This window comes from Centroberyx affinis, unplaced genomic scaffold (assembly GCF_046629955.1).
Source record: "Centroberyx affinis isolate AG114_WGS23_722 - 3 ecotype Tasmania unplaced genomic scaffold, CSIRO-AGI_Caff_v1 ptg005729l_1, whole genome shotgun sequence".
NCBI lineage: Eukaryota > Metazoa > Chordata > Actinopteri > Beryciformes > Berycidae > Centroberyx > Centroberyx affinis.
The window spans coordinates 1-64,441 of record NW_027282894.1 but is presented as its reverse complement, the minus strand read 5'-3'; the positions used below and the strand labels follow the sequence as shown (position 1 = coordinate 64,441).

The 64,441-nt window shown below is 43.2% G+C and overlaps 2 protein-coding genes and 5 non-coding genes across 7 annotated transcripts; all 7 read right to left on the bottom strand.

Annotated features, from left to right (window-relative positions):
* Positions 1–43,408: 43,408 nt before the first annotated feature.
* Positions 43,409–45,272, bottom strand: nkx6.1 (NK6 homeobox 1). The gene is made up of 3 exons (XM_071547222.1): positions 44,717–45,272; positions 44,254–44,426; positions 43,409–43,654 (listed from the first exon to the last, which is right to left on the bottom strand). Exons 1-3 carry the CDS (start codon positions 45,270–45,272, stop codon positions 43,409–43,411), a joined length of 975 nt encoding a protein of 324 aa, XP_071403323.1.
* Positions 45,273–50,655: 5,383 nt separating this feature from the next.
* Positions 50,656–54,186, bottom strand: rpl17 (ribosomal protein L17). Its single transcript, XM_071547221.1, has 6 exons — positions 54,074–54,186; positions 53,830–53,870; positions 53,084–53,218; positions 52,658–52,756; positions 51,082–51,273; positions 50,656–50,735 (listed from the first exon to the last, which is right to left on the bottom strand). The coding sequence occupies exons 1-6, from the start codon at positions 54,153–54,155 to the stop codon at positions 50,688–50,690; spliced, it is 597 nt and encodes a 198-aa protein (XP_071403322.1). The 5' UTR covers positions 54,156–54,186; the 3' UTR covers positions 50,656–50,687.
* LOC139667732 (small nucleolar RNA SNORD58) lies at positions 50,800–50,869 on the bottom strand. Its single transcript, XR_011696956.1, has one exon. It is a non-coding gene; the product is annotated as a small nucleolar RNA SNORD58 (small nucleolar RNA).
* Positions 52,270–52,336, bottom strand: LOC139667734 (small nucleolar RNA SNORD58). Its single transcript, XR_011696958.1, has one exon. It is a non-coding gene; the product is annotated as a small nucleolar RNA SNORD58 (small nucleolar RNA).
* Positions 52,856–52,925, bottom strand: LOC139667731 (small nucleolar RNA SNORD58). Its single transcript, XR_011696955.1, has one exon. It is a non-coding gene; the product is annotated as a small nucleolar RNA SNORD58 (small nucleolar RNA).
* Positions 53,572–53,638, bottom strand: LOC139667735 (small nucleolar RNA SNORD58). The gene has a single exon (XR_011696959.1). It is a non-coding gene; the product is annotated as a small nucleolar RNA SNORD58 (small nucleolar RNA).
* LOC139667733 (small nucleolar RNA SNORD58) lies at positions 53,949–54,016 on the bottom strand. The gene has a single exon (XR_011696957.1). It is a non-coding gene; the product is annotated as a small nucleolar RNA SNORD58 (small nucleolar RNA).
* Positions 54,187–64,441: the final 10,255 nt, after the last annotated feature.

Here is a 64,441-nt window from a genome sequence, read left to right as displayed (position 1 = left end):
GTGACCTGATTTATGGGCCTTATTGCACGGTATAATTAATTTTATGCATATGACTTCCTTTACAATTACCATGCCGGCCGATTGGAGAAGTTCACTGCTTATATGAAGCCATCAATAATTGCAAATTCATCACTGGGAGGGCTGAACATCTGCATGAGAGAGGGGGGAAAAAAAGAAATTGTCTCCCAGAAGTGAGATATTCTGCAAAAGGGCAAACGCTCTAGGTTGACTAAACCCCTTAAAGAACTGCGCATAACAAATTTGAAGGACATTTAGAGAGAGTCGATGTCTTGTCCTCCAATCAGCGTAACGTTAAAAAGTCCTGAGATCTCTTTTATTCATTTTCTTTTCATAAATGGAGACGAGTATTTAAAAAAAAAGAACTTTCCCAATCGTTTTACTGTGGAATTCTAGTATTCAAAAGGTGACAGTAAGAGCAAACTCAATTCAAGATGCCACTATGTCCAATATTTCTCTAAGATCCTTTTCTCTTCGATAGATAAGAGAGATGTGGAAAGCTAGAAAGTGAGAGAGAGAGAGAGAGAGAGAGAGAGGGAGAGGGTGGGGGGGTGTTGGGGGCAGAGAGCAGAGGAGAAGTTGGGGAAAATCAGACGGACAGGTGAGAGTGATGTGTTTGAGCTTTTCCTCTCAGGTGTCTGTCAGGTGGAGCCCGGCCTGGATTGGATGTGAAGGCTGGCGGCCCTGGATGTGTTGAGGCTGGGTCAGGTCCAATCCCCGGTTTGTTTTACTAAGTGAGTGACGACCCAACCGGGGTCAGGAATAATGAAGAGAGCAGTCACCAGACACCTCCTGGAGGACGGACACACACACACACACACACACACACAGAGTCTCACATTGAGGCCAATAGGCTACAGAAGACAGTGTTGGGAAAACTACTAAGCATTGCTCAATCAAAGAAGTCCCATTGTAATTAACCTGAAAATAATGAATGACGTCCAAATAAAGACAGAAAATTTCAAAATGTGAACATATTGAACAACGTGACCTGACTCTTGTTTCTATAGCGAATTTTTAGCTTTGTGATAAATCTTTTTTATCAGGATCTCCTATAAGCATCTTCAAGTTCAATCACTGTAGGCTACTCCCATGATATAAAACAATGAATTACACATATAGAATACTATCCTGTCAACTGAGCTGAGAAAATGAGATCAAAATATTACATACAAAATACTAAAACAATGATTTAACTGTAAACTCCTGATTCAAAGTAACATACTGACTAAAATTAGTATTTAAAAGTAGATCCAGTCTCTTCTAAATGGTATCCCTCCGCTATGTTCTCTTCTATGTTCTGTTCAAAATAGACTGAAAACTGACATTTAACACGTTTATGAACAGATTCATCAACAGATCCCTGCTTTTAAGACAACAAAGCATTTCAAATCCTTGCTTTACACTAAAATTAGTATTTAAAAATAAAAGTAGATCTGGTCTCCCAAACAGGAACTATCCCTCCTAAATGGTATCCCTCCGCTATGTTCTCTTCTATCAATAAGAAAGCTGTTTGGTGAAATGATGTTCTAAAGCATTCGACCAACAGTCAGTTGAAAATCACCAACGTGTTAAATGTCAGTTTTCAGTCTATTTTCGTGGCTCATTCAAATGAATGGGAAGTAGAAATCCAAACCCAACTGCATCCAATCTTGGTGATGAGTTTATATTCTGGTTTTCATGGTGGTCAAGTGCCAGATAACCCCCATGTTAAAACTAAGTGGATTATTGCTTTAAACTTTCTAGTTATTACTCTCCAGCCCCGCCTATAGATGCTGTCTTGGAGACTCATAAGGTTACAACTTGGAGCTGGCTGAATCAGACACAAACATCTAATCCAAAAATATCACCATAAAGAATGTATACCTGAAATGTTGGGGTCCAAACACATATCTAAATAAAAACACATCTCTCTGACAGATTTCATGAATGGCTGACTGCAACACCTTAAAGAACATCCATGCTAATTCATTTCCAAAAGTCCCAGTACTGACATTACATTCCCCCAAATGCACAGCTGTCATCCCACAGACACAGACAGACCGCAGAAGAAGATTCCCATACTAAACTACATTCCCCCCTTTGTATATCAAGCTCCTTGACACCTGACATTATCATGTTTAGTCCAGGTAATTGAAAGCCCTTTACAGTCTATATCCACTATATCCACAACACATCGCCTTTTGATTCGGCAAAACATGACAAATACTGTATACCAACATATTAGTGTCAGCCCATCCGTTTAAACACTGCTCCCCCTTATCAGCTGGCACCGGGGGGAAGAGATCTATATTAAAATGAAATGAATGCAGAGGGAAAAAGGCTGTTAGATGTATGACCCTAACGCCAGAAAACACATTGGGACTGATTGATCTGGATGACATGAATAATTTAGGCGACACTAAAGGAGGTAATATAAATGCACACATATATTTTAATCTTTTCGCCGGCGGTCCGTAAATGCTCTGTTTTCCCGCCGCCTCCGTCTCCCTCATGTGGAAAAATGCCCCCCCCCCCCCCCCCCCCCCACTGCTGAATTAATCCGGAAATGTATCTCCTCCTCTATCCCACATTCAAATTATTCACATGCAGATGCATCGTAATTATTCCCAGATTAATCCGTAACAAGGATTGGTATGCGCTCTCTCTCTTTTTTGTGCAGTGAGGGGAAGCTTTTTTTTTTTTTTTTTTCTTTCTTTTTTCTCTCTCTCTCTTGACCTTTCCCTTAACAGCAGTCCCATTTCCCAGGTAATACCCTGATAGACGGTGACACCTGACTCGCGCCTCTCTCTCTCTCTCTCTCTCTCTCTCTCTCTCTCTCCAGCCTGTCATCTGGGACGCCCGATGTCCCGGCGTGACACCGCACCCGGGAGCGGATGCCCTGTCTTCGTCCTCGCCCCCCCCCCCCCAGCCAGTCAGGTTGCAGTGTTAAAGCAATATTCCACGTTTTAACACGGGGGGTTATTCGGCTCTTGACCACCATGAAAAACCAGAATATTAACTAATCGCCAAGATCAGATGCGGCCGGACGAGTTTGTAGTGTTAGGATTTTTCACTTCTCATTCATTTGAATGAGGAAAACTGACATTTAACACGTTTGTGAACAGATTCTGCTTTTTAAGACAACAAAGCAGTCCTGGGTCCTTCATCATTTTGCATTTTTATTCTTCCTTCCCTTCTATTATTCCGAAAAGTAGATCCGGTCTCCCAAACAGGAACTATCTCAATTTCACATTACAATTACAATTTCACATTTGGCAGACGCTTTTATCCAAAGCGACTTACACATGAGATTTGCATACAACACAAGCAAGTTTCTAGATAGGAGAGAACAACGAGAGTAAGTGCTATAGAGCTAAGTTCTGGTCCAACAGGACAAAGGTGCTACGAGACAGTGCAACAAGCTAAGTTCTGGTCCAACAGGACATAGGTGCTACGAGGGAGTGCTACAAGGCAGTGCTATGAGGTAATGCATAGAGTGCATCAAATTTTTTTATTTTTTTATTTTCATTTTTTTATGAAAGGAGGTATTCGCTAAAGAGCTGGGTCTTTAGCCTTTTCTTAAGGATAGAGAGGGATTCTGCGTATCTCTCCTACATCGTATCCCTCCGCTATGTTCTCTTCTATCAATAAAAATGCTATTTGGCGAAATTATGCTTGGACCAAAAGTGCTTTCAGTCTATTTTCTTTTCAAATGAATGGGAAGTAAAAAAAAATCCTAACACTACAAACTCGTCCAGCTGCATCTGATCTTGCCGATTCGTTTATATATTCTGGTTTTCCAAATAGCGGGTCGAAGTGCCGCATAACCCCCATGTTAAAAACGAAGCGGAGTATCGCTTTAAAATACCAAGAGACCGCCTCGAACGGATTAAAAAAAAAAAAAAAAAACGATTACACGCGTCGAAATAACCTCGACACACTTTTCGCGACACTTTTTTCCGGTCTCGCGGTTAAGAACGCCATGCGACATTCACGATCTCCCCCGCCTCCGATGCCGTGCAGGCGAGGGACTTGGTGCCTCGCCAGGCCTGCCGGAGTCACAATAGTCTTGTCTGTCGCGAGTCGGAGGCGACGAGTCTCGGAGGCGATGGCGCTAACAGATGGCCCGCGGAAAAAAAAACCAAAAAAAAAAAACAGCTCATTGGACACCGACAAAGAGCCACCGATGATTTAATGATCATTTCTCATTCAGCCATTATTTATATGGGCATATAATCAACTGACACACAATATTTCATTTGTGGGGAAAAAGCTCTTGTGTCAACAGAAGGCCAAGTCTGCGTCGTTTGCTACAGTCGCGGGGGGGGGGGGGGGGGGCTTCTGAGGAGGAGGAGGGTGAAGGGAGATATTCCGCGTTTGGATTCCTCTGCCCTCATATTCACGCCTTCCAACGTGAATTATGACGCCGATTATAAGATGTTTTTTTTTTTATGACACACCTCTTTCAATTAAAACGGGGGGGGCTCCCGATAATGAACGCGCCCCCCCTGACAGGTGTTTTTTGTTGTCCCGGGAATTACACCGCGCCGATTTACATGGGCGGACTAATTTGGTCGAGAGGCGGATAGAAAAGGAGGTCAGTGCCCTCCTGTGTAAAAGCCCCCGGGCCCTCGAAGATGTTGTTCCCTGTGTAAATACAGAACAACAGGGCAGGTGACGGTGTTGGGGGGGGGGGGGGCAGTACTACACGGGGGAGGTAATGAGTTGTGTAGGTAAAAAGTGTGCGTCTGGCGTGTGGCGTGTTGCGCGGGCCCGACCTGAAGGTGCAGGTTAATTAATGAAGTGATCCGGGGGCTCAGGGAGGGGAAGACACAAGGCTTCCAACCCCAGCAACCGCCCCCCCCCCCGAGCAGCGGGGTCACAACACTGACAGATGCCCTATTACGATGTTAATGATACCAGGGCCCCGGGTCAGATAATCATATTCAAAGCTTTTTTTTTTTTTTTTTTTTTTCTTGCGAGATAACAATCAGGAAAAGTCGCACATGCCAACGATGGCTTTCCCCTGATGCCGCTTTACAGCATATGTGGCACAAGCCGAGGTGGGGGGGGGGGGGGGGGGGGGGATCCCTGGACCCCCCCCCCCCCCTCCTCCTCCTCCTCACGCACACACACGCCCCTCTTTGTTGCTTTTAAACTGAATTGAGCCACGAGGGTCCAAGCCGGGGAGGGGGGGGGGGGGGGGCCTTGAGGACTGATCAATGTGATCAAGACCTGATAAGACCTGCTCAGCACGCGCCACACGGACTCACCAGGGATCTATCGCAGCCGCTGTTAATCGTTTGATTGTGTGTGTGTGTGTGTGTGTGTGTGTGTGTGTGTTTGTGTGTTTGAGCCTTGGCTTCAGCAGCATACAAAATGGCAGAATGTTACCGGGAGAGGAAAAAAAACTCGTCGCCCACCGCTCATATATATCTCTGTGTGTGTACGTTCTTATCTTATTATCCTTATAATCTCAAATAAGTCATCATCAGCCCATGGTAAAGGGGAAAGAGGGAGGGAAAGAGGGAGGGAGGGGCAAGCAGCGGTCCATGATGTGGAAAAAATTAAGAGAGCAAAAGAGAGGCCAAGAGGCAAAAACGGGTGAAATTTATTTTCCAACCTCTGTCAGGAAGGTGCATTAATCTAAGTGCAACCCCCTCGCGGTGTGAATGGCTTTTTCCTCGGATTCCTCCATCACCGGCCGCTCCTCTGCTCCCTCATCCCAAACATTAAATATCACCTGCCGTGATTAATCCCAACTTAATTAAATCCATCAGCGAAACAATGGCCAGCCAATGAGGTATGTAATCATTCACATAGTAAATTAAAAGAAGTGAGGGCTTCTCCATGTTCCCCCCAGCTGACAGAGATGGAGAGGATGGAGCAGGGGGGTCCCGGAAACTCAGCTGGGGGGGGGGGGGGGGAGTTTGTCTCGGTGCAGCGTAGCTCATCCACAACACACACACACAGATGCGCACATGCACACATGGATGTACTCTCCCCCTCTCTCTCTCTCTCTCTCTCTCTTTTGCACACACATACACACACACACACACAAACACACACACTCAAATGGGGTGTTCCAATCAGCCATCTCTGCTCAACACACATTGAAAATAAAGTGAGATTTTCTGTCTTCCCAACCTGACCGGAGATATTTGATGACTTGAATTTGCAGAGTGTTATGGGTGTGTGTGTGTTGTGTGTGTGTGTGTGTAGAGTGCATGACTGTGTCATTGCGTTGCATTGATGCAATGAATATGCTAACTTCTAGCTCACCACTTCCAGATTTGACATATTGCATTGTTTTACACCACAGCAAAAACAAAAAAATGAATACTATATAACACTGACATCTTTCACATTTCAATTAGTTGCTACTTAAACAACTTATACATTTTTTAAGATGCCATTAGCATCTTTTGTGGATACATTCTGGATGATTAACCTTAAGTACTTGTGTCAATAGCCTTGAAGAAGCATTCGACAATAGGGATGCCCTCCAACCATGCCTGTCACACACACACACACTTGCGCACATGCATGCATGTACGCAGCCATGCACACACCCACACATGCACACACACACACACACACACACTCTGTGGTCCTGATCTTCAGGTCCTGTGAAGGTCACAATCAGTCTTGGCCTCGGTCTGCACCCACAAGGAGAACAGATGTTTCTGGGAGTGGATGATCCTATAGGCATTCAGGTGCTGCTCCCAAACGGCCAAGACAAATCGCTGTGCACACAGAACATGCACACACACACACACACATACACACACATACATGCACGCACACACACTCACACACACACACGCACACTCACATAATGGGCAAATAGCAGCCACAGCTGGGATGTTAATGCCAGCAAACAGGATTATCCTCAGAAAGGATTTCTCTGCTAAGCATTTCCTCTTAATTAGATTTCTCAATCTCAGGGATGAATTGCCTTTTAGCAGCGAAAGCTGCCACTGAGGGAGCTGTTAGCTCCTTATAACTGAATTAAATGCATAATTAGTGATACAATTACATTAGCAGAGGGTCTTTTGTATTTGTGTGAGTGAAGGGGATAAGAGAGTGAGGGTGGAAGGGAGAGCATGTCACTGATGTGCCACTGAGGGACACTGACATGTGATATATGGGGCTGGATATGCAGCTATGAGAGGCTGTGTTCCTCCAGGAGGTGAGGAGCCGGAGAGCTGCCAACAGGTGAAGCAGTGTGGATTTTTGAGGGTAAGTGTGAATATTCATTGCAAAGAGAGAGAGCACCTATGGTAAGTAAGGAGAACATAACTAGCACATGTGTACATGCAGACAGCACACAATAGCGGACAAGACTTTGGCACCCACTATTTGGCATGTGCATGGTGCGAAGATTTGAATGTCATGCTGATACTGTAGCACACATTAACCCCATGATGCTCCTATTTATTACATGTCCACAATTTGGATTCTTGGTCAATTCATCATTAGTCCTCAAAGACACCCACACCCACCCACCGACACACACACACACACACACACACACAGGCCCACGCGCCCCAAACATACACTGAGCACACGCCCTCCTCACACCTCTCCCCTCCATCCACAGTGCGTATCCCCGGACCATTCATCACCAGGCTGGCGCTGACAGTGACGGATGGGTCAGCCCGCCACTGGCACTACCCCAGCCCAAGACTCATACGGCCCCACCAGCAGACTGACAGCTGGAGCAACATGTCAAGTGGCGGAGAGACTGCGGCCATTAATAACCCCCGTCACATGATCCGCACACCGTGAGCGCGGGGGGCCCGTGCGAGTGCGGGGGGGGGGGGATCGTCCGTGCCTAGGCGTTAGGGCCGGGGAGGGAGATGTCACGGTGAGCAGGGGGCGACAGTCATGGACGCCTGATCTTTAATCAAGTGTGCGGGGACGGTGGGTAATGAATATATCGCTCACAAATTGGAAGGTGTGCAGCGGGGGGGTGGGGGGGCGGGATGAGGACGGGGATGAGATCTGTGAATGGGGCTGCGCCGGGAGATTTGATGACCCATCTGTGGCTTCGGCTCGACCCTGGGGAGCGGTCCTCTTAAAGCGACCCCCCCAACCCCCCAAACCCCAACCCCTCACCCCACCCCCCCACCCCCGCCGCTCCCACCGCATCTGAGCACATGTAATGTGTCATTCATTCAGTGAGAGCGATCATAATCATCTGAGGAGGGCTGCTTGATGAGGCACGGCGGGTCAGCCCGTGTTTCATTTGAAGTCAGCCACCGGACCAGTGGCTTTCATCCACGGCTTTGAATGTTAAGTGTTTTTATTGTTCTGTTGTGTCTGTGTTTGTTGGGTGTTTTTTATTGGAAAAGTCTGTCTGCAAATCAAATGACATTTAGGGGAAAAAGTTAACCTAACCCTAACCTTAACGAACGAAAGAATGAATGAATGCATGAACAAACAAATGAACGAATGAATGAATGAACGAACAAAGAACAAATGAATGAATGAATGAACGAACAATGAACGAAAGAATGAATGAATGAACGAAAGAATGAACGAATGAATGAATGAACGAATGAATGAACGAACAAAGAACGAACGAAAGAATGAATGAATGAACGAACAACGAACGAACGAAAGAATGAACGAATGAACAAATGAATGAATGAATGGATGGATGAATGAATGAATGAACGAACAACGAACGAAAGAAAGAATGAATGAATGAACGAACAACGAACGAAAGAAAGAAAGAATGAATGAACGAACAAACGAACGAAAGAACGAATGGATGAATGAGTGAATGAATGAACAACAAATGAAAGAATGAATGAATGAATGACTGAATGAATGAATGAATGAATTAATGAATGAATAGCAGCACTTTGAAGTTTATTTCACTTTCCCTGTCAGCTAATTCAGTTGAATGATTGGACTGGTGTATTCATCTTAAATTTGGCTCAATATGGAAAATTTTACAATTTTTACATATGGACTACATTTTACTGTATTCTAGAGTTTGACAATGTGGGTTTTGGAAGGCTGATACAGATACATATACCCATACCAATACCAATACTGTTGTATTGTAGCTGCCTCTTAAAGAAAATGACAGTATTCAGTGTTTTCCCCAAGATTTTTTCTTCTCGTCAGGGTGTAAAAGCCTAAAAAGACTAATGAAATTCTTTTGTGAGCTCTTTAAAGCAGGTGGACCCACCCCACCTATTCAGTGACAGGGGAAACTCTGAGATAGAGTACTACCTTTAAATGAAGAATTACATCATTGAACTTAAACGAGTACATCAAATGTGTAACGAAACAAAAATTTCACTGCAGGTTTTACAGACTGTTTTTATGTAACTATGATCATAGAGGAACATTGACAAGCACAATATCCAATATATGATAAAAGGGCAAAATTGGCCCAATATATTAGCAAACCCATTTATCTGTCTAACCCATTTGCATTCTAATCTTGCATATTGTTTAATCTAATCTAAGATATTGTTTGACTAGGGAACAAAGTTGACTGATCAAAGCTACCTTTGTGAGACAAATATGAAAATGAGTCGGCCTTCAACCCCGTGCGTTTGTCTAAATGATTTTAGGAAAGGGAGCATTAACGTTTCACTTTTAATTGACTTTCACCTCTCCTTGTCCAGTGCGCTGATGTATGCAAGGCAGGAGGCAACTGTGCAACTGTCCACAGTTGAACACGTGCGTAAGCCGTTTATTCCTATGGCAGTCTTTAGGAGCCAAGATGATCCTTTAATCCAATTCTACATGGCAATCAAAGTTCCATGAATCAGGCCCATTATAAGCAGACCTATGGCCGTGCAGGGCGTTTTGCATGTCATTATTGGGGGGCTGTGCCATAACAAAGCTGCTTTTAATGAGATTCCACAAAGCTCCAAATCAAGCAATTCCGCCATGCATCCTGGCTAATTCAGTTAAAAATAATTCATTCCCAAAGACAATCGCTAACTGAGGAACAGGGATAACCCCAGAAGGTTTGTCCTCCTCACAACGACACTCCAATTTCAACCTTCACAGGGAAGAGGCCCTTATCCCAATGAAGGAAATATCATTATCCATGTGAGGCATATTAGAGAGGGGGGGGACATCAGCAGCCAAACGTAGAGAGAGAGTGATTAACTCCAATGTCCTCAACGTCCCCAGACTCGCAAATGCAGATTTGGCAGAGAGCGTGAGAGGCTTGGGAGTGTCAGTCTTTCCATGTTAAGCTACTAAAATCAGATAATGTAAAGGCTAACGCTAGCGGTGCTCACTCCAGAGTGATGGGCCTATATGAATAGGAAAATAAATATTCAATTACTAGTTTATACAGAGAGAGAGAATTCAATTTCTATCTGTCTCTTCCGTGAGTGCAGGGGTCGTTCAAACTCCCTGTACCACTTTTCCACGAATGTCTACTTCTGCTGGGGAAAATGAGGTAAACAGAAAAATGGGAATAGGAGTGCAGCGGCAATAAAAATACAATATACATCAGTCAGAGAGAGAGAGAGAGAGAGAGAGAGAGAGAGTCTTAAACTGGCACTATGTCACCCAAACTACATTTCTGGAGGTGTTCAGACATAGATCTAGACGGCAAAATCGCCCTCAAATGTTTCGCCGTCACATCTAGTCAATATATCTCCTACAGGTAAGTGTGTGAACCGCGCCCAAGAAAGATGATCATATTGTGGCTGGCATCTTTCTCGGGCCATCCGTTATGATTGTGAAATTACAAATTGGATTGGATTACCGTCAAGTGCAGCGCAGGATCCGTCAAGTTGTCGCACATCTGTAAACAAGAATTTGAAAGCTGAAATATATTTACAGAATGAGAAAAAGCGGAATCTATTTCTAATTGCATCTAAAGTCCTATACACAGTATCTTAGACTGATCATTTCAAGAGCAAAAGCACAGCTGAAGAGAGTTGCTGATGTTCTAAATGGGAATTTCATAATGCAACAGATGTGACTTTTTTTACGAATATCATCTTATCATCAAGGCATCTTCCGGTCGAACGCCCCGGACACGCCCCCCACCCCCCCACCCCCACCCGCCTTGCGAAATCGACAAACACGGACAAAGTGTTACACCTTCTGGAAGAAAGGCCCAAAGCAGGGGACCATTTTTTGTCCCGTCAGAGACCACCTGTCAAAGCAGACGCACCGCCTCCCACCCCCCAGTCTGAGGAGTTTGGGCCGAGAGAGAGAGAGAGAGAGAGGAGAGAGGAGAGAGGAGAGGATTTGGGGGGGGGGGGGGGCGGCGTCTTCCTTAACTAAAGCCACTGACTTTCTTTAACTAAACTCCCATCTGTTGAGTGGCCCATTGTCTGCTAAGTGATGCAGCTGCAAAGGGCCGGTTCCCCTCTTTCATTACAGAAACACTTTAGCATATTCAGCCTCTCTCCCCTCCTCTCTCCCCCCCCCCCCCCCCTAGTATTCAAATACTGTTACCAGCCACTGATTTATTCATTGGCTTTACACAGCGCACACACACTATCCCCACCCCTACCCCTAACCCCCCCCACACACACACACACACACACACATAAACACCACCCGTCCTGCCCCGAGCCCGGGCAAACCCTCCTTCCCCGACCTTTTCCCCCCCCCGAAACACCTCGTCCGACACTCCGTGGTCATCCTTTTACTTGCTCGACACATCTCATCCCCCCCCCCCCCCCTTTTTTTGTTTTTTTTTGTTTTTTTTTTCGTCCAGTCAGACCTCCCAGTATCCAGCTGTCACTCCAGCAGATAAGCACCTTCTCCCTTCTGTCCGCCCGGTCTGCTTTTCTTGCCTCTTCCTTCCTTCTGGCAGCGGCTTGTCCCGCAGGTTGATCACGGTTAAAACCTTCCTGATTAGGTCTTTATGGTGGAAGGCAGGGGGCCCGCGGGGGGGGACATCTGTCTTCCCCCCCGTATTCACCTCCGTGTGTTTTTTTTGGGGGGGGACGAACAAACCCCTCGAAGACGCCACAGCCCCGTCCTGTCCCGCGCAGCCCGGTATACTAGACAGATACCGCCACTTAACCTGAGCCTGAGGGAGATATTGCCCGTTTTTTATGACGGGAGGATCTAAGTGATGAGTTAGCGTCCCATCGCCCCCCATGAAGCTGTCAAGCCTTATAGGCGACCGGGGTCGGGGGGCCGAGAGACTGGGGTGGGAATGGCCCAGTCGGAGAGAGAGTGGGCGGGTGAATGGGGGGGGGAAGCAGCCCACCCACAGTCCTTTAATTTGAGGGTGATTTTTGTTATGCGACCCCCCCCACCTCCATCCACCTCCTCCTGCGGGGCAGAACAGTTTTACAAGCCCCCCCCCCCCTCCCCCCTCCCAAAGCCTTTTTTTTTTTTTATAATGGGTGTGAAGGCCGGAGAATGGGGCCTGGTGCTGCTGTTTGACTGCACATGGCATGCTGTAATAAAGTGGGCCATTCATCCTCCCGCTCCCTTTCACTGACTCACTGAGGTGGAGGGGGGGTGGTGGGGGGGGGGTGTTTAGGGTAGGGTGCTTGTGTATGGAGTGGCGAGCCCAACCGGGGGGCCGCATTAAGCTTTAATTGATCTTTGGGATTCACATCTTAAGGTGGCTTTTCTGTTTACCCCCCCACCCCCCGATTTTCCCCGGGACGCCCTCCTTTGTGTGGCGTCTAGAGCGCCGGTATGAGATTATGAGGGGAGATGAGTGGCCATTCTTCTGCCGGTGGAGTGGCAGAGTCGGGCCACTTAAACGCCACTTTGGGCCACGGGGAGGATTCACACACACACACACACACACACACTCGCCACACAAGACAAAAACACACACATCGAAAACACTCGCACTGTTGCTGAATTCGCTGGATCTTGATTTTCCTTTTGTTCGGCCGTGTTTTATTCCTCTTTTCTCTCATGTTCTGTAAACATTGTCAGTGTTTGCATCCATTTACCATTACGATTAGGGTTAGACAAATACATCAGGCTGTCACTGTCATCCTTTGCGGTTCCTCCCCGGCCCACAGCTACAAAAAAAAACAATCTGGAATAACTGCAATGAAATGTTATTTTCGTTGGACATTATATTTGTTCGTTTAATTTTCAGAGGTAGCATTGAATCCCAAGTTTCACGGTCGGTGAATAGTGGGTCAGCCTGCTTCAAAGAGCTGCTAGCACTGAAAGAATGTCATCAGTCTGGGGTTTCAGTGGAGAGTTTTAGTGTCCCGTGATGGGCTAAGTCAGTGGTTCTCAACGTGGGGTCCGGGGACCACGAGGGGGTCCTTGAGGGGGTTCCAGGGGGTCCCCAGCAAATTGATGAATTGTTAAACTTCAGCATTATTTAATTTACAAGAAGTGAACACAATTAGAGAATGTAGAAGAATGACTGCCTACAATACTGATTGTCAAGGAATTCTGGACAAAATCATATCTAACATTAAAAATATGCTCAGATTTGGGTCCGCTAGAAAAAATATGATCAAATGGGGGGGGTCCGTGGCTCTAATGTGGACTAAATTAGGGGTCCTTGATATGAAAAAGGTTGAGAATCACTGGTCTAAGTGTTGTTTCACCTTGAGAAGAAGACAAAAATCATCAGCGGCTTCAAATATCGGTCTCAGCCTTCAACAAACCCTAGCTGTGATAAAAGCGCAATATCAATATTGTACTAACATGTAACCTATTAATTAATGTATGATAACTAATAGAATTCCGATGTTAAGCAATCAATTAACAGTTATTCTAATATCGCAATTAACATGATAGCAGCAACTTTTAAAACGTGGATCATCACTGCAGTCAATCTGTTGAGATTGCTGTTAACTTCCTTAATGAGTAGTTTTAGTCATTGAGGTAAATGTCTTTTTAATTCATTAGTAATATCTTCGTAATTAGTAACTATTAAGCTCATCAACGGAGGACAACTTTCAGGTGGCTTATCAAAAGCAAATTAAACATCATCAACAGACTAATGTGCCTTTGATGGTGCTGCCTATGGAGTCTTAACTAATGACACAGCCTCGCTATCAGCCTGAGTAGCCCCATTAAATCAGCCTGCCCAAGTTAATGTTAGGAGGTGTTAACAGATTGATTCGCTTAATCTGTTCAACTACATCAACAGTCAGCATGGGGTAGGTCAGCCGCCTGGTCGTGTGCGTGTGTGTCTGTGTCTGTGTGTGTGTGTGTGTTAACCAATTTCACAGTCCATAGTCATGCACAGTTAAACTCATGCGCCACCACAGTTTTTGGGCAGAGACACCCCATGATACCCCCCCCCCCCCCCCCCCAGATAAAAGAGGAGGGAGAGAGGAGGCTGCTGGTGGTTTGCTGCCTCTGCTGTCGGGCAAGAATGGCAATCTTCAAGTTCATTCAGCGTGATTAAACCCGAGCGGGGGGGGGGGGGGGACTTTTCTTCCCGGCTAATTATGTGGAAATTGCAAAGACAATAAAGCATCTGGTAGTCATTCTTCCTCTTTTCAGATTTTTTTCTCAATATTGTGACAGGCCCGGCCGCATTGTACCCGAGGGCCCGGGGGGGGCTCCCCGCGTGGAGCCCCCCCGGGCCTGAAAGCGGAGGTCAGCGGAGAGCAAATAGATGAATTTATAACTTTGCCTTTTCACGGCGGAGCGGGGGATATTGTCCGTCCTCGTCTGCACCCCCCCCCCTCCCCGTCCTGCTCCCCCTCCCTGCCCGTTCCACCCCAGAGACCACCACTTATTCTGAGGACAGAGGCTTTCTCCCAGCGTGCCACCCAAACTGAATCTGGCTCTTCCACCCCCGCCGAGGAGACTTGGCCCCGACTCCCTAATACCGGCCCTCCTCCCTTATTCCCCCCCCATCTGTAAGACACAAAGAGTGGGAAAGCACGGGGAGAAAGAGTGTGACCCGCTGAAGAGTGTTAAAAGAGACCAAGACACCACCCCCCCCCCCCCGCCCCCCCGGCCGCTGATTGGCAGGCAGCCCTGGCAAATGCGCCATGTTTTCCAATTCTGCTTCCACAATTCAACACACCAGTCACAGCACAGCCACTCACAATGACCAGGAAGTCATGTCTAACCATGGAGACTCACCACAGGAACAGACACTCATGCATGTTTATTATAGCAACAAATTAATTAATAATTAATAGCTGCTCAACACACACAGCCACTGTCGCACCTCACACTGAACTAGAGAGCAATGGTGTTGAAATTGACATATCCATATTTCAAAATGTCCTTGATGAGCGACTGTCCCTCTCAGATGCAACAGTGTGTTCTCCATTTCATCTCTCACCTCGTCCACCCGCTCCACCTGGTCCTCTCCCAACATCTCCCAGCTCCTCCGATTCTCCCAGCTTTCCCCCTTAATTAAATGTGCACTTCATTAATGTAAATTGGGGAAGAGGTGGGGGGTGGGGGGTGGGGTGGGGGGGGCTTTAATGCCCTTGTTGAAATTCTGAAGAAAGTGCAGTGGCCTCGCGAAATGCTCCAGCATCATTGCAAATTAGATTAGGGACCAAGAAAGGCAGTAAAATTAGAATGATAATGGTTGATATGGCTCCCTGACAGGCATGACTATTCAAGGATCAATGGGATGTCGAATGCTTTCGCGAAGCCCACTCTCCGAGGCTGCTTGGGGTAGGGGGGGGTGTGAGGGGGGGTTGGGGGTAGGGGGGGACGAACGTCAGCCTACAGATGTGCCTTTTGGAAGCACTTGAAATTAGTTTAATTTGGTAAATGGTAGGGATTTAGAAGCTTTTAGCCAGACTGTAACAAGACAAGAATACATTGAAATGTTTTGCCGTCCTTTTATTAGCATAAAACAGGGGCCGGGGCCGATTTGCATTCCCAACAAGTCCATTTTTTTTTTTTTTTTTTTTTTTTCTCGATCCGTTTCTTTTTTTTTTTTTTTCTTTTCTAGAAGATTGCATTTGCATTCCGTTCCTCAGAATGAACACTTTTTCAAGAGTGTTTTTTAACCCGGCCCTAATCCTTTTAAGGGGAGGGGACGGGGGTTGATTTTATTCCGGCTAATCTGATCAAAGACGCCAATTACAAGGTCGTTTTGATTAAAGTCCAATAACTATAACCGGGCTAAGAACATTCTCATGCCTGATGAGACCCGTGCTCTGTTTTTTGCCCGCCCAAATAATTCTCTCTGACAAGCGCAGAAGGTAAAACACATCACACTCTCATCAGCAACACTATTTCTGCGTGAGAGACCGCGAGCCCCTCTTAACGATGGACCGGCCCGTCTTCCTCTGCTGGGGTTAAACAGGCTGCTTCCCGTGGGCTTTGATTCAGCCTCCATTCTTCCAGTAATCTGACATCATTGACCTAATAGCTTTTACTCTGTGGGTAAGCGGGCAGACTTGGCCCACTTCTGAGGAGAGGGGGACAAGGGAGGAAGGGGAGGGGACAGTGGGAAGAAAGGAGCGTGGAGGAAGTGACTTTTAAAGTCTTTGAGAGGCTTGAATAGGAAACATGGAGTCTAAGAGTACAAAGAGTACAAATAGATCTGGAAATGTCCAGTCAAAATCATAAATATCACTTAACTGGTTAGTTATTGAAAAGCTCTGGAGTGCTGATATTCACTCGAAGCCGTTTTTTTTTTTTTTTTTTTACCAACTAAGGGGGCGGCAGCAGAAAGCAGGTCATGGCAAAGTGGAAACCGGCAGCCCCATAATTAATCAGCTTCCACTGTAATTAAGGTGTCCATCAACAAGCCAGGCAACAGTGTCTGCCCCAGTGCCATGGAAGCCTCAGGAAATCAACCTGCTGGAATAATGAGTTCACCTTTAACTGGCTTAGTAACAGATAAACACACGCGTTACAAGCTGAATGCACAATTCATCCGATGGATCATCGCGGATTGCAAGGGGGGTGTTTTCGTGGATCCCGCTCTGAGCTTCGGCATGTGTAAAGCGAGATGTGGTCTTGTATACAAATTCGGTACCATATCTACTTATATATTAATGAATGTAATCAACTTCATACTTCAGTCACTGAACATTTGAAGCTTAATTAGGAAGCGTGATAGCTCCTTTCCCATTTTCCGTCTTTCCAACATCTAGGGTAAATTAAGCCAGAGAGGGACATCCTATAACATGAGATACCGTATGTTTTTTGTATATATTTCTATGACCGATAAGTGAAATATATCATTACTTAAACCAGTGATTCTCAACCTTTTTCATATCAAGGACCCCTAATTTAGTCCACATTAGAGCCACGGACCCCCATTTGAGAATATTTCTATTGTTAGATATGATTTTGTCCAGAATTCCATGACTATCTGTATTGTAGGTAGAGAGATAACAGTGAAATTATGATCAAAATAGATTCTTATACCTTCTCTAGTTGTGTTAACTTCTGAAATAAATGAAATAATGCTAAAATGTAACAATTCATTAATTTGCTGGGGACCCCCAGGAACTCCCTCAAGGACCATGCACTGGTGGTCCCCGGACCCCACGTTGAGAACCACCGACTGTGACACAATCTCTTTCTATTTTGATGTTATAAATCTGTTAAAAATATTACACTATATTTTGTTATACAAGCACACAATACAAGTTGTTGCATCAAAAATTTCATCATTCGTCCCACTTTCAGACTCAGCTAGATGCAGTGGGACAGCGTGTTTTAGATAAAGTAGGACAGTCTTCAAGGCTTTTGCAGTGGATGAAAGAAAAGGTGAAATAACAAACTGACATTTTGGGACCACCTGTACTTAAGTCTGGCAAGGCTCTGGTTCTTCTAGTAGCCTAATGTTATTTGAGATTGTGTCTGAATCCTATTTTCATCTTCACATACATGGATATATGGATCAATTGGATATAGGAAGGTGTGTCAATTGCCATACCATAGCCTATAAGCACATCTTAGCTTTTATCATTGTAAAAGAGAGCAAAGATCAAGAAAAAATTGCCAGAAATGTATTTGGAAAAGCATAAAAAAAAGGTCACATCAGGGGAGCCTTTAATGTTCCCTCTAGCTGTGTGTGTTATTATTTTAATGGTAACATGTTAACAACACGGGTTAACAACATGGGTTAAAAAGTTGTGTGTATGAATTCATGTTATATATTATATATACAACTAAAAATGCAATAAGCTGTAATTGGAGTAGCCTACTTATAGTATTGAAATATAGTGCATAAGAGTGTCCCACTGAATCAAAATTGGCTTTGTTTACTCTGTACACAAATGGTTGTGTCATGTCTTCTGAGAATATGATAACAACATGGAGCCTTTCCTATTTGGTTAGGAAACATCTTTAGCAATTCAAAAACATATCATGTGTTGGGCTAGTTTGTTGGATATATGTGTGAATTTGGAAAATGCAAAACGTGTCCCATTATGCAGAATTGACCCTACTGTTGAAGTGTCCTTGAGCAAGGCACTGAATCCCCTACCAGCTCCAGTAGTGCTGCTCTGTAGCTGAGCCTGACCTCTGACCTCCCTGTTGGGGGGGGGGGGGGGGGGACTGTTTCTCCTTCTGAGAATCAATAGCAGTTTTATACATATTCATATTTACTGTTTATATCTTCTGGTTTGTTGATCTGATCCACCCACACATACTCTATTTGGCGCTGGGCCCTCTCTGCACCCCCCCCATCCCCTCGTTCCGTAACCTTGAGCGCTCTTCCTCCCTTCCTATAACAAGCGCACCGAGCAGGAAGAGTGCAGTCTCTAAATGCGGACATTCTCCCGGCGAGGATGCATGTCCCCCCCCCCCCCCACCCCACAGCCATGGATCAATGGCAAAAAGTGGAATTAGTCATTCTAAATCATGCAGCGGTGGTCGAAGAGAGCTCCTCCGAAAATCATTAAACAATCATGTATTCCCATTGATTTATTCTAAATACCTGAGGAGGGAGCAGATTAAAGCAGGGGAAGAGCAGGCTAATGCAGATGAAACAGCTGAAGGATGGGCGGTCCTCGGGGAACGCTTTTGTCCTAATCAGAAGGAAACAATACTGCCGCAATTACCAGCCTAAGCAGGTCTATTAAGGCTCCTTCACTTGACATATTTATGTATTTCAGATACTGCGGGCCACATTAAATGGAGTTTACTCAGGCACTTTTACATCTCTGCTGTAAACATCCGATACACCGGGGGGGGGGGGGGGGGGACAAGGTGAACAACCCATCTGCTCCTCTGTTGTCTCTCCTGGTGGTTCAGCCATGTATACAGGAGATATTAAAAAAAATTTATTAAAAAAAATGAAATCAGGCATCAAAAGCTTTATTTTGGACAGAATAATAACCCGACTTCACCTCGTTTGAATAAAACATTCAAATCAGCCATTAGACAAATAGCAGGCGGAGAATCATTTCACGACTTTCAGAGATTACACCGAAGCTGCTACCCACAAAACCACTAAAGGTATTCATAAGACGGGCTATATAGATGTAATTTGATTAATTCGTTTATATCAGACAATTGCCTAATAAAACATAGATTAATAGGAAATATCCGCTCCTATTCCGAGGCATGCGTTTGGCTAATGTGATCGGAAGCCAGACATCCCGAAACTATAAATTGCAAAGATTTAAATAAGTCGCACAAGTTATTTCATATAAGTGCGGCGGTGAGACAGCGGAGACTTCTAAAGCCGTGTAACTTATTCCCTCGGAGAAAATATTAATCAAGACAGATTAAGCGACTTTGCACATTTGCTTAATGTCTCCGAGGAGATGGGAGGAGAACCTGTCTTAAGTTGGCACATCTATAACAAAGCTTTTACATCTTGAAAAAAAAAAAAACCCCAAGCTGGAGTCATAAGGCCCCTTCATCTAAAAGCTTACTCAAATCCTCTGGTAGAAATAATAGGGGGGGGGGGGAGAGGATGCAAGTGTTAAAAAGAGATGCGGAACACTTGAAGAGATTAGAAAGACCCTGATTGAAGTTTCCCCAGTGAAGTCCCAGCTCACAGCTTCTCTCTCTCTCTCTCTCTCTCTCTCTGTTATCTCGAGTGTTTCTCATCTTTGCTCTGGTCACTGTAAAAGCACATTGAGCCGTCACTCTTGACAGTCGCGGACGGCGCGTTAATTCCGGGCGAGGAATCCTCTCTTCGACTGAGCAAAGAGTCATTGTAAACGCCCATGGTGAGGAGGTGATGCTGCCCCTATTTAAACAGCTGTGGGTCAACACAGCCTCCGCTCAGAGGAATACGCGGCGCTGTCATTTGTGGTATTTAACGATTCCTGCTCTTGACTAGAGAAGGAAAGTAATCGTCTCTTTTGAGGGCTTTTTTTTTAGAAAGTCTTTATTTGGCAATGTCTTATGTGACTGCAAAAGGTACAAGGTCTCCGATTTACAGCCAGAAAATATGCTTCTCTACCGTATTGTGTAAGGAACCCTAACCTGGGACTGCTGATGGCTACAGAATTGTAGCAGCACTGATAAATAACATTGGCGCTAATGGCAAGACATCCATATAAAATTGAACATCAGCCAACATTATTTTCTCATGGAAAGCGAGTGTCCGCTACAGACACCATGGATATCTAATTAAACACCACCAGCACAGTGAAAGGATTGAGGAAAAAGTGTTTAGGCCTACATCATTATAGTTCCCAGCTTTATATGTTATGCAAGGAGGAGAAAGACTAGTTTCTGCCATGGGGGTTTAACAGTGGAGTCTAGTCAAGTTATGCATTCTGCACCTTTCTCTGTTGTTTCTGTGCCACATCACATAAAGGTCTCATCAGACAGAAAACAGACAGAAAACAAAAAAGTCAATTCCACTTTGATGGAATCTCAGTAAAAGAAAAAAACCCTCAATTTGATCGAGAGCGTGTGTGTGTGTGTGTGCGTATGTGTGTGTGTGTGCGTGCACGGCTGTGTATTAGCCAGTTAGTCTGGGTGTTTGAACAGTATCTTGATATAGCACAGTTATGCCGAAGATCGACTGGGCACAAACTTCTCGAGTCGAGCCGTCGGGGGGGGGGGGCGGATCGATATTTCTTTAGCACAAACACGCGGAATGAAAGCACTTTTAAAGGCTGAGGCGACCGCTCTGCCACAGCAATCTGCATCGAATGCAGGATTGACTGTTCCACGGGCTTTAGTATGTGGGTAATCAATGAGGGTAGGGGTTGGGATGTAATGATTAACTCTATATGGGGGTTCCTTAGGCTGCCCAGAGGATGACTGGGGACACGGTGAAGCCGAGGAAGACCGAGGATCCATACTTGACATTAGTTGCCTTTTAGCACATTAGAATATAACACTATTTTGTTTGCAGCTATTTCATAGTCGCATGGGCTAAACACTGTGTTAAATCACTATCCAAGTCGAAAACAAGTGATGAAGATAGACACATAAGACATGATTATAGACATGAAATGATATTATATGTGCAACATTTGTAACATCAGCTGTAAAATACCTCGCAAATATTCATCGGTCTGCCTGCTGAGCCTCTTGTCAGGCCTGCAGCATTAATGTGCCACTGGTGGCCTTCTGTTGACAAAAGCTAACTGATGACAGCCAAGGAGACACAGCAGTCAGCCATATTGGGGGGAAAAAAAACACTGTTGACCCTGCTTAGATTGGATTTACCGCAAGGCTGGATCCAACCACTGGTAGACATGATGGATTATTGTAATGGCCACCTCGATGGCCTCTTTGTCATGTTTAAATGGCAATACATTTTAGCAGGAAGGAGGGAAATTTAACAACTTAAGGCGGGGGGGGGGGGGAGAGGCGAATTATCTGTTTGAGGTGTAAATAAAAATGTGTCACATTACCGATGCGCTGGGGTTCAGTTGGTGCTGACACGCCGCCAGGTGGGAGGGTGCACATATCTAACTCAATTCAAGCATACTGAGCCTGCCATTCAGGTCACCACAGGTTACCGCTTCTGATTTCCATTCATCATTTACATGAATCCAGTGGGGACAACCATTTGTTTCTGGAGGCAGGTATTAAAGGCCATTATTATATCTGATTGAAAGAATGCCGATATACAATTATGACTGTCACTTTGTCCATTTTTTTTCCGGCTTTCCAGGGGCCAGTTGCATAAAGCTAGTTTAAGACTAGTCTAAGCCTTAGACTGGTCTGAGATTCTCAGGTTGGAATAGTCTAATTAAGACTGTCTGTTACTTAAATATTACAACTGGCTTGTTTTGAGGTAGGAATGTTAGCCACCTTCCCCCCGGCTAATCTTAAATGGCAACAGCTGTTTCACACAAGATGCCAAATCTTTGGTATTTGGGACTGTCTTTAGAGACAGAAACAACCCATTAGGGATCTACAACAACCAAGAAGTAGTAGGAACAGGTAAATATAAATGTCTATAGCAAGTTTGACTTGAAGTCACATTTAAGTCTAAGACCAGCTCTATCTTTATGCAACTGAGTCACCTCTTCAGTCAGGTTCCTTCAAATACAAGTTTGGTGAGAAACGCTGCAGACGCTGATAGAGACCCAGACTCAAAGCCGCAGGTTTCCAGCTGCATTATCTGCTAGCCCTTCTCACCCAGCTAGTGATTAAGTGTCTGACTCTTTAAACTCCCGGGGGCAATCATCACACCCTTATCATGACCAGCCCTGTCCACGGTGTTCTGTTCCCATGCACAAGCTAGCACAATGCTTCATCACATGTCCTGTTGGGTGGTTTTTAGACCTTCTGCCGTCTTTTGTCTGGGTAAACCAGCTCATAAACGCCTCGGAGGGCCAAGTCCCGCGTACCCGGGGGTAGCGATCTAAGGTTTAATACAATAGGATGGTGCGATGGAGAGCTTTGAAGAGTTTTCCTACGAGGCAAAATGACTGCATGACAAGGAAAAGGAGTGAGCGAGACAGGTTCATCTATTTGGAGATAGACAGAGCTCCCACGCTGGGGCAAACAGTCTATAACAGAATGTAAATGAAGTAGCCTGTGCCAACAAACCAGTACTTTCTCTCTATCATGAATAAATATTAGTGGTTCTCACTCTCCAGCCTGGCCCGCTTGTGTTGTTCTCTCCCACAAAGCCGTGTGTGTGTCTGTGTGTGTGTGTGTGTGTGTGTGTGTGTGTATGGCGTCGCATTCCGCGCTTCCAGTTGCTACACCGAGCGTCTTCATCGCGGGCGGTGTGGAAACGCGGAAGTGTAGTGGGGGGGGGGGGGCTGTCTTGTTATCAAAGAGCCCGTTGGATTGGTAAACACAAAGTCATTAACCTCCGACCCGGCCGGATCACGGGCCAGGGACGGGGGGGGGATGGGGGATGGTGATCTGACTGTTTGGAGAGGAGATTCCCTCGAGCCCCGGTGAGGTGTCGAGAGAAGACAGCGGGCCTCATCAAATTGGCTTTACCGTCAAGAGCGGCGCCCGAAAGTCGTTAACCTGTAAGAAATCTCCGTTCACGTTTTGTAACACGTCCTCCGGAGAGACCCGAAGACCCCCCCCCCCCCCCCCAAAAAAAAAAAAAACCCAGAGGGAGAAGCACAGGAAATTGGAGGAATTATCAGAAAGAGGCATATATCTGGTTAATCATAATGACAGATTCCCAGTAATTATAGAGTAGCGATGGAGAGAGAGAGAGAGAGAGAGAGAGGGAGAAACATGGAGAACGAGGCAAAGGCCCCCCGGTACCCGCGGCTCAACTTGGGGGGTATTGGGGGGGGGGGGGGGTCGTCTGAAGAGTCGATTTGAGCGCTGTCGCCGGTGACAGACTGCTGTCTCCGAGGCGGGTGAGCTTTAAACGGTTTCTCTGTCGGTGAGGGGGGGGGATGGCGGGGGTTGGGGAGGAATGGCGGGGTTGTGGGGGGGGGGGGATAAACTGCACTCTCTCTCCAATCCCCAGGCCCGTTTAGTAGGGGAGCAGATGAAAAGGCGGACGGACAGGCTATACATGTTCCTCCACTTTTATTCAGCGCCGGCCGGCTGCTAAACAAAACAGCGAATATCCACTGCATTTTTTGACAGCCACTTTTCACCTGCCACTCCACATAAAGGAACCCGCCGGGGGCCCCCGCTTTTTTTTTTTTTTTTTTTTCTCTCTATATTGCTGTCGATCACTTCTCCCTTCTCTCCGTGTCTCCGTCTCCCTCCTTTTCACTCCGATTTGCACTCTTGACACATGATTAATTCAAATCAGCTGCTGGAAATAATTATTGCATTATGGGAACAGTAGTCATTATTTAGAACATGATTAAATGTATCTGTGTCTATTGACTCGGGCGCGTGTGATTTATGTATTTGTTTAGTCAATAGTGTAGTTGAAATGATGTCATTAATTATGTATGGGGAGTCCAGGAGCCGCTGAAAGAGCGAGGCCCTCCTCCTCCTCCCTCCTCCCTCCTCCTCCTCCTCCTCCTCCGCTGCTCATCGCCTGACAGATGTAAGAGGACGAATCATCGTAGTTTAGGGAATTCCTCAGTCCCACAATCTATCTCCCGCTCTATCTGTACGCTCTTTATCTCCCTTTTATATTCTCTCTCTCTCTCCTCTCTCTCTCTCTCTCTCTCCTTTAATGAACTTTAAGTCCTCCGCCCGCAGGTTTTTTTGCTCTTCATTCATCCTGTGTGACTGAACATCCTTGTTAATAAGGGAGAAACATGCGTACAAGGTTTGTTAAGATGGTGGAGTGACTCTCTTGTTCAGCGGATGACGAGTCGCTCTGGGGAAATGCGGCCACTTCGTATTCAGCCCCCGGCACATAACTTATTCCGCAAAAAACAATGTTGCCAGGTAGATATAATCCAGAGAAGTGTTTTTGCAATCCCTTTTACCCCCCCCCACCCCGATGTTACAGGCCTCTCGAGTCTCTATCCATCTGTCGCGCCCCGGCCTGTCAGTCCATCCCTCTGAGGGATTGCACAGTCAGTCTGTGGTCTTACCGAGGGGGGGGGGTCAAAGGTTGGCCTCCGTCCCTTGTCGGGTCTCCCTCGAGTAATTTCCATTTTAATGTCACACTTCTAATCTATCGGAGATGTGATGAACGTCACACAAAAGGGTTTAAGTGGTCTCCGCCAGGGTTTCTGCTCCCTCGGCCGCGTGACCGGCGAAAATTATGTCTCGCTATTCGTTTCATATCTCGGCTTCTGTCGCCCCGGCTCTCGGACTGACAGCCTCTGTAGAGAGAGAGGCACCGAATAACATTTCTTACTCAGTTTAAGATTTCATATATGTTATTTCTGTGGCGTACAAAGGCTGAATTAATCAAGTTTGTTTATATACACACACTGTATTCCAATTAATAGTGCATGTCCGTATTAAGGTCATCTTCTTATCCTAATCATAAATATCTTTATGTAGCCTACATGATACCAAAGCATATTGCAATGGAAGCAGATCTCGTAAAGACTACAAGGTAACACTTTACAATAAGGGTCACTAAGTTAAGGGGTAGTTCATGCTTAATAAGCATTAACTTACCTTAATTAACAGTTAACTAATGTGTAATTTACTAATGGTGTTCATGTTAACTAAGGTATTACTTTATACATTATTTAATAGACTATTAAATAATGTGTAAATGAATACCTTAGTTAACATGAACACCATTAGTAAATGATTACCAGACACATTAGTTAACTGTTAATTAAGGGTTAGTTAATGCTTATTAAGCATTAACTAACCCTTAACTTAGTGACCCTTATTGTAAAGTGTTACTGACTACAATAAGGCGTAGACCAGGACAAGGTACACATGCCTCAGTATCCCAGCTGCTATGTTACCCCTTGCAAAAAAGTCACATGTGAATTCACTGCACATGTGCTTTTTGGACACATGTTGGTTTTCCTATGTGAAGATGTGGAATTTCCCATGACATTTGTACCTGTGAATTGTTTCTTTGCAAGTAAAATTCAGTTTTCGCATGTGAAATATTGTCATATGTAATGGCAGGTGAAAATGTGGAAAAAAAATTAACATGTGAAAAATAAACATAAACATAAAAACACTTTTAACCTATGAATTAAAATGTTCACATATGGTCATATGGGATGTCAGAGTATAACATGAGAGAAATTGTTCACATGTGGACAACCAACGTGTCCAAAAAGGCACATGTGCTTTGAATTCACATGTGGATTTTCACATGTTAGGGACAACATCACAGTTGTTATGTGAGCTTATCTGGACTGCTGAAAATGAATAAATCACGCTTACCTACACAAACTCACAAATGGAATACTATCCCAAATAATATCAGAGTATAAATGTGCATGTAAACTCAGTCAGTATTTGTCAACATGAACAACTGAAACTGAAGTACAGACCAGACAGCAGCGACTCAAACTGTATGGGGCTGCTCCATTAACAGTGAATGACAGACTGACTGACTCATAGAATATTTGCTTGAGCATTTTCATCACATAAATTCAATCTCAAGTCCTAAAAAGGTGACCCAGCAAATATATCCATGTCCCTGGAAAATAGCTTAGGGCTTACAGTACATTCACTTCTTCTTTACTTTTGTATCTATTCTCATAGGTCCGTCTATTTAACATTACAGTTTCAGGGCAGGATAAATTGTTATAGCGATATAGTCATGAATGTTTACTGATACATACAAGACTGTATTAGGACATAGCAAAACCACATACTGAAATTCAGCTTTATATCCTGTAAGAAATAGGATACATAATGATCATTTTGCCCTCTTGCTAGACAATTTTCATCTTACAGTTATCCAGCCTCCTCTGATGATAATTTGAGATGATAAAATCAGAATAGCAATGCCCATATGTGATATCTTTATCACAATCACGATGGTAATCAATATCATTCTTTATTTAAAATCATTAAGATTTTAATTACTTTATATTGGGAATAGCATCCCATGCAGCGGGGATGCGTGTGCGCGTGTGTGTGTGTGTGTGTGTGTATGTGTGTGTGTGTGTATGTGTGTGAGTTTATGTGCAGCAATGAGCCCATATGGTCGGCGGTCAGGGTGACTTGCTACCTTCGCGGTGCTTTGTGCTCACGGTGTCTGGTGACCTGCTGACTGTTGGTCTGTGGCTTTACACACCATCATTTTTCCCTGTCACCGTGCCAACAGCGGCAAGGGGAGGGGGGGGGCAACCTTAGCATGTAATGTTGATATTTCACAAACAAAATGATGTTTTCAACATTGTGAGAGATGGGTGGTTCCAGTCACTGCATTTCCCTCATGCCTGACTTGGGATATTAATGCGCTCCAGTAACTGTTAATTTCACTTTGGAGAAGTGATTTATGGGTAGACGGAGAGGAGAGGCATAATCTAATTGAGATCAGAATGGCTGTTTCTCACATAGTCACGCCTGCACCTTCCAGATGGGGCACCATGATTAATGCATAATGAGCAAATAATCCATGAAATTAATAAAAAACAATTCTTCAACTACTCGGCTCTCTTCATGGAGAGAAGAATAAATACAAATAGGAATGAAAGTGTTTTTGTCATTTTTTTTTCCCTCTGAATACATTTCTCTATTTTTTACACACTTCAAGGGAAAGCAGCAGGCGGCACAATCAATGGAGAGAAGCGGCATAATCAATCTGAGATTGGACTGTCTGTCTGTACGCTTGGTTTATAAAACAATAAGGAGGAGGAAAGAGGTTGCTGGACCATTAATGTCTTCAACCAAATGCCTGCATTCCTCAAATGATACGACAGAAAGAATCCTCTCGACATATAAAGATGCCAGGCGCCATCATGGGCTGCCAAACGAGGGCCGGGAATCTAATTTGCAGGTACTGAAAACCCTGGCTGGGGAGGATGTTTTTTTTTTCCGTCGCTGTGTGAAACAGACTATCAAGCAGACACAACAATCAGTGACTCTCAAGGAATCTTACCAAGGTTTTATGAGGCTCACAGATCAATAAACTGGGATGAACCAGAAGACTGGATGTGGACCACTAAGACCGCCTCTTGAAACGCCCTGAAACCACAGATTTTGCTTTCTCTATATGGGAAGAGAGCGGACAAACTGCAACGTAAAGTGAAGTCTTAAGCATATGAAATTGCTCCGATACCCACGATTAGCAATAAATGGATAATTGTGATTTAGAATTACCATTAGAATATCTGGGGAATTGGATATAACCCATTTAAGTGTACTTAAAAAGATGGATGTTGGATGAAAAGGGAAGATGGTAAAAGAAGTGGCCCGTCTATCGATTGACAAAACTGTAACGTTTTCATCTTAAAATAGCTGCCGCTTCCCCCCGTCAGAATGATCCATAACGCTAAACGCTGACACCTTTCTAGAGAATATCCTGTATTGATTTTAACATAAGGATCCATCTTTCTGCATTAGAACACACCGCGGCGCACATTCGGAACAAAGACTCATCAAGTATATTTATCATTATTTGATTTATGCATCATCGTCGAGCAGAGGGAGGGGGGGGGGGGTACGAGGCCGTTAGAGTCATCGGCGGGGTTAAAGTGTCCCGGCGGTAATGAACTATGCGTCGAAGGAGCTGGAGCTATTACATCACGCTATTTATTTGCTTAGCGTGACTCCTGTAGCCCGCGCTGACCTGCATAGCTCACATTTCACACGTAACGCATTTACACAGCTGGAACTGTGTGCTCCCATCCACTGAATGAGTGTCAACAGTTTGGGAAGGTTGGAAGTCCCTCTTATCGGTCGTGCGGGAATGGTCCCACATCTTCGCGAACGTACCCCCCTTGTGCGTCCGCTCTTCTTCAGAACTCAGGACCCAAAGTGTCACGCCGGATTGATTTCGTCCGATTCCGGCCCCCGCCGATAAGACGCTCCTTTATAGCGGGGAATAAATGGTAATAACATAATCAATGATGTATAAATATGCCCATATTGCCCGGGAACTGTCCACAGTTGGGGTCTTCAAGCTCCCCTCCATGACGGCAGATCCAGGTGAAATGAGATCTCAGGGGAGAGGACAGATTTCAATTTACTTAGAGAGCAGGTCTGCACTTCTCTCTCAATAAATACCTGAGGATTGGATTGGACACACTTAAAGTCATTGGCTGTAAATGAGAGAGACTGTGAGGTCACCAGACTTTATAGACCCATTATAATCTGCCTGAGAGTGACCCAGCGGAGAGACTGTTGGGGAATGTGTGAAGCGTCGCTGATGTGTGTGTGTTGGGCCCTGTGGATGGCTTCGCCTTAACGCTAACATATTCGCCAAACTGAATTATTTAAGGTTATTGTCACATTAATTATCACATGGTGGGTCAGATGTATCGAACCGGCCAAAACAAGCTCCTCTGGGCAGCTCTGGATGACCAATTGATAGATTGATTGCTCCATCCACACAATTCCTTACAATGCTGACGTGTTCTACAAGCTGGCGATGTGTGTGTGAGTGTGTGAGTGTGTGTGTGTGTATGTGGGCTTATTGGGAAACAGGGTAAAATGCATGTAGTTGTAAATTTCCCCCAAATTTTATTTGAAAAGTGCAACTTAAAAATCTCATTATTCCACTTTATACTGACATGCCATTTCTCATTTGATACATTTCTATTTTCAAAAGTTAAAGTAAAATTACATTTTATATTTCAGAGTTTTAACACTAGAAAGGCCAGTGGATTTGGGGGCCAGCAAGGCATCAACTGAAGGGGGCAAAAATAATGAACTGCTATTACCTAACATGATTTAGAAAAGCTAACAACAATGGTTTGTGGAGAAATTGGGTCTTGGAGGGACATTTTGAAACATGAGATTTTTCAATTAAAAATTTCAAAACAGCCATCAATTGGCACTGGCTTGGCCTCTCTAGTATTAAACCATGCATACATCTTCTGTATTCACTATATACACTAGAGGGGATACAGTATGTGTTTGTTGGAGAAATTGATCAGGAAATGACAGTGCACTCTTTTTTCAGATAAAATAATGGAAGGTGATTTTTTTTTTTATATGTTATACATGCTTTCTCAGCTCTAGTGAAGTGTTTTCATTTCAGCCCACACTATATAGGCTACTGTATATATACATACATATATATGTATTGACAGTAAAATACATACATATAGCACCCTGGAGTTGGTAGGGATTAAGTGTCTTGCTCAAGGACACATCAACACACTGCAAACTCAATATCTCCCGCTGCATGGGATATGAATTTTGTACTTTCAAATGATGAACTTTTAGTAATTTGCAAAGGACTGAGACCAAAAAATCCCTAATAAATATACATTTTTTTATATATAACCCCAAATATGTACATATGAATAGCTTTGCAGCATTAAAAATGCTTAAATTATGAAGGTATGTGCTTCATTAAGCAGCTATGTGGGATGGGTGAGAGTGGTTGTACTTTTAGAGTTGTGTAAAATCCATACTGTAAGTGAAAAGTGGTCGTTTTATTCACTGGATGGTTTTCATCATTCAGCAAAAACTATGGCCAGCTGTATCTCTTTGTGAATAAAAACAGCTTCATAGTCAAAATATGATGATTTGTTTATGGATTTATTATGTTTAAGCTGTTATTACAGTAATGGTTTGAAATCATAATCCTCTTCTGAAAGATCACCAGAAACCAGTTTTTTAAATCAGTTTTATCAAAATTTCCTCCTGATGAAGGATGTCCCCCGTACCCAGTATCATTTTTAGAGGAGGAGTAGCAGAATCTTTTCCAGATTTTCATTACATGTTGCTGATTGGCAACTTGGAGTATTTCTGAGGTCCAAAAACCAATGAAACGCTGTTTATTTTCATGAGTCAGCAGCAGCAGTCTCTTCCAGGCAGCTGCTGTTGCATCGCTCAGAGTTTTGATCTTTTCACTGATCAATAAGTCAGCAGCACCACTCCAATAACACTGGAAAGCTCATTTTGTATTAGATTCTCCACTATTAATTACTTGTGTCCCTTGTGCCTTTATGTTAACCCCGAGGATTTTTAATAGCAGTAATTTATGCCCAATGTGTGTGTGTGTGTGAGAGAGAGAGAGAGAGAGAGAAAGAGAGAGAGAGAGAGAGAGAGGTAACCGTGTTTGATACTGGGTCCTCTGAAAGGAAAATGGATCGATCTATAAGTATCTAATTCTATAATGGTTTGCTTTAAGGATGTCTAGCTTGTTGCTCTCTATGCCATTATCATTATAATTTGTTTATCATTATATTATAAATTCCTCATCTGTCCTTAAGATGATATGGTAATCAAATCTCCAATTCTACAAATGCAGTCCTGCCCTTTGTACTTGGGATTGCAGTCTTTATTCCTGGTGACTTATAAGCTATTTCTGAGAAGATGGCAGAATTTAGTAGAGACCTAAATCGAAGTAAAATTAAATATCACAAAAACATACCAATTACTCACGAAAAATTTGAGCTTCAGTATTATTTGCCTTCAATGCTACTGAACTTCTTCATCGGTTGCTGACCGCTGATTTACATGTCTCCATGCTGACGTGCAGCAGTGACGGGAAGCCGCTGGGATCTCCTGTAGAGTCGGTGTGACGGGGGCTGCCTGGCCGGTAAGAGAGGGGCGAAACCAAAGCACTCTTTAACACCAAACACTGCTGTGAGACAAATTGTTACAAATTGGTATTTTTCCACTTTATAGGATTACAAAGGGGCCCCTGTGGGGGTCTCTCCCTGGGCCAGAGACAGAAGCAGTGGGAGGGAGACGTGGGGCTCTAATGAACAAAGAGGCTCTGGGAATTAGCTGCCAGCCACTGTCAGGGTCAGTCCCATGGTCTGAACACAAGCCCCACAGCCCCGACGTGCAGGACCAAAGTGCTTTGGTCAGGGTTTTCACACTGACTTTGGACACGGGCTGATATGAATTATAAATGGGTGATACCACAGTAAGTGTGGACATGTATGATAAAAGTCTGAAAAATGAAAACGTTTGATTCTTGAGCTGAAGTCATGGAATGTGTGACATGTTTACTTGTACTTTCTAACTATAAATATTTTTTATTATTACTTTTTTTCATTAATTATTATTAATTTATTGGATAGTTGACAGTGAAGGTGAATTCAATCTGATCTTGAAAATCAGTCACGATGCCAAATTATGGCTATAAGCCTAAAAGTCATACAGAAATGTTGAGAAATGTCGACTCATAGAGCTGATATGGCTCTAAAAGTGTTACATTAACCCACTCTGATAGGTGTGGACTGATTTTTAACACTGACAACTTTGCTGTGCAGGAACGTGTTTTGCAACCATTAGGGGTTAGCCAGTTTCATCAATTGTTCTATCATGAAACATTGATTTCAAAACGAGTACCTAATGAAAATAAACATGATGGATGGTGATCTGCAGCGGGTGTCCAAGCAAAGAAACATCTCAATGCCTTCAGAAAACACCCAGGTGTCTCACCTATGGAGAAGCATGTGTTCATGCTGTAAACACTTTATTTATACACATTATTCCCTATGAATTATGTGCCAAAAAGTTAATTTGAGTAGGACATGGTAAAAATAGCAGGACATAATGGACAAATATGGCAGAAGGCATAGTTTACCTCATTGTTTTCCTTCTTTTAAACTTTTAGGGAAAACATTCTATTTTTTATTTGCCTTGGAAAATGTTGAGATAGCCCAGAAATGTAGGATGTTTAGTGAAGAAATTATGAAAAATGTCATAATTTGTGGCAAAAAAAACCCTCCAGAAAATCACCACAGTTCTTAAAGTGCTTTTCCCAAGAAACAACAGTTTCAGCCTGGAGAAATGTACAATTTTTTTTATAAATACTAAAATAAATATGAATAAAAAATACTAAAATACAGTCTCTCATTCTCTATCTATCTGCAATATCTGTAATTTATTCATTTGTGTGATTTATTTATTTATAACCAACAGCAGCCAGTGAATGCCATTTGACCCCAGAGCAGCAAGCCTAGCAGAGTCTATCAGATACGTCTGTCTGTTTCTGCCACAGACCTGAGAGACCTGAGAGACCTGGACCAGCGGCTGGAGAACAGACGGGACCAGTGTCTGCGTGTTGTGTCTACTGGGAGAGAGGTGGGAAAGAGGCAAGACCCTGCCACCCTGATTTATGACCTCCGACGCAGGAAAGGGCCCTTTTATGGACCTGATCCTGCCTGGGAAAGTTAGTATACATGATAGAAAGTTGTCAGGTCCATGCAGATCGGGTAGAGGCAGGGCGCTCCACACAAGGCTCAGATTGTGCCTTGTTTTTCCTGGTCAATTCGCTCCAGGACTATAATGCTATTTTCCCATGCTCGGCAAGGCCCCGGCGTTTGTTTAGCGATGTCGCAACTGGGTGTTAATGCCTCTTTAGTTATGTCACCCTGAACAGCTGAGGAGGTGCACAGGCGCCTCTGTCTCTCCACTCAGAGGCTAGAGGATCCTGTTAACCCCGTCACCTCCAGCCATCAGGTATATAGCTTATGAAAATCCAGCTCAGTCGTAAAAAGTTACAAGACAAGCAGCGGTAAATCAGGCTTATTTGCTCAGATAACTAATCAGCTAACCAATGATGCTCCACTGGTGAAACAGACCCATCCTGAAAGCTGTAGTGCAAGTAGCACAAAATCCCGATTCCCCTCACATACTATGAGGTAAACAGTCCAGGCCCCATTAGTGCAAATTCCTCAGAGAGTGTGATTAGGACCCCAGCCAAGTCAAGTCTTTGGTTTTTCTGTCTATATGAGAGAACAATTCCTATTGTTCTTCATTAATGAAGAACAGAGGGGCAGCAGTTGATTTACAAAAATGTACAAGCTGAATAAACCTCCTCAGTCTCCCTGGCAAAAACACTAACGCGTGCACACACACACACACACACACACACACTCGTCCAGGATCACTTTGTATTACTTGTGTGAGGAAAATTAGCAAATGAATATAAAGCATTTCCAAAGTACTCGCTTTATGAGTCGATGCAAAAGTTCCCGACGAGCCAAGAAGAGGTCATGATTGTAGCATTAGCTATAACAAATAACCCACAGAGAGGAAAACATATTGATATTTAAATTGGATTGTTCTTTGTGTCTGTTGAAGCTTTCCTGCCCATTTCTTCCGTGACCTTGTTGTCTCCACCGCGAGGCTTGCACAGCCTGATCCGACCTGCCCGGCCCGGTTGTTTGGTTTATTGACTGACCGCAGACACACTGCTGCACCTCCATTGGCTTAAATGGGGTTTCATTTTTTATTGGCAGGCCGGTGACGGGGACGTTTTGTGGAGGCTCTTTACACTTTAACGGCTCCGGGTATCAAAATGTGTTTTATTAGCGCTTGTAAAAATCAAACAAAATGAAATAAAATCAAAAGTAGAAGTGGGGGGGGAAAGGCTATAGGAGTGATTTGGAGGAAAGCGTGGGTATGCAATGCTTATTCATGCTGGGAGAACAGGCATCTCTCCACTGTTGTACCATGCAGCCCCCAGTCTAAATAACAGTATTAGCCCACCGATCGCAATGTCCATCCCTCCTATCGATGCAAATATGCCCGCTGCCTCACTAAAACAGCAGGGGTTCCCGCTGCGAGGGGTCAGGAAAGTACAGGTTCACCACAAGTCCACCAAAAAAAAAAAAAAAAGCATCTGAGTCAGGTCAAGCCAGAACCAAAGTCCATAGCAGCAGCGCTCTGCCGGTGACCTCCGGTGGAAAGGGCCACGCAGACTGAGTGGTTTACCCAGCGAAATGACACAGCTGAGTGTCCCGCCGCACCTCCTGGGCTCCTGCAGTATTTCCACTGTCTGACAGACACCCTGACAATAAATAACTCTATGAAAAATGAGGAGGGAGGGAGAGCACAATAACCTGCTGAACTTGAGAACCTCTTCTCATCGATTATGGAAATCTCTCTGTCGGTGACCCGGGGTATTATGAGTCTTAAGTATTGATTAAATACGCAGAGAAAATACTTTGGCAGTTAAATCGGAGTTTCATTCGATTAGCTCTCCCCGTCGCCGTTCCAAATCAACCGCAGTTTAAAAGGATTTCATTTTTGTGTATAAGCCCCGTTGTCTCGAAATTGAATTAACTCCTCCGCAATGTTAATGCGGCGCGACCTTGGGTGGGTGAATGACCTCTGGCCTGTGACCCCCGGGAAGCGTCTGGTCATGAGGGGAGCGAGAGGGAGGAGAGCGAGGGGGTCAGACCCCATGCACTTAAGTCCCTCTCTCTTCTCGCTCCGCTCTGATTTGGCACAGACACATCAAATCATTTGGCATTCAGATCAATAGATTCTCTAAGGTTGACTTCATAAGTAGGTCATAAGAAGCATTTCGGATATTAGCGCTTGGCAAAATGAGGCTGACTGGAGTTCATGCTCCTGCCTCTCCCTTGAAGGGAAGATCTGCACTAAAACAGAACTCACATATGTTATCTGTAATATTTTGGACAGTTCAATCAATAGTTGTTAATATTGACAACTTTGGTAACACTGATATGATAACGATGATAACGCTGCTTCCGGGTGAAAATCTCGTAACTCCAATTTTGGTGATTTTCATGTTAAAATTTCAGTTGAAAGGTTATATGCTCCTCTGTCTTTTTCTGAAATCTTTCCAAAACCATTCAAATAACCTCAAAAATGCCTGTTTGTCAAGCTAAATACAAGGCAGTTTTTCTTGGTTTGTGGAAAAAAAGACATTTTGGAGATGTAAGGTTTTCACCTGAGAGCAAAGATCAGCAACATTTTACAACAGGTAGCCAAGCAATCTGATTGGTCAATGGCATGTTCCAATCATGCTGATAATCCCCATAAAGTGCCAACCAGGGAGCTAATCAGCAGTCTTTCATGTTTTCCCCTGTGTTTTTTATTGACATGTATTTATATTAAAAAATTAAAAAATATTGAATGTAGTACACATTCATTGGTAACCACTGCATAAAAGCCATAATAATGTTTAGCATGTTGTTCTTTACTGTGATTATGAGTACAAGGCACAGCCATGTAATTATGCTCCTCAGGTATAACAATGAATAGGAGACTAACTCTGTGGAATCATAAAATTGTTTTGAGGTTTTACACCCACATGAACTTAATTTCATAGTACATTTCTGAACCAGAAAATCACCAAACCCAGATATTGTCACAGTGTCACACTGAGTGAAGTTGGTCTCCTGTTCATTGTCAATGGAGCCGGTCCAGAAAGCGATGCTTGTAGATATAACAAATTATCTTGCTCTGTATGTTTCAGCTTTGAGAAATGAAGACAAGATAAATATATCTGAATCCTGTTTTAGGGTGGAGTTCCTACATTTGAAACTATTTTTGGCACGGCCTTTGGGTTTTCAATGGTCTTCAGTCCATTAAATATTTAGTTGTTATGCTTTCTTTGATTTGAATTCCTGAAAAACCTTAAGGACATAAAACACCTTATTAACCTGAAAACTAATTTTCCCACTGAACATACCTCTGTGAGGCTTTAGCCTGTGCTATTCTTCTTTTTTTCATTTGCATCATTTCACTGTATTTAAAACTAACTACAGTATGAGCCCTCCGTATAACATCACTCTGAGGACAAATTCAACTCATTAACTCTCAATGACTCTCAAACTAAATAAATAACGACAAGACAGTTTGCAGTTTTGGCATATGTGTGAGATTGTGGGCAAAATTAATCAACTTTGTTATTTTGCTTAAGTGCCCTTTTAAAATTAGGGAAATTATATCTGCACTGGGTCACTAATGTAGTGCAGATGTGTGGTTGTAATTGATTTTTTTCAATCTTTTTGAAAGTAATTTAAATGAACAAGCGGTGTGTCCAAAATGCACTGAGAAATATATGCACTTTTTCAACAAAATGCCTCTTAAATGTCAATTCTTTATTCCCGCAAAATATCATGGTTCCCTGTAAAAAGATGTCATCATATTTCTGTGTGAAGGGATGTTCACCTTTGCTTCATTTTTCATCCCTGTGCCTAATATTTAATGTTGTTTCCCCCAGATGCACCGACAATCACATTGAAAAGCTTGTCAATGGTCACATGTGTCATATGGTCGCTACTGAGTGAGCCGTCTCTGTAATGGAGTGACGGGCCCGGGCAGAGACACCCCCTGAAACACATTTGGGTAATGTGATGGGGCACTCCCTGTTTATCATGTGATGCATTCAGCGGTAGGCCGCTGGCAGCCTAAGGAAGCACATTGTGTGCATAATTCACCAGCTGCATTTGTCAAAACAGGGATCTGTATGGAGGCTAATGATCCACATGAAATTAATGACTCCATAAAATAGAAAAATTCACCGTTCACACAAGCATGACAGGATCCTCTGACTTTGATAAACCGTTAAATGACAGATAATCAGGAGGGTGGGGGCTCATCAGTCCTCCCTACAGCCCCTCAAGATAAGTACAGGTCTGTCTGTGTGAATATGCTCTGCAGACCTGCTGTAGGTTTATCCTGTCATTACTGCTGAGCACACAGATTACACTTGTCCTGTCTTTCGATTACAGCTGTTTAGTGGAGCACAATCATGTAGACATTACATTACCAACCTGTCTATGGTGAATACAGTATTTATATTCTGGTCTAATGTATCAAAAGGTGTCAAAACAAACATAAGAGTTCCTCATATCCCTAATCCTTTGCCCCTGTTACATACAGTATTCATAGTATTCTCATGATGTCACATGCATTTCCTACCAATATGGCGCTTTACAATACACACAGCTCATTGGCTGTGTTTGTCATTTGATTGTAATCACCTGTTAATTTATTACAATCACCTGTCATTTTCCTACCAAGATGGCTGTGTGGTGATGTAACAGAATACTGTGAGTACTGCTTGCATCACAAGCTCCAATCAGCATGATCTACTGTATATAAGCTTATATACAAAGCCTCTGTGTACCTGGACAACAGCCTGTATCTGCAGCACGTTGCAGTCTATATCCCCATCAGTGAATGAATCAGTCTCCATTGTTTTAATTTCATTAAAGGCGCAATGCAGTTTATCACCTTTTTACTGTCTTCTTAATTCATTACACAGGAACACTCTGTGATGGCAGTAATTCCTGTCCAGGGGGAGGTGTGTTGTGAGTGTGTGTGTGTGTGTGTGTGTGTGTGTGTGTGTGTGTGTGGGTTGGGGGGGGGGGGGGTCCCAGACCCAAATGAATGTATAATCAGGCTTTGATTTCCATGGCAGACCAGGGCTCCTTAGACAGCCAGGGCAGAATCTATTACTTCACTGCCATTTCCTAAGTGTTTGCACCCCACCCTGACCCTGCCACTTTATCTGTTGGTTTTTATTTTCAGAGTGCATGCTGTCCATATGTTACCCTAATAGTTGCTATAATTCTTGTGCAACGGGACTCGTGTTTTATTAGTCCTGAGTAAAAAGAGAGTGGGGAAGAATGCATTTTAATAAAACCCCTTAGCAACACACTAATGGGCTGACACTGAGGTATTTGCATAGAGATGAATTACGCCGGGCCGCCTTGACGTGACTTTTAAAATATGATTGAGGAGGTTATTATTGCTGCACTATGATACGTGTTAACAGGTTATTTTAGCGTGGCTAGTGCTAATAAAATTCAGAACAAAAGACTCAGGTGATGAGGGCAGTTTTTTTCACGGCCAGAGTCTACTGAAGGTGCTCATTTTGTCATTACTTAGCGTCGGCCTACCCTTGCCTTCCCCCTCATTCCCCAGCCGGAGAAATAACACCTAGCATTTCACCGGCGTCCATCCTTGGCTGAGGCCATGACAGACTTCAGCCTCCTAATTAATCACAATAGTTTGTCTTTCTTTTCTTTTTTTTTTCAGGGACAGATAAGAGTGATGGGAAAAAGCGAGGCTGTACCGTAAAACAATGAGTCGTGCAACAAATCACCCCTTTACTCCACTGCGCTGTCATCTGAGCAGGGATTAGGTATTAATATGTAGTTACTGTGTTTACCTATAACTCGCTGCTCACACCTGTTCATAAGCTACTACAGGATGAGTTCCTTTGACAGAGGCAGAGAGGTGAAACATCATTAAAGGAGATTATCTCAGAATAAATACTTGAATGGGGCTTTGCCGAACACAGTGCTAAGGGGACGCGGTGATAACGCCGCCAAGGCAAAGGCTCAAGATTATATCTCATCCATCAGATGCACATTCATAAGTATGCGCTCAAGCACCGACGCAGCAGGTGAGATCTTCTGCTGGGGGAGCACCTGCGTTCAAATCTCACACACCCTGGGATTCAGTTAATGATTGACATAAGTTGTCATTAACTTGCTCAAGCAGACAGAGCAATTAACATTGACTTTATTTCCATACCCTATGGGCCAATGATTATTGCGCTCAGTGAGCAGCGTAATGCCGGAGGAATGAATTACATTCTTCTAGAACGTGGCACATTGCGGAGCGGCGGGTCACACAATGTTTTCACTCAACCATGAATGTGTGGTAAAAGGGAAGAAATGGGAGCGGCGTCACAGCAGCGAGAGAGGAGGCTGCTGCTGTGTGGCCTGTTAGCTTCTCATAATGGGGGGATCCCAAGGCGCTCCTTATCACAGGGCTCCAAGCGGGGGTTAGAGGGAGATAAGGCTGCAGGCAAATGCGAGCCACAATTCATGCTATGGGATCCGCCGCCCCCCCCCCCCCCCCCCCCCCTCGTGACACATGTCCTTGTGTGTAATCTCTTGTACTACATGGTCAACTGAGAGCCTGTCAATGGGCTCTTTATAAAGATTGGCTAACACCAACACATTAGTCACACCGGCAAACAGGCAACGATTTAGCGGGGGAGACAACAGGTAGGGCCATTCCATTTCTGTGTGATCTACCCCAATGGTAGCCTACAAATAGCCTACAATTTATCAGAAAAAGCACATAATCTACCTTTAGTGTCCTATTCCTATGCTATTCCAAGCTTCAGCAGGGTTCAATCTTTCCCCTTAACCACCTCCACCATCTCCTCCTCCTCCTCCTAGATGTTAGATTGAGAGGTGCAGAAGACTGTGGCATAAGATAGCGGTGGCTGGTTGGCAGAGGGCATTTTTAGAGAGAACGCCGGCAGGCAGGCAGGCTGGCAGAGCAGTCAGTCAACAGATGCTGCAGCCGGTCCCCAGAGGGGGGGCCCCGAGCCCGTGTTCACTACACCTGGAACACATAAAACCAATGTTCCCCACACCTGGAGCGAGCAGAAACCTTGTTAACTCCCCGCCCCCACCCCCCCACCTGGAGCTCGGAGAACGCGGCGAACCTCACCGAGAAGACCTCAACGGCATCTGGGAAGCGTAGTGGATGCGTGGCGAAATAGGAATCGTGTGGGGTGATGTTCAGCTGGTTTTCAAGAGAACTTCTGGACGTCTGTTGTTCTCGTACCCCCCCCCCCCCCTCCCTCCTCCCTGTGTTTAATTTCTCATTCAAAATTCCATCAGAGGTCCTGCGCTGGCTGCTCCGTGGGCCGATATTAAACAGCGCAGGTATTAAAAAGAAAATTGAAATGTAGCGGCAGCAGCAAGAATGACAAGCAGCGTACACTGGACTGACCCCTCCGTGACAGGGAGAGATCCCAACCGCAGCACATCTTTTCAACGCCAATAACGCGATATTGCTTCACGCCAACCCCATTACAGCCGGCACTGAGCGTGAGCGGGACTGTTTTTTGTTTTTTTTATCATGCTCTGTTTTACAGGAAGGGACAAGGTGCGTTCGTGTCGTCTTGCACACCGGTCACCAGTTTGCTGGTCTCGTGAGCTTTGGAGGGGTTTGGTCCTCGTTCAACACTGAACTGGTTTTCTCTATAGGAGGAACACAGTATGAGGCCTGTGTGAATAGCAAAAGTTCCAGATGCATCCAGATTCCCATCACAGGTTTCCAAAAATGCACAGAATAAGGGAGAGGACAAATCTTTGAATGAGAAAGAACAGTTGACATGCTGTAGAAATCATATTTCTGTGTTCATTATCATAGACTAAAGAGCAAACAATAAGGCCTATGGGATTTACTACAATCCCAAATGTTCAATATGCAAGTACTGTAAATTGAATTAAGATGAATTAATTGATTACAAATAATTTCAATTAATTAGCAATTCAATTATACTGAGCAAAAAGACAATAAAGACTCTTCCACCACTGCATGATGTGAAATTGCAACTTATCTTGCCCTACTTGTCATCAACAACCCTCATCTTGTGGGGCACAAACACACACACACACACACACACACACACACACTTTGAGGCCTACCTGACAGTCGACCCTTCACGTTTTGAAGTTCACGACCTGTGACGCTGAAGCTTCTACAATTGCTATCTCTCCTGCTGTTTATAGGCTCATAAATAAAATTTAAAAAATTAAAAAAAAAAAACAACAACGATGTAGACTATTCAAATGCTGGGCTGTGCATAAGTCTTCAGGTTGAGACAGTTTGCACTAATAGCTAGGCTACAAACCGCGCGTGCAAGAGAGATCAGCTGCAAGTTTTGTGGGCACAATGTAGGTGGAGGCTAATGAGCATCTCAAGGGAAAATATCTAAAAATAAAATAAGATCAAATAATATCTAAAAGAAAAAAGTCTCTGGCATTAGGCTATAAGGTGTTATGTGTAGTGGAGCCGAGGCTAGGCTAATTGTTGCCAATAGTAGGCTGACACAAGGGAGATAAATGATAAATGGTCGCGCGATGCGTAGCTGTCATCCAAATTCAAAATAACCGTCAACCTCCTCATTTGTCGTTTACAGGCAGTTATTTATTCTAGTCTCTCCTACTCCCATTAACTGTTCCTCTTTTTTTTTTTCGTTATTCGTTCATAAATATTTTTTTTGCACTGCAGACTCAATCACAAGTGGCCCTTCACTTACTTTCTGATTAGACACAAATCCAGTAGCAGCAGAGAGACCGCAGTACTTGGCCAATATTACATCTGGATCCACATCTGATAAATTAAATATCGCTAGAACTGGCTGCAAATCGGTTGAGTGATTTCCAATTTAGAAAGCAAGAGCTGATGAAATCATGTGAATCTTTAGACGCACATAAACGTAAGTGAATATTATTGGTTCCTTCCTTATTGCCAGTAAAAAAAAAAAATAACAGCCTCGATATTCCACTTGGTTCACAAACAAGAATATATGTTTATAGCCTATATGTAGCCTATGTAGGTTTGATATTCTTTTAGGCTATATGAAAAAATTTTTTTTACTTTGATACTTTTTTACTTTGGTACTTTACGTTGTAGCTGTACCTGCGTCCTAAACTGTAAAATGTTTTTTGTTGGTTTGACCCTCAAACTTTATTTTGCTTGACTGATTTGCTGTAACCCAGGTATAATAAATAACATAATAAATAACTTAATATTTTACCAAAAAAACGCGCATGTAGACACACTAGATCAGAAAGCTATTTGAAAAAAAATACTGCAGTAACAATAATAATAATGATAATAATGATAATAATAATAGGCTATTAATATTAATATTAGTGATTATAATCATGATAATGTCATCATCATCATGTTGTTGTTGTTGTTGTTGTTAAAGTTGCCTAAACTAGGCATATTAACCTGTAGCATAATGTGATAATATGTAGCCTAATAATAAAATTGCAAAGGAAATAGAAAAGAGTTGAATAATGAACCATATTATAAATATAGAGGAGAATATAGATAGTAAAACACCCATGATGCATTGGGTGTTTTGTCTGTTATTAATTGATATTGTCCCTCTATTAATTAGGATGCCTGCCGAGGGTTTTACACTCAAACAGGCGATCATATCTGAAGACCTCGACAACAATCATGCATTTGAGTGTTTTTATTAAATAAAAGTGCATTACATTAACCTGCGATACACAACTGTGCAGGATTCAGTCACTGTTACGAACTTAAAACATATAAATAAAGTGTGTGAGGAAATAGTTTGCCGCGGGGGAGAAACCATCAGGTGTATGTTACAAATGCACAATTGTGTCACAACCAGTTTCTATGTACAGGTAATGTGTTAAAATTCTCCTCCAGATTTGAGAAATAAAGATTGGTATGTGTGCGGGTCTTCAGTGACCCGCTGGAGGTGAAAATTTTGTTGGGATATTTTTTTTTCTTTTTAGTGTCAAAGAAATGCATAGGCCTAATTATCACACAAACATATGTAGCCTACGTTTTAAGGTATAATGTCACTATGGAATGAAATGCAACGTAGGCTAAATGTCAACTTTGTAAAAAAAAAAATAAAAACGAATAAAATGTTATGCTTACGTCAGAGCATTTTCAACTGAAACACTCAGCAGTGCGGTCTATACAAAACAAACTTTGTTTTTGTGTTTTTTTACACATAAATTATTCACAGCAGTATAATTTCTATGGAATACAACTCACGTTTATATTTACAAGTAAGTACCATCTTCTTGTTGAAAACTTCAATAAAATTGCAGAGTCCGTGTTTTGGCCATAAAACTTGCTCTTCCTCTGTTTTTTTCCTCCTCTCTTCCTCTCCTCCTTCCATCGTCGTGCAAAAAAAAAAAAAAAGAAAAAACGTGGAAATTTTTGGGAGAAAAAAGTGGGGTAGGCCCTAAAAAATATGCACGACTCCGAGAGTTCATTCATTTCATTCCACCCCCCCCCCCCCTCTCCTCTCCACCCCACCCCACCCACCCCCCCCATACCCCAAAATCTATGAGCTGTCATTTTCTGACGTGTGGATTAGCAGAGAGTTGCCCGGTTTGTGTTTCTTCAGCAGCTGTGTGATTTTCTCGTCGTCCGAATTAGGGTCCAAAGGTTTGTTGTAGTCGTCGTCGTCGTCCTCGTTCTCCGAGGCGCCCTTCAGCCTCTCCGTCTCCGAGTCCTGCTTCTTCTTCGCGGAGGCCATCTCGGCCGCGTGCCTCTTCCTCCATTTAGTCCTTCTGTTCTGAAACCACACCTAAAGCGAGAGAGGAACAGTGAATACTTTCATTCTGTGACACCCATCTAGGTCCATACAGGTTAATTGCCAGTACACATGCTCTGCGGGATATATTCAAATAAAATAAACAGTCTTTCAAAAATAAAGGTATTAGAATTGTGGCCCCATAGTGACATAAAATCTCATTTGTTTAGGTTAAACATTTATTAAATCCATCGACAGGAGTAACAGAGCATGCAATGCAGCACATGCCCTCATTGTGATAAAGGCCTTATATATGGGCAATTATTGTAATAGGCTATTCCTCTTATTCACATGTTTTTGTTTATATTTTAATTTTCCATTCATATTGGAAAACGTGAATAAGCTTATGAAATATGGCATGTGGAAAAAAAAATATTTAGGCTATATGCTCACAGTGTTCCTAATTCTTCCCTTCCTGGAATTATTATTAATTGATTACAAATTAAATAGTGAAATGTCTTCCAAATATGACAATAGGGCATAATTCTAATCTTTTTTAGTGGGGAGACAATATAAAAAAAGGAGACATGCAGGATGTGTTTTGTTTTGTATTTTTTTAGTTTGGTTGTGTTTGTTTGTTGCATTTTTTTTACCTTCACTTGGCTCTCTGTCATTCCCAAAGAGTAAGCCAGTCGCGCTCTCTCCGGCCCAGCGAGATATTTGGTTTGTTCAAAAGTCTTTTCCAGCGCAAAGATTTGTTGTCCAGAAAACGTGGGCCGCGTGTGCTTTCTTTTCCCATCTTTGTCCAGTAACACGGAATTCTGATCTGAAATCATAAAGAAGTGAACTCAGTGAAAATGCATTACCAAAAACAATTACAGCCTTTTAAGTTGACTTTTTTTTTGTAGGCCTACTATTTTTCATTATTAGTAACTTTATTGCAACATAGGTCAATTCCATCCAGCATTCCCATTGCATGGAATAACTGAGAATAAGAAAATCCCTTACACCATGAATTTTGTCTTTGTTTATTTAATTTTATGAGAAATTAATATTCGTTTTTTTTGTTGTTGTTGTTTTTTTTTTGGCCCAGTGAGTCCAGACAAACACACTTACGAGGTGAGCATGCAAATCTGGCGTCTCTCCAGTGCGGGCTCTGCATGACTCCCGGCCAGAAGATCGGCGTCCTGCCCGGCAGGTCCGCCAGGGGCTTCGGGTACCGGGCCACCGCCACCGCCGCGGCGCCGGGGCTGAAGTAAAGTCCGGGAGGCGGCGGCGGGCTGAGGCTGCTGAACCGGGGCAGTCCTGTCAAAATCCCCGCCGACGAGGAGGCGGCGACGGCCACCGCGGCCCCGGAGGCGGCGACGATGGAGGGACGGTTGAGGATGTCGTTTATTCCGTGCGGGGTGGCGGCGGCGCACTGCTGGGGCGAGCCGAGACCCGACGACAGTCCCGAGGAGCTTTTGATCCCCGGGGAGGACACCGCCATGCCGCCCGGGTTGGGAGAGGTGGTGGCGGGTGAGGTAGACGACACCGGGCCGCTGGAGGACAGGGGGTAGGCCGGGTACAGAGGGGTCTTCATCTCGGTCATGCTGTGCAGAGCTGCTAAAGGAGGGGTGCTGAGGAGGAAGGCGCTCTGTCGGGACCCGTCCATCTGACCCACGGCTAACATAACCAACACCGAATGGACTGGAGGCTTTTCTGAATTATCCGGGATGGTCAGCCGCCTTTCAAGGAGAATTCTCTTTGCTTTAGGTGCCGCGCACCTGGCAGTGTCCACACTGAAAACGACGTCTAAACAAAAAGAAAATCCACTATTCTTTTGACTTAGTTTCGATGCCCATTACAGGCGAAAACTGCCTGCGAAATCCCGATTTTTTTCAAACTGCAAAGAAGCATCGAATATAAATGTCGTTCATCGGCGGCAGTAATTTCCCACGCCGTCCCTGATCACTTGAGCTTCAAAGAGGTTTGCGTGAAACCGGACGATAAAAAAAAAGACACTTTCTCTTCTGTGTTCAAGAAGCTCTTTGAGATAATAAAACATTATCATCTGTTTCCAGTGTCTATTGCATCAAAAGTCAAAACTTTGAGAGGGGAAAACAGAGAGCGGAGGGGGTGTTTCTGTCGGGATTGGGCGACCTCACGCTGACGTAGGCCGACTGGATTTAGGAGGGCTTCCTCATTGGCTCCACGTCGCAGCTTTGATTTGCTGGATGGCCCACTATCAAACGGAAAATGAGCGGAAAATCAATCCATTTCTGTACATAAAATGAGTTTTGATTTCTAAAAGGAGCATCTGGATTTAAACTCGCCAGGGAACTTAAATGGTATTTTGTTAATGAACAGAAATATTAGGCTTTAGGTTATATTGTAGCCTAAATAAAATATCCATCTATATAGGCTACAGTATATCAAGTAGTCTAGTAGCCTATTAAATCTTAAAATCTTGGGGGGGGGGGTTATTTGCCAGTGGGTGAGATAATTTATCTTCTTCTCAATGCAGATCAACTTGTTTCCATAATTGTTCTTTATTGAAATGTCATTTTCTTTATACTAGCCTATGGAGTGATCTGCCTTGTATCGAGATGTTGACACAAAATAATTCATTAAACAAACGAAACTGAATCGAAAACAAGTGGAAGTATCTAACCTCCCACTGGCAGAATTATTCAGTTGTTTAAAAAAAAAAAAAAAGAAATAAGAGATTTTAAGACTAAATATGGGACTAAATGTCTTGTATAGATGGACATTTTTTGCAGTGTAGCCTACTGCATGATAACGAGGCTACAGGTGTCCTCACCTTAGACTGTCATCTTATCAGCATCCTCCTTTACCTCTGGAGGAGGAAACACTCAGTTTTGGGACTGAGAAAGGGAAAATCAATTCAAACTTAAGACATGTTTCTAGTCATTTTGCTGCTTGTTGAATCGAATAATATCTTTATTGTATGTATAATAGGCCTATAACAAATTTCAAGGGGAATATATTTAGACTGGATCTTTAATTTGAAGACCTTGAATGAGATATCAATTGATTCAGCATCAAAGCAGAAAACAGAGGTAATCAGAATCACTTCTATTCAACAGGTACACAATGAGTTTGACTTGGTTAAGTGATGTTGACACATTACAAGACAGTTGCACAGTACAGGGTTGACACTCTAGCTGCAGGACAAAACATAACATAATCTCATATAGTACAGATGAGGCCTACTGTCTGACAGCAGACTAAACAGAAACACAAATATACAGTATTATGTTCAAAACCAAGGACTGTTCAGTGTATCAGACCAGACCAGAACAGATCAGACCAGACCAGAACAGATCAGAACAGACCAGGACAGAACACAATAGAATAGAATAGAATAGAATAGAATAGAACATATACCATAACATATTGGAATTCGCCTTTGAAACACAAAGCATTTTCTTTTTTTACAGAGTTATTTTTCCATGAATTAATTTGTTTTACTTAGGCCCAAGAGTTGTATGTAATTGAGACATCAGCTATATTACAGTATACACACATATGACTTTTAGAGATAAGGAGGTCTAGTCTAGATGAGGGTCCCATGTCTCCCTGCTGGTCCCAGTGTCCTGTAAAGGCCCTTGCCACAGTTTCTATGGTCACTCCCAGCAATAATCACCACTGACTAACCTGGTATATTGACACTTCCTCCTTAGCACAGTTTCTGATGACATGGCAAGAAGGCCTAAGCTCCCACAGCACAGATGTAGAGCTGCACTGTTTTCAACTAGGACATACTGTACATTCAAGGAGTCGGGGTTAAAAATGAATCCCATCGCCCTGCAGGACATCTCCAGGTAGAGTGGTGTCCAGTCAGATGATTAAAAGGATCAGTCTGTAGGATATGGCTTTTATATGTTGGGTCTATCATCTGTGGCTACTGACTACTAAAATAAACTGAGGAGCAAGACATCTTATCTCATTTTGTTAAGTGATGTTTTCAATTTTAGTTGTTCAAATATATCCAAAATTTAGGAAAACCTTTTAGTTCTGGTATCTTGAACTAATCCAATTTGTGCAGGTTGGTAAAGCTAGGTATGCACACTCTATAGGACAATGCACTGTCAGCATATACTGAAAAGTTAATATATTGAGGCCTACTGTCTTTGGAAGATGTGATATATAAAGACTATGTAAATACAGTATATATACTGTATATTGCACATAGTCAGTTTAATTTCCAATACCCCAGCTGTCCAATATAACCAGAAATACAGAGCATGTTTAGGGGTTTTATATCTGTCTTTATCAGGGGTGAGGAAACTTCAATAGGGATCCATTCATGAACTGTAATTGATGTCATCTGTTAGTCTGGTTTTTTTTTTTTTACAAGAATTTGGTTGCCCTTTATTATTATCAGTGTTATTATTTGTATACTCTGAAAAATGTATAGACTACTTGAAAATTTTTTATTGTTATGCCTGGCTGAATCTTAATAAAGAAAAACCACTAGGGCATTAGGAAACAAGGATTATGATACACATGTGCCACCTTGTGGCCAAGCATATAACTGCAGTACCTTCACCTACTGGGTGCAGCTCTGTCAGGTTCTGTGCAGTTCTGCTGTAGGCAAATGTGGGATTTGATTGATTTTAGGTAATCCTTATATATTTTGCTATTCTTGTTTTTATGACTTCCTGTAGTTCAATGGTTCTCAAAGTGGGGTCTTGGGACCCCCATGGGTCCTTGAAGTGATCTAGGGGTCCCCAGCAACATGAGAAATAGTTTAATCACTGTAATGTAATTCACTACAAATGATGACAACTAGATAATGTATAGGAGTGAGTATTGTAATCCTAGGTTTCACCCTCACCAGTCACTATTATCTTCACATGTACATACAGTTTTATCAATACTAAATCAACAACAATAATCTGCCCATATTGATCCCTGGGACCGTATCTTATCAAATGGGGGCCTGTGGGCTATAATGTGTCTACTGAGGGTCCGTGGCATGAAAACATTGGAGAGGCCCTGCTGTAAAGCATGTTGTAAGCTCTGCTTTTAGATAACTGCTATATAAATAAAGCTTACCACAATAATTACTGATGATTCTGACTTTGAGTTTAGAGTTAACAAACGTTATTTACGGACTTTACAGCTGCAGAGAAAACATTTCTTCAAAAATTGTATTAATTGTATTGTATGTATTGTATGAAACGGAATCAACGTAAATTGACAAATTGTGGAGCCATTCACAGTGAACAATCAGTCGGCAAGGAAGAGAAGAGTAATATGGTTTTACTTTGTTTGTGCACTTTATTTTATAATTTCCAAACTTTCCAGTTAAAAGGATCAAGCTTGAACTCTGTACTCTCTGCTTTTAGAGTTGCATGGAAAAGATCACAGCTAACAATGTTCTCTTTTCTAAAAAGTAACTCAGTAACTTTTACTCTGAGGATATTTTAAAAGATCTACTTTTTACTTTTACTTCAGTAATTTTCACACCAGTACTTTTACTTCTGCTTAAGTAAAATATCAGCAAAGTAACAATACTTTTACTTAAGTAGAACATTCTAGTACTCTTTCCACCACCGCAGACTTCCGTATGTTAACAGTGAATAGCTTATTGTAAATTGAGTAATATCCTCAAGCAATATTTTAATGTGTACTGTAGATCAAGTTGAAGTTATGTATGAGCAACAGACATTGATTAATAGCAGATCACTAAGATGACGTTGTTTGAAATTCAATGTAGCAAGTGAGGACATTCTAAAAGGCTTAATGTGAAAATGGCTTAACGAGGCAAAAAAAAAAAATCTTTTTGAAAAAGGTCTTTTTTTTCCTAGCTATATGGTACCATAAGAACTAGCAATGGTGAAAAGATTATTTTTAAAGAATTAATCTAGTGGAAAAAATGCCACAAAACAGGGGGATTTAACATGACTTATTGAGCTAATATTGAAATGAAAAAAAAACATGAATTAGAGGGCTTAATGTGGCTAAATGACCTACAATCAAAATAGAAAAATGAATCAGGTATCAGGGGGATACAAGGAGATACCATGGTGAAAATTTGAAGTTAAAAGTAAATCAATAACATGGTAAAAGAAAACACTGACAAGATCCCCATTTGTAAATGAAAGGTAATGACTGAGCTTAATGACCTAAAACTGATGAGGTAAAAAAAAAAGCCTAACCCTGCACAGAGCGATGTTTAAAACTGTTTTAACACAACAATTTAATATTAACATATATTTTTACTTTGGGAGGAGTCATCTAATGGTTAGAGACAGTCCGCCACCAAGACAACCCAAGCTAACTTTTGTTGGCATGTACCCTCCTGCTGAAGTGCAAGACAATGAACCCCTACCAGCTCCAGTAGTGCTGCTCTGTACCTGACCTCACAGTGGAGAGGAGGGGTACCATTTATGAGTTCGATTTCATTTTACATTACACACCGATTAGCTGGACGCAACAGAAACAAAGTGTTAAGGAAGCCGCTCTATTTTTGAGTGGAGTCCAACTTTGTGGAACATGATCAGAGTGCTTTATTGTGATCTGGGCACATTGTGCAGTTCATACCCGTTACAGCAGAGAATTGTACACATTAGTCCAAGTCCTTTGCATCCACGAAGCAGGTGGAACCTTCTGATATAACAGCATTGTCCCATTTGCTAGATTTGAATATCTGCCCAGGTTCATAAATCAGTCAAATACCAACAACGTCATTAAACTGGTTGTTACTATGATGGCTGGCCCGCTGTGGCCACGCCTCCAGGCACACTTCAAAATGTTAAGCTGGCAATATGTTTAACTGTGTCTGCAGCTCAGTCCCAAAAAGATGTAAGGCCCTAAAACTCAACCATGCACAAGTGGATGATCACTGGTGACCCTGTGACACAAGTAATTGTGTAGTAATGGTTACTCAAACCCTCAGGTAATACACCAATAATAAAAACACACTGGAAACCACTGAAGGAAACAGCCTTATGCAACTGGCAGCTTCAAAACAGATCTTGTTTGAGAAGATGTCTTGTCTCAATATTTCCGTAAACGTAAAAGAAAGATACAAGAGACATCGCTGTCATTAAGAAGAGTCCAAGTTTATTTGCATTTACTCCCGTGCCATGAGTTTCTGCTTCTTCAGCTTCTTCTGTGAAACCTGCAGAACAAAACTCAAGTCATTAACTTGTCAATCACAGAAAAATAGTGAGATTTTAAGTTGAGTTGCTCAGGTTTTTTCATCAATTCTTTTCATGGGTAATCCAAAGGTGTCCTAAGTAGTCATCATTGCAACCATATGTACCAAAAAGTCTGATAACATCTGGAAGGACAAAATTCAACCATCTTCAATCCCTGAATGACTTTAACTTTCCCACTGAAATAAGCAATGCCTTTCTGACATACTGCAGACTTGAAACATGTACAATAGTACTGTTGAGGAAAAGTCATCCACAGATTGAAGGTTGACCATCTTTGCATTCATCCATCTCTAGTATCTACTATACCTTTTTCTTCTGGGCCACTTCCTCCTCGGGTTTGGGAACAATCTGCTCCTTCTCAGTGAGGATCATCTCGATGTGGCAGGGGGAGCTCATGTAGGGGTTGATGCGTCCGTGGGCACGGTAGGTGCGTCTACGCATCTTGGGGGCCTTGTTGACCTGGATGTGCTCAATGACCAGAGAGTCCACGTCCAGACCCTGCAACAACATGTGCATCCAACCACAGCAGATCAGAAGCCCATAAAACCTGGAATCTGTACCATGGTTTGCATATTATGCATTTGCTGTAAATTCACATCCGTTTGTCATACTCCCATATCTCAGTGTTATATAGGCCATTTCATGTGGTGGTTTTACGCTTCCACCGGTTTTTATACTTAATGTCATGTTTGATAGATTTCGTATACACATTCTGCATTTTCGTTCTCAGTAAATTCTACTCATATTTTGCACAACCTAATAATGCTGTAATCCATATATCCCCCATACCTTCTACTTTAAGAAGGGAAAAACCATAAAACATAGGCCTACATCCAATTTTGTAGGTCCACAGGCCAATATGGGGGCATCTGTGCTTCCAACTGGAAATCAGAACTCTGGTCAAGTATTCTTGTTTTCTAAAGTCTGGGTTCCAGGGTTTAGCAGTTATTAGGGGGCAGCTCTGTTGGCTCCATGCCTCCCCCCTCTCAGGTATGGGGGCTGTTTTGTTGGCATATTAGCCAGTTAGCTAGGAAATTCTGCTTATTTCTAAAAGCAGAAGCAACTATGGCTGCAGATAGGAATGCCACTGTTGAACATTTTGAACCACATTTTTATCAGACTCCACATTTCAGCCATACTAAACACTGAGGAGCTTTTGCTAAGGAGGCAAGACTGAGCTGCTGCTGTGAGTACAGCAACTACACCTGGGGTGGAGACAGAGAGGTTGGAGAGCTACTGGTCAACAGTGACTGGTCCAGAGCGGACATTAAAGAATGGGGTTCAATGTGTGTTACTCAAAATTAAAGTTTCAATGCACACATGGACAGCATTGCCACAATATGATGAAATACAGACTAGACTAAGGAAAATGTGAATTTACAGCATACCGAATGTGCAAAATATGCATCTTTTTTACATTATGATTGTATGATGATTACACATATGTACAACATGTCTTACCGTGTAGACATGCTTTCACAAGGCACATGTTAGATTGCTCAGATTTACAAGATTATTTTCATGGGTAATACAAAGGTGTCCTAAATGGTCATCATTGCAATCTATTACATGTGAATTAAAAAGGAAAATTACTAAATTACTTACCATTTAGTTTACAGCTGCTACAAATAATTCTCACTTTTGAGATAATGCTAGTAACCTACTATAAATCAACATGCTAAAGTGTTAGCATGGAGCACATGATCTACCAGGGACACATGGATGACTTTGGTGTCCATGTTCTCCTCAACTTACAGGTGAACAACGGGACAACCTCCCACAAACTCAAACAAAACCAAACTGAAAACAGGGGTGGAGTACTTTTCTACTCAATAAGTTGCCTAAAGTCAAGCAGCAGCCAACTCAAGCCACTCGAACGTACCTTCAGCTCAGCGTTGCTCTCAGCGTTCTTGAGCATGTGGAGGAGGAACTCGGCACTCTTCTTGGGCCAGCGTCCCTGTGTCCAGCCGAACTGCTTGGCCTGAAAAAAGGACACAAGAAATGTTTGTACTACGACGCATAGAGAAAGAAAACGGCACAAAGGACAGGAAATGTCTCCACGTTTCGTTCATTCACAAAAGCTGCTCAGATAAGAATGATCATTTTTCATGTTTAAATCCAAAGGTGTCCTAAGATGGTCATCATTGCAACTTTTGAACCAAGGACTGACTGATTCTGTGCATACACAAACAGGATATCCCAGTTTCCTTCCATTTACCAAAGATACATGCTTCTTGGCAAGCACCTAACCTCCAAAATGTAATGTATTTGTATTCATGCACTCAAATCTTTTCAAACCAGAACTCACCTGGGCACACCTTCCAACACCACCGTTGTAGCGACGGAATGGGACACACTGGTGCTTCACGATAACATCCCTCAGGTACTTGTTTGCCTTGCGGATGTGCATGCCCTTGATGGCCTGAGCTGTCTCACGGGTGTTCTGATAAAAAACATTAACAAATGGCATACAACTTAGAATAATGACTGAGGACAGGTTCAGACTGCATCGCCTTCGCAGCTCAAGTTGAGAAATTTTCAGTACTGTTGCTGGTTTTGGTGCCGATTCGAGTTGTCAAAAACAAACTAAGTGAATGGAGTTTATTGGCATATATGCGGTTAAAAGCCAGTTTTTCATGTCATTTAGAAAAATGTGACTTTATAGCATACCATATGTGCAAAATATGCATCTTATTTACATTACGTGGGCTACAGGAGGTCACACATGTGTACATGTCCAACTGTGTAAGCATGCGTTGTAAAAACTGTAACTTTAATTCACAAGGCACATGTTAGATTGCTCAGATATACAAGATTCTTTTCATGGGTAATACAAAGGTGTCCTAAATGGTCATCATTGCAATCTATTACATGCCAATTAAAAGCAATAGGAATTCACACAGATTTCAAACAGACTTTCACCGCTTTGTTTTCTCTAGATATATCAGCATAGCAAGTTTGCATCAACCATCTTAACATTGTGTTTGGTAGGCCTAGTACTAATGTATTTTTTTAAGTTATCAATACTGATAGAATATCAGCATGGCATCTTACCTTGAAGTGAACCCGGAGGTTGGAGCCCCTCGACTTGCATGCTAAAAACACAAGATGAAGTCTATCAAAAACACGAGCAGTGGCACTCAGTATAGTGACAGAGGCTGACTTTAAGTTTGGTAGCTCAGTTGGTCTTAATTTCTTTTCATGTGTAATCCAAAGGTGTCCTAAGAAGTCATCACTGCGACCACACAACGTCTTAGCCATTAGCCAAGCAGACAGGGAAACGACATTTATTACTCACACTTAGTCGGGTTTTCGGGGTCGAGGGAGTAGCGGACCATTTTCAGATATCTGTAAGACAAAATGAGAAGAAACATTTGCATTTACCTCAGACATGTCAGTGCATGACATCTTTACAATGACTCGCCTTCGCAACGTTAGCTAAAGTTCAAACACAGGAACGACTAATCTGCGATTTCACGAGTAAAACGAAGAGACCAAGTCATAAACACTCAGGCACACCAGTGATATTAAGACAAGTATAGTTATAGTTGCCAGCAACCGTAAAGAAGCTAGGTTAGTTGGGTGTATCGGAACAAATATGGCTGAATGCTAATGTGCTAGCGTCCAGACCGGGTATATCGGAAATATAGAAATTCAACTACAATCTACACATCCATATACAAACGTATAACAGCGATTAACATGTACTATCATAATCTACGAAACGCAGAGGTTTAAAGTGCAGGATGGCGAAGATTTTGTTAAGATTTAATGGCTATTCCGGTCCTCATATCCAGAGATGCTCTCTTACCTCTCAGGCCACGCAGAGGAAAAGGAAGTGCAAGGGATTCGGCGAGAAGATATCGCGTGGAATCTGGTGTATCGCGAGAATTCAACCCCGCACACATACATGGACGCAGCTTGTTGGCGAGACTGTTGCGCATAAATTGCGCAGTCATCCTTTCATTTATGGTTATGGAAGAAATTAGAAATGATTTTTGCCCTCCACTGGGGGGTTATATATCGGTGTTTGTCCGGGGTGTTTTTTTTGTTTGTTTTTTTTTATTATCAGGCCTACTATATTTGATTGTATTATGTTCAAATGAAAAATAACAAATAAGAAAAAAAGAGAATTTAAAATTATTTTTTTTGTTGATTTTTTCTGATAGATTAAAATAAAGCAAACCCACTGTGTGGCAGATATGGCTAGTTATTTGAACTAGGTGGGTTTATTGCTATTTAAATGTAATTGTTACTGATTGGTGTCTGCATTGATCATGGTGGAAGACAGAAAGTACTACTGGCCTTGTTTAATAGCCTACATAAACAGTCAAGAGAGTTTCTGGCATACCAGTTATTAGTCAGTCAGTGGTCAGCGGTTGGGACTACTTTTATTGAAATATTCCTTATTCATAATACAGGTGTAGTTTATTTTTCTTTATAGATATTACATTTTACTCCCTATGGGTTATGTGGATGGGTCCTAAGGTTGTTGACACTCATATTTATGATACTTTTGAAATGATGTTAAGATTGATTCTGCCCTGGCCTGGTCCTGTCTTAATGTAACTCCATTTATCTCCCATTATGAATAGGTACGATGAAGTTTACCCACCTTGATCAAGGAGAGGTCATTATGTCAAAGATGTATAGCTAAGTTTGTCTCTAATGGAACAAGTTCATACCTTTTCATTTATAGTGTGGGTCCTCACATTCATAATCCATCTGTTTATAGGAGTGCTTGTCTCCATCTTATGGCATGCTGAGGAAGAGATGTTGCTGAAAATGGTCAAATCCTTAAACATTTTGATGTCTCTTGTTGATCACAGTTTTGGTCATCACTTCAACATCACTTGTGAGAAGCTCAACACACTCCTGGACTGTGACAGACTCAACATCTGTTTGCCATAGAAAAACTACAGGATACACGTTCAAATTTAAAATGACACCAAAAAAACGCCATGCCTCCTAACGGCCACTAGAGGGAGCCAGTGAGCTACTTTTTAGGTCCATGAGTTGTTTTCCATCTAAAAACTGAAGTGCAAAACACAAAGATCCTTTCCGAGCATGGAGATGAATCCCATGAAGCTCTTACAGTAGCTATATGTATCACTTTGGAGAAAACATCAGTTATTGTATAATGACATATTATGAAATAAATACCACAGTGATGCCGTAATACTAAAACCAGTTATTGGTTTATTTGCATTTGGTATTTTACGTTGTATTGTGAGATGTTCCAACCAGCTACATATAAAACAGTATGTGCACTCTCACATTGGCCAAGTGAGTCATGCACAACATTGCACTGTAAATAATGTCAAAGCTGTAGTAGTGACATCTTGTGTCAACATACAAAAATAAAGATATTATGTACAAAAGAAAAGCAAGTTTCCCTCAATATTTTTTGTCATATTTCAGTATTTTCCTAGACCAGTGAAAAAAAATCAACTATCCAAACGAGACGACAAATAGTGTGAAGACTTGAAACCTGACGTTTGGAGAAGTCATCTTCCTCTCTTCCCTATACACACCACAGTTTCCTCTTATTTACATACAATGATAGTAAACCTTGAGCATTTAACAGGGGTGAAATGACATATTATAAATTAGCCATGGTTTGGCTAATGTAGATAAATATCTGTACAAATCCGACTGAGCTTTAATATCCTTGGCATAAAGGTATCCCATTGATTTTACATTGCAATTACTGCATTAATCTTACATTATGTGGACCGCTGCATGCTAAACCAAAGATAATCTCTGTACAGGGAAGAGTGAGTTTTCTAATTGCTGCTGCTGTGTTTCTCTTTACCACCGTTTCATCGTCCGTCTCCCGCGGCAACAAGCTTCAGTTTGCTTTACAATGTAAGCATAGAGAAATATTTACACATGTAAATAGTTGTAAGACTCAATCACTCTTTGACTCTCTGATGTACAACATGAATTCATGCTATCCTGCTCTCTTCAATGTCAACCTTTACATACAGCATTTGGGGGTAAACTTGGGGTAAAACATGACAAGATTTCAAAATAAAGCAGTCTTCCTGATTCATTCTCAAGTCCTTTGTGTGTCTTTTCCTGGGTGTGACAGAGAGAGATTTGGCAGAAATCTGGCCCGCTAGTTCCCAAGTGTCTCTGAGTGTTAAATAGGCTCTGAGAAATATATTACATATGATTCACATTTTTGAAATTGTACTTTTTGCATTTGTCATTACGAGAGAAGGAAATTCAAATATCAGTGTATCTTTTAGAGCAGTGATTCTCAACATTTTTCACAACAAGGGCCTCTAATGTAGTCCACATTAGAGCCACAGACCCCCATTTGATGAGATTTTGTCTCTCGGCCCAAATCTGAATATTTTTATTGTTAGATATGATTTTGTCCAGAACTCCATGACTATCTGTATTGTAGGTAGACAGATAACAGAGAAACTATGATCAAAACAGTCATTCTTCTACATTCTCTAATTGTGTTAATTGTGTTAACTAATGAAGTTTATAATTCATCAATTTGCTGGGGACCCCCTGGAGCCCCCTCAAGGACCCCTGGTGGTCCCCGGAACCCACGTTGAGAACCACTGATCTAGAGTACTTCACAATTGTAGCAAACTTTTCTAAGTCTAAATTCAACTCACCAGTGAGCAAAGACTATAGACACTTGATAACCCCTGCTCAGGATCTACTCTGAGCTCATGGTAGCCCAATGACAAGGAATAACTCTGAGAAACTTGACAACCACGGGCGCTTTAGGGCTCCAACAGGAGGGTAGTGGGACGGTGCGATGAGGCTGTTACTGCGTGGATCAGCCCCGCTTGAAGCTTGTGCTCATCCATGATCCTCTAATACTGTCAAATGTCACTAGGGTGAGGACAACCTGTAATGGCAAACGACACGGAAATTAACATATGAACAAATTAACGTGAACAAGACAGAATGTGTAGAGTAAACATTACAGTCAGTGTATCGAAATTAAAACCCACCAAGTGCAAAATTCTGGTAAAATCTATATTTGCCGGATACACATAATGCCCTCTTGTAATCTGAAATCTGTTGCACTTCATGCTGAATTTCAAACTTTATTTTCCAACCTCAGATCACTCTCTTACACTGTCAGATATCATCAATCTGTGATATTCAATGCGCTCAACCTGCCGCATCTACTTCTACTTCAGTTAGCAATTTCCTACATTTCCCAGAATGCCTTTCGACAACCCCCTAGAGAAGCGGCACAACCTCAAAAAGTGAACTTAGGACAACGATTCCAACTCACTCACATATCAAGCGATGATCCACTCCGGTGCGTACAGCGGGGGGGGGGGGGGGGGGGCGCAGGTCAGTGTGAGGCTGCCGGGCTGCGCGGGGGGTGGGGGGGGGGTCCCAGCCTGGCTTTGGGAGGAGGACAGGGAACTGGGTTTTATAGGTTTCACATAAGAGTGGCGGGAGGGAGGCGTTGACGAGAGACAGAGGTGGAAGCGCGCCCCCCCCCCACGGGATACAGTCTAATCCGGGGGAGGGGGGGCAGGGGGTCATTTGAGACAGGGGCTGACCACCGTGGGTGTCGGGGGGTAGACCAGCGCCACGTTCACCCGCTCCGTGCCGTTCTTTGGACAGATGATCTCGGTCAGGCCCTCGGGGCGCGGCTGGCTGAGCAGTTCACCTGGAAGACATGAGGACATGGGACAGCGTGGTCAGAATACATCCAGTAATGTCAACCTTTTTCATATCAAGGACCCCTACTTTAGTCCACATTTGGGCTACAGACCCCCCATTTGATGAGATTTTGTCTCTTGAACCCAAATCTGAGAATATTTTTATTGTTAGATATGATTTTGTCCAGAATCCCATGACTATCTGTATTGCAGGTAGAGAGATAACAGAGAAACTATGATCAAAGCAGTCATTCTTCTACATTCTCTAATTGTGTTCACTTCTTGTAAATGAAATAATGCTGAAGTTTAACAATTCATCAGTTTGCTGGGGACCCACTGGAACCCCCTCAAGGACTCCTGGTGGTCCCCGGACCCCACGTTGAGAACCACTGCCGTAAAGGACAGATGCTTGCATGGCTTGCAGAATGGTAATTTTCTATTTGTCCACTAGATGGCAGTTTTACCACATTGTGACTTGGTGCTGCAGACCAGAGTGAACAGATCCTATGTCCCAGCAGGGGGCGCCAAGTTGATTTATTGACAGGCTATACTGCAAGGTAAGCTCTGCGTTTGTGTGTGTGTGTGTGTGTGTGTGTGTGGGTGCAGTTGTCGACCATTAGTGTTTCTATTTGGTAGCTATGTACACAAGCTGGTACAGGTCAAAGACCAGGGGAAAGCAGGGTGGCAAGGCATTGTTCTCTATCAGCAATTACTGGCAGTCACCATATATGGAGAAGGCAAGTTATTGTATCCATTAACGCCGTTTGTTTCCTTGTGCATGTGTGTACGTGCGCATATGCATGTATGTGGTAATCAACACATCATATCCCTCTGTATTCAAGGACACTTCCGGACCTAATTTGCGTCTGTCACACGCTTTTCCTCCAGCATTTGGACAACAAAAACACCCGGCCATCTGCGGGGTCGACAACAAGCGTCTTGTGTCCCGGGCCAACACAAGTGGACTGCTTTCTTTATGGATGGAGGGTCACTTCATACCCCCATAATGAGGTCTGAGAGCGGCTTTTCATGCCACACTACATGCATTCACCAAGCGGAACAAAGCGTAGTGCAGATCCAGGCCTTTGCTCGTATGAGTCTGTATATTCTTTTCATCTTCGCTCGTTTATCCGTCCTGTTCTCACCTCGGTCTCACGGCGGGAAACTCCAGGTCTAAAAATATCCAGAGTTCCTCAACGTCTACAGGAAACAGAGCATGCTGGGAAGTTTGTGTGTGTGTGTGTATGTGGATGTTCGCTCGGGGCCTACATGCTTGCCGTGCGGAGGGATACGAACTCGGTCGGACACAAGGGGGTCCTCCGGCTTCTCATACGATCTCTAATCTGTCTCCTGCATTATGCTGGAGCAAATGGATTCATCCTAGGAAAGTTAAAAGACACACACACACACATATATATATACTGTTTTCAGCACTGATCGGTATTAATACCTCTTTGTCGGGACATCTGCCCAGAGCTTACTAATACTGCTCCGTCCAATCGCCATACAGTCTGATCTGGGTTTATCTGCTACACACATGGATTGACCTGCTTTTATTATCTGCACCTCACATCTTGACCCGCTGGATCAAGATTATACAATCCACCACTCTAGAAAACACCAGGACCCTCCTGACAGTCAAGTCCACATTAGAGCCACAGACCCCCATTTGATGAGATTTTGTCTCTCGGACCCAAATCTGAGAATATTTCTACTGTCAGATATGATTTTGTCCAGAATCCCATGACTATCTGTATTGTAGGTAGAGAGATAACAGTGAAACTATGTCACTATAACAGTCATTCTTCTACACTCTCTAATTGTGCTACCAATTCATCAGTTTGCTGGGGTGGCCCCTCAAACCCCTTCAAGGACCCCTGGTGGTCCCCGGACCTCATGTTGAGAACCACTGATTTAGATATCATAGATAAGCAGATAAGCCTGGTTTGTTACCACATGTGATATTTAGTCTGTTTTAGTAGGTCCACAACTCCAATATGCTATAAAACACAAGGAACACATTAATACTGCATTAATAATCAGACATGTATCAGGGAAGAATTGGACTGCTTGCTCCATTAAGAACCACAGCTTGTGATGCTCCACTCCATTCAAAACCATATTGGACTACTAGGGAGTACTACTATACCATAATGAAAGCAATAACAAGTCATCAATTAAATGCAAGTTTGTAAAAGTGAGTGTTTAGCTGTTTAGGGGCCTTGATGCTCAGCACTGTCACATTAAAGTCATTCTCTCTTTAAAAGTGCAATGCATGTTAAATAGGAGTTAGATCTACTTTTTTCTACACAAAGCAAGAAGGCAAGTTGCTGATGATAGAAGCCAAACTCCACTGCACATTTAGCATCCACTGAGTGCCTGCCTGCCCCCCCCCCCCCCCCCCCGTCCTTACAGCACTTAAACCATTAAGCGTATTGATTTTCTATTCTCTCATCAAGACGGGGCTGAAGTCCGGTGACGGAGCGGCTCGGTCCATTAGACGAGAAACCGAATAAATATCACGGTCGGAACGCAGTAAAAAAAAAAAAAAAAAAAAAAAAAAGACAGTCAGATTATGTTGATCCTGTATTGTTTCACTGGAGACGGTCTGTCCCTCGGTTTCATTCCACGGTATTTCTGTTGGCAGCCGGTTCCTCTCTCTCTCTATGTGGAAATGAGGGGGAGTTTTTGCATTACAGGAAGCAGATGATGAATCATACAGGCAGTTATCTCTGGCTGGGTGTCCCGAATTAGGTCGAAGCTTAGTAACCCCCCCACCCCCCCACCCCCTCCTGCCCATCCATCCACCCACCCAGACACACACACACACACCCCGACTGCGAGGAGTCACACACTAACCCAGAAGACGCCGGCGAGGGAAAAAATAGTCCGCTGCCTGACATCAAGGAAGAGGAATGTGCAGATCTCACCCCCCCCCCCCCCCCTCCCCTCCCCTCCTCCTTCCCTCCCCCCTCCTTCCTGAAACATCATCAGCAGGTAGAAGAGGAATCCAGTACATTCCTGCTCTTGCTTGCCCCCCCCCACAGCTTTTCCATTCCAGCTCCTATTCTCTTTTTTTTTTTTTTTTTTGTAACACCCTAACCATAAAAGGCAAAAAAAAAAGAGCCATTTCTCTTTGAATACGAGACATTTTCCTGTCTCCCCGAGAAACTCCCAGTGGGACGTTTGGGGGGGGGGGGGCACTGAAGGAGTCTAGCTGAGCTTTCGAGGTCTGGTCCATTCAGAAATCATTTCCGAAAAAGGCCTCTGCCCCTCCAGATTTCACTTCCGTTTTCTATTGTGAGTCTCTAGGAGATTCTGAGCGGTATGGGAGAGGGGAGAGAGAGAGAGAGAGAGAGAGAGAGAGAGAGAGAGAGAGAGAGAGAGAGAGAGGAGAGAGAGAGAGAGAGAGAGAGAGAGAGAGAGAGAGAGAGAGAGAGAGAGAGAGAGAGAGAGAGAGAGAGAGAGAGAGAGAGAGAGAGAGAGAGAGAGAGAGGCGAAGGGCTTTGGGGGGATCTTGTGCTCCGGCAGACAGAACAATGATCGATGTGGGTTTCCCCCCATTGAGTGGGGCAATGAGGAAAATAAACACATGGAACAGGCTTGGGACGTAACTACTCCACTATCACCGTCTTTTATCATCCAAGAAAACACTGCCCCGCCTCCCTCTCCAACAGTCACATTTTCTATTGAAATATTTACAATATCTCAAACTTCAAAAATAGGACCGTTCTGGATTTTCAGCGGCTTTTTCAGCTGCATGTTTAAGCTGCACACAAACCTGGTTGCCTATTTGGGAGAGGGGGGGGGGAGGAGAAAAAAAACAATGAGACTGACTAATGACAGAGGCGGCGCCTTTCTCCACAGTGACAAAGCAGGGAGTGTGCTCGCTCGCTCATACCAGGGCTCAAATCCCACTGGGGCGAGCCAGTCTCTGCCAAGTCACTCTCGCTCCATATTGATGAGGGCGGAGGCGGCAGACAGCCGATCCGGGCCTCTCCTGCCTCTCCTTTCACCGATCGCTTTCTAAACCGGACAAACACGAGGGGAGTAAAGCTCATAATCACCTACACAACGAAAGGGGTCAGGTTAGGGATTTGGGGCGGAGAACAAAAAGATCATATTTGGGCTAAAAATCAGCTTAAGCCATTTCAGAGAAGGTCTAATCCGCCTCGGTCGACCCCGGGGATGATGATGATGATGATGATGATGATGATGCTGGTCCTGATGATAGCATCCCTGGCCCCCCTCCCTGCTCCAGCATTACACAGCTACCACCGGATTAGACAGTAATGATCGGCTGCCACACACACACAAAGGATTCTCGCGACCAGACATCCTTCTGCATGTTTACCACGCCCCTGAGCTGTTTGAGGGTGATCTAGAAAGACAGCAGTGTGTGTGTATATATGTATATGTGTGTAAAGGAGAGAGAGGAGAAGGTAGAGCAGGAAGAAACACCCTCCAGCTTCCCCTAGCTCTCTCACGTCTCTAAGGGCCCGGAGGGGGGGGGGACAAAGGAGGAGCCACGTCCAAACTCGCATCATGCGATCATTCGGATACGCACACACACTTACACGGCAACCTACACTGCAAACAGAGCGTCTGTGTGTGATCTACTCGTCCCGTGGGCTGCTGCATCATCTGACCTCGGTCGGGAAAATGCACAGCTAACATGTTCATATTTTCCCAGGAAACCCACCGAAGCCGGCTTGAGAAATGGTGTGAAAAAGTGCAATCAAAACAAACATGCACTCGATTTTCTTTTAGTGCTGAGATCGATTTATATATCTGAGAAAGTCGAACTGAAACTGTTTTCAAGTTCAAACATGTAAACGGACTGTATATGAGGAATGCACATACATACTAGGATAAAGATAAAACACAACAGTTCTGACTCAGGTGAAACCAAAGGTGTGCAATACAAATTTTACAGCATCCAATCGTCACATTCCACAGTGTTTTAAGTGAACATTCAGGCAAGTGTGCACTTATCACCAACCTGTGTGCTGTCTGACTGCAATCTGGGTCAAGTGCTTCCAGGAATGTGTCTCTGCATTCTGTTTTGGAGCGAAACACTCTTCAGTGTTGCCAAAAAAAATACATACTAAATATACAAATGTAAATACATTTGTATATTTAGTATGTACAGTGCAAAAAAAAGGTAGGCCTATTTCAGTTATTGCCTTCGGTCTCAATTTGGACAGTTAACAAAGCCCAATAATATTTTTGGCTACTAATCGTGAATTGGTGCTCATGAGTGCAATGGGGAAAAATGGAAAAAATAATTGGTCTATACTTGGTGGGCAAGCCAGCTGAATTCTACTGCAGAATTTGAAGTTGATCTACTAATATCTGTCATTTGCAAAACAAATGATACAAATGATATAATCAATGCAGCAGCAGAGACAACTGTGAGAGTGGAATTTGCATATGTCATACGAGATAAGGAATTGATTCAGCTTGTAGATGAGGCAACGATGCTACGCCTGCTGCCTATCTGAATCAAAGTGACACTGTAAACCAGCGGTTCTCAACGTGGGGTCCGGGGACCACCAGGGGTCCTTGAGGGCATTCCAGGGGGTCCCCAGCAAACTGATGAATTGTTAAACTTCATTATTTTGTCATTTTAGAATGACCGTTTTGATCATAGTTTCATTGTTATCTCGCTACCTCAAGTACAGATAGTCATGGGATTCTGGACAAAATCATATCTTAACAATAAAAATATTCTCAGATTTGGGTTCGAGAGACAAGATCTCGTCAAATGGGGGTCTGTGGCTCTAATGTGGACTACATTAAGGGTCCTTGATATGAAAAAGGTTGAGAACCACTGCTGTACACAAAGGGAGTCACACCTCAGAAAAACTCCATAGTACATCTTTGAGTTTCAAGCTGACGATGTGCGCCGAACGTTCAGTTTGACCTTTCAGACAAGGCCAGAAACAAGAGCTCGGCCAAATTCCCAGGTTGTCTAGAAATAGTCCCATCAGCTCAGGTTCCAGGTGCAGACG

Excerpts from the sequence above, each read along its gene's own strand:
- nkx6.1 (XM_071547222.1), bottom strand. The coding sequence starts at position 45,272 with ATGTTAGCCGTGGGTCAGATGGACGGGTCCCGACAGAGCGCCTTCCTC. Across the intron at positions 44,427-44,716 it reads CAGATTTGCATGCTCACCTC|ATCAGAATTCCGTGTTACTG; the intron begins GTAAGTGTGTTT and ends TTATGATTTCAG. Across the intron at positions 43,655-44,253 it reads TGACAGAGAGCCAAGTGAAG|GTGTGGTTTCAGAACAGAAG; the intron begins GTAAAAAAAATG and ends CTCTCGCTTTAG.
- rpl17 (XM_071547221.1), bottom strand. The coding sequence starts at position 54,155 with ATGCAAATGTTTCTTCTCATTTTGTCTTACAGATATCTGAAAATGGTC. Across the intron at positions 53,871-54,073 it reads CCCCGAAAACCCGACTAAGT|CATGCAAGTCGAGGGGCTCC; the intron begins GTGAGTAATAAA and ends TTGTGTTTTTAG. Across the intron at positions 50,736-51,081 it reads AAGTGGCCCAGAAGAAAAAG|GTTTCACAGAAGAAGCTGAA; the intron begins GTATAGTAGATA and ends TTTGTTCTGCAG.